This window comes from Hydractinia symbiolongicarpus, chromosome 1 (genome assembly GCF_029227915.1).
Source record: "Hydractinia symbiolongicarpus strain clone_291-10 chromosome 1, HSymV2.1, whole genome shotgun sequence".
NCBI classification, from domain to species: domain Eukaryota; kingdom Metazoa; phylum Cnidaria; class Hydrozoa; order Anthoathecata; family Hydractiniidae; genus Hydractinia; species Hydractinia symbiolongicarpus.
The window spans coordinates 26,668,854-26,740,942 of NC_079875.1; the positions used below are offsets into that span (position 1 = coordinate 26,668,854).

At 33.9% G+C, this 72,089-nt stretch overlaps 3 protein-coding genes across 3 annotated transcripts; 2 read left to right on the plus strand and 1 right to left on the minus strand.

Moving 5' to 3' along the window:
• Nucleotides 1–2,807: 2,807 nt before the first annotated feature.
• On the plus strand, nucleotides 2,808–19,291 carry LOC130648585 (glutathione hydrolase 1 proenzyme-like). Its single transcript, XM_057454640.1, has 9 exons — nucleotides 2,808–3,621; nucleotides 5,135–5,297; nucleotides 9,028–9,256; nucleotides 9,909–10,104; nucleotides 12,065–12,369; nucleotides 12,845–12,999; nucleotides 13,132–13,319; nucleotides 13,749–13,986; nucleotides 18,856–19,291. The coding sequence occupies exons 1-9, from the start codon at nucleotides 3,608–3,610 to the stop codon at nucleotides 19,117–19,119; spliced, it is 1,752 nt and encodes a 583-aa protein (XP_057310623.1). The 5' UTR covers nucleotides 2,808–3,607; the 3' UTR covers nucleotides 19,120–19,291.
• LOC130648574 (uncharacterized) lies at nucleotides 14,354–17,186 on the plus strand. The gene is made up of 3 exons (XM_057454629.1): nucleotides 14,354–14,683; nucleotides 14,809–14,971; nucleotides 15,285–17,186. Exons 1-3 carry the CDS (start codon nucleotides 14,617–14,619, stop codon nucleotides 17,101–17,103), a joined length of 2,049 nt encoding a protein of 682 aa, XP_057310612.1. The 5' UTR covers nucleotides 14,354–14,616; the 3' UTR covers nucleotides 17,104–17,186.
• Nucleotides 19,292–34,590: 15,299 nt separating the features above from the next.
• Nucleotides 34,591–37,100, minus strand: LOC130624262 (uncharacterized). Its single transcript, XM_057439871.1, has 3 exons — nucleotides 36,256–37,100; nucleotides 35,817–36,167; nucleotides 34,591–34,686 (listed from the first exon to the last, which is right to left on the minus strand). The coding sequence occupies exons 1-3, from the start codon at nucleotides 37,054–37,056 to the stop codon at nucleotides 34,591–34,593; spliced, it is 1,248 nt and encodes a 415-aa protein (XP_057295854.1). The 5' UTR covers nucleotides 37,057–37,100.
• Between the last annotated feature and the right edge of the window lie 34,989 nt (nucleotides 37,101–72,089).

Here is a 72,089-nt window from a genome sequence, read left to right on the forward strand (position 1 = left end):
TTCTTCCATTCCAGTAGCTAGCAACTTTCTTAGACAATTCTAATTTTTTGTGAAGCAGTGTAATTAATAACGTATACAATGTCAAGATTGTCAAAATGGAGGGAAGCCAACAATAATTTTTGGTTTATAAAAATATCAGAAGAGCTGTTTGTAAATAACTATTTGCAGCAACGTAGGGCTTAATTATATCAAAGGAGGCGGTTGTCAAAGGCAAGTCGGACGAAAACTGTGATTTTATTTGGAGCACCGAAATGACGCCATTTTGTCAATCAAACTTGTGCAGTTTATTTTATTTTTCTCTGTTTATTTTGTTTCTGTAGTGTGGCCAGTGAAACCTGGAACGAGGTGGAAAGAGAAGACAAACGTAAGCGCGAAAGACCAACAAAGAATGCGGAAAAATAAAGAAAATGGAATAACAAAGAGACATTCAAGTTGATTAAAATTTTGGACGCCAAGTGTGTCTGTACAGACCGACTGGCATGGTCTGCTCTATATTAAATCAATTTAAATATTGCAGCCATCATCAAGCCAAAATCGTGCAAGTTAACTCAAGTTGATTGAAATTTTGGACGCCAAGTGTGTCTGTACAATACGGAGTCATCTTTTTATCTCAGAAAAGAGGCGAACTGCGAACTGCTAAATAAAAGTTTGTAATTACTGTGTTAATTTTGAAAACCACGCCGGCTGGCATGGTCTGCTCTATAATAAATCAATTTAAATGTTAGACCCATCATAACAAAAAAATTCTGGAAACAAAGAAATACTAAAAATGTTTTGATATTAAAAATGTTCGTAGAGTTGAGGCCATTTCATATTAAAGCAATAATGTAAAACGGCCTTTACAAAAATTTGTATTTTCACGTAAAAAAACAGTATTTTCACCTGAAATTTTGCAGAACGACAACACACTAGACCCAAAATATAAAACAGTCTAAGAGATAGATATTTTTTTCGTCATTATATAAAAGATACAGGTTAAAATTGTCTTATCAACAAGCCCTGTTAAAAATACCAGTTTTGTTTATATCTTTGTGAATTAATTTTAGTTTTTTACATATTTACCAAATGTGACTGAATTAAAATACAATGAAATATATTTCTCTTTATAGTGATGGTCACAGGTCAACACGCATAAAATAATGAAACAAGAAAAAGTTAAAGATCAAAATAGCAAAAATGTTAAACAACATGTGACGGACTCGCCTAGTTAACCCTATTCGGTCCGGGGGGGGGGGGGAGGGGAATTCCGCCCACCCCCCTGACGGGTTTTTTTAATAACTCCTGATTACTTTGTAATATAGCTATGATACCTACTGAGTTTCAGCATTTATCTATTAGATACCTGCATGCTAATTTTTTAGGTCCCATACCTTTCAGAGGCTTTGATATTGGCCATTACTCGAAACTACCCCTAAAAATCTCTATGAAATCCTTATAATGGGGAAAATATAATAACTCCTGAAAATGTGCTGACGCAAGCAAAAGTTTATTGGCGCCATTTTGTTCCTTTTATGACGTACTATAAGTGTGCCAAGTTTGATTCAATTTGAACAATCCTATGAAAAGTTATTGAGGGGGGGGGGGCGGAATCCGCCCCCCCCCCCTCCCCCCGCCGGTCATAGTATATTCGAAAACCCCGGACCGAATAGGGTTAACTAAGCATTCTTTGAGCATATCAAATTTACTTTCTATCAAACTAAAGCTTAGACGCAAACACATGTCAAGGCAATGCCCTAAAAATCGAATCCACCTTATAGCAAACCTTGAATTATAATCAACCAATTAACACAAAGTTGACGTGGTCACATCTTACCCTCTTAATAATGCAAGAAATAATTATATTTGTTCGGGTGAATATAGCCATGCACGCTCGAAACAAAGGATTTCCTGATATTGACCACGTGAGCAAGGAACAATAGAAAAACCAATCAAAAAGCGCGGTTGAAATTCCGACTGCAGAAAAATTGTTTGTAATTTTTCCCACCTAAGCTATTCTGGTGGTAAAAAAAATTGTCCTGGTTGTCCTGGCTAGTGATGTATATATTTTTATTATTTTATACTACTGCACTTACTGAACAAATTGTGAGTAAAAAAGATCAAGAAAAAATAAGTATGAAGCCTCCAGTTTGCCCGTTCGTTTTGTTGTTAAATGAATATTTGGCGCCATCTCATCATGGTGTTGTAGAAAAGAAACTTAAACATGAAAGAAATATTGTTGTTAGTCATGACTACGATGAAGACTTGTCTTTATTTATATACCGACATAAAAATTTTTGACACCCTGAAATTTTGAAAAGATAACCTCGTTGTCCAGTCTACATAAAGTAATCTGGAAGACCTTGATTCGCCTAATAATGCAATTACTGTAACAGGGTGGCCTCAATAATCATTTTGATTTCGCAAGAACTCTCGTATTTATGTTTTTCTGTTTTTCTTTGTTTCCTCGTTTTCTTGAAGACGCGTTGCAGCTGAACAAGCCAAATTCGTGCAAGTTACCTCATTTTCTGCTATTTATTTATCTCCCATTTTGAAACTTCTCTATTGAGACACTATGTTTCAGTAAAACTTATCGTGTATCAATCTTCAACATATTCTCAAGCATATTAGTCATGTTACTACTTTTGAAAATGTTGCAGAAAGAACGTTATCGTCTATCAGGGCCTTAACTACGTGCTCAAAAATACTATTTTAATATTTTTGTTGTGGATTACATTTGAAAAGTGGTTAAAAATTATATTTTTGGAATGGCACAAATTTATCACATTGTCAACTTTTGTTATTGTTGAGTTATTTTTCTTGCAGAGTGATAAGAGAGAGAGGTAACCATAACATACAAGTTGATTTGCACAATTGTCAATGGCGAAATTGTTTATCTAACGAATAGCACTCAGTAAGTGTATGGTGTAAGTCTTCAAACTAATTTTAGTGAATGCCAGGATGAGACAGAAAAAATATTATTTTTTCATTGAACAAGTTTAAATAAGTCTTTAAAAAAACAAAATAAATTTGATTAAAAAACTTCCGAGCTGAAATCTTTGGGAAAAATAAGGATAGGGCGGCAACGTTGGGAGGCAGTGTGGTGGACATGCGGCCTTTATTAAAATTTATTAAAAGTGCCTTTTCTGTTGACATGGAAAAACTCCTAAAATGACAGGCAATTCAAGGCCATTTTAAAGCGTCTAAAATTTCTTTCATTTATATTGACTAACAGCTTTACTTTTTCCGCAAGTACATCACACTGTTTGACATGTAAAAAACAAAACATAAACAAAAATAAAATTTAATAAAAATATCTGTGTGTACTACCGGATGTGCACGTGACGCACTTATCATTAATGTATTAAAAATAAAAAGATGCCATACTAAAAGGTTATCTTAATGGATTTACAATGATGTGTTAAACCCAGCTGGAATTTTGTTTCTCTATTTATTTTCTGTTTATTGTATTCACAAATTCAATATGTAGAAAATATTAATATAAGTTAACGGTTGGGAAAGCGAGTCGTTGCTAGGTTTGTTTTGATCAGCACATTCTTTAAACGTTAACCAAGATAGTCATCTCTTTTTTTCTGGCGGACAGAAGCAGAAGTGTGAAAACAAAGTATAAATGGAAAAAAAGCAGTGAGTTTGGTTTATTCATGCTATATATTTTTTTGATTATTTGTTCCACGGCTTCTAAGCTGCTAAAGACTTTGAAATGGGCTCCATGTTTGTTTCTCTTTATAATACCGAGACTGGTGAACTACTAATCGGTATAATTCTTGAGTATAGTGATACGGAGACCAATAGTAGGTTTGTGTTGTAGGCCAAAAAATCTAGGTGAACAAGATACAAAAACATTTTTTTTTAAATAAATAATTTTGAAACATTATTTTCTGCTTAGTTGGTTATGGAGCCAGATTTTCATTTGCCAATACAAATTTTCCAAACATTGACGATGTTTTATTTCTATTCAAAGTTCTATGAAAATATTTGTTTTTTTTTATAAGGAGTTTTAAACTAGCCGAAACTCGTAGGTAACTAAACAATAAATAGTTGTGTCTATTGATTTTTATGTTTTATAAAAATAAAATGTTTGAAATCGTTTTTGAGTTTTATTTGTTTCTTGCTTTCCTAGTTGTTAAAAAAACTTCTTCTACAGCCTTTAAGCCTGTAGAAGTTTAAAATACTCTTTTTCGCCGTTTTTAACACAAAAGACTAGTGTATCAAGAAACATTACGAGTCTAGCGTAGCGGTACGGAAATTATAAGTTGTAGAGTGTTGTGGTCAAAACCATCTTGTTAAACAAGATAAAAAAACGTAAACTTTATTTTTACACTATCAGTTTGAATTATTATTTTGTTTCGCACATTTTTTCTTGGGTTTAAGGCAATAAATAACAAACTAAATTTGATAAATTTTCTTATTATTTTGTGTTCAGTCGGTTTGGCTTGTCAACATTTCAGTGATCTTAATTTTTTTAAAACTGGATTTTCTTTCATTTTGAGAAAAAGTAACTATCCCAATTTCGTTTTGAAAAAAAAGGAATTAAATACAAAATATTTTTTATTGATTCTGCTTCATAAAGCAGTGGCTCAGAAACTCGAACACATTTTTAATCTTTTGTATTGCTTACCATTTCTTAATAATGTGAACACATGTCGCGCACAAAAAGGTCAAATACAAATCAATACACTACGTAACGAAAAGGTTTATAAAAAAAATCACCGTCAAATCTCCTCACTTTTATGACGGATTCCTTTTCAGCCAGCGTTTAAAGTCTGTCAGCCGCATTCCTTACCACACCCACGCAACAAAATAAGCTAACTTGATACCCACAAACGATTTGAAATTCGGGGAAAATGGCGGTGTTGAGTGAATTTATCAAAATGCGTATAACGGGCTATGCAATAACTTGTGGCGCAAAGTTCAAAATTAACTGTCTTGCTTGATAGCGATGGGCAAATCTCTGATGTTTTTTCCTTGGCTAGTTGATTCTTATTCAGGAAATCCGTTATTTGACCAATAAACTTTGAATTGAGCGATGGTGATAAAACTTATCAGAGTTTTTACCAGATTACGTCACGTGTCAAAAAGCACAAAAACAAGCATTTTTGCTGCTGATCTTTGAAACTGTTCTCAAATTTACTTATAGTATCATAATCGCGCTAGTGGTTGTCATTGTCATCGTAGCTGTCGCCATCACTTTAGGCGTCACACTAAGCAAAGATGACGACGGCGATGGAAACAATTATGCTGCTGTAAAGGACTATTACACAAATGGTGCTGTCGCAACAGATGCTAAAAACTGTTCAGATGTAGGTTTTATTTATTTCTAAACTTCAATAGCCCTATAAAAAGTATTTTAACATGAAAACAAAAGTCAATACTGTAGTTGTTTTTCCACGTGTCACCGAATTTCATATTAACCAAACGGTATGCAAATCGGCATAAACTGTTAAACGGGTCTGTGTCTTTAAAGAGGGAAGGGCACTAGAAAGAGGACATGCAGTAATAAACAAAAACGAAAAATTAAACAAATGGATGTTCAATATCTTTTAAATATATATTTAATCTTTAATCATTGTTTGGTTTATACTTAGTTAGAAATTACTTTAATTCTTTGTTTTTTTAAATGAATGAAACGTTCAAGTTCCTCTCTTGCAACTTGATGAATTGTTGATATATGAAAAAAAACGCATTATAGGTTATGAGTAAACAAAACCTTTTGCATTTTGTATATACTTTTTAGTTAGGTTTCCATACGACTGCATTTTCCGCTTGAGCGGAAAAAGCTCGCGAGCTTTTTTCTCTCGGGATTGACGTGAATGGAAATTAATTTCCCGCTTAAGAGAAAACGTGCTTATTCAGATTAAAATGGCTGCCGTAAACAGAAGATATGTTTTATTACAAAATTTAAAATTAATTATAACTTTATGTGGCACCGTGTAAAAAGAAGCAGAACTTTAAAAACATAAACAGAAAAGAATGTGGATAAGGAGACTTTTCCAGGAAAGAAGGACCAAAGGGTTGTACAATGTTTTAGTCAAAGATTTATGCTTATTTGATAGTGAATATTTCTTTAAATCGTTTCGAATGACACCAGTAAGATTTGAACAGCTACTTTCTTGGATAGCACCTGTCATCGTTAAGTCATCTAAAATCAGGGATGTTACAAGTCCTAGCGAGCGTTTATGCATTGCATTGTGGTATTTAACTACAGGAGATGCTCAGATTACAATTGGAAGTAGCTATAGAGTCAGCCCTCCAACTGTCTGTCGCATTATACGCGAAACGTGCGAAGCAATATGGGATCAATTGCAGAGTCATGGATTATTAGATGTTCCTGACACAGAAAGCAAGTGGGAAGAGATTCAAAGACCGATGGAACTTTCCACATTGTTTAGGGGCAATAGATGGCAAACATGTAGTAATGCAAGCACCAGCCCGAAGTGGTTCAGACTACTTTAATTACATAGCATAGTGTTGCTTGCTGTGTGCAACGCACGTTACGAATTTACGTTGATACACATTAGTGATGCTGGGCTTCAAAGCGATGGAGGGGTGTATAAAAACAGCAAACTTGGCCAGGCTATAGAAACAAACTCAATTAATAGACCACCCCCAGCTAAAATAAACGATGCAGGAAATAAGCTATATCCATATGTTTTCGTGGCTGATGATGCCTTTCAATTAAAACCACATATGCTAAAACCATTCGCTCCTCTGGATTCTTGCATTAAAAAGAAAATAAACTACCGTTTATCAAGTTCCAGAATAATAATTGAACTGTGAATTTAATAACAAAAGCAGTAGTTGCTCTACACAAGTTTTTAATGAAAAGCCAAGAAAACCATGGTGAGTACAGGTACTGTCCACCAGGATTTGTGGATACTGAAAATGGCGCGGACTCACAGATTGGAGACTGGAGAAATGAAACCAATGGATATACTGGCTTCTTACCCATTGGTACTGCGCGATCAAACAACTAAACGAAAAATGCAAAGGATGTGCGCGAGGATTATAAAGATTATTTTAACAAACAAGAAGGAGCTGTAAGTTGGCTGTGGAACTATGTATCCAGAACGATAGGTCCGTTTGACTTGGAAGTATAACTGCAAAAAAAAAAAACCAGCAAAAATATTTGCAACTATATATAACTATATACAAGAAAAAAATATGGAAATATATAACTATATATATAAGTAAAGTTTCTTTTTTGAAATATGCAACTAGATACACACTTTTTATACCGATTATGCTTTTTGGTTTAGTGATTCTTAAAAAATCGACATCTTCGCTCTTAAATTATTTTTAAAGTGATTTTCAGACAAGTCTGAAGTAAGGAGAGAAAAGCCAATTAAAGAAACAACATATAACACAAGAAGGTAACCTCTTTTATATAAATATTTACAATAATGTTACTTCTAATATCTAAAAAGTATGTAATATATATACAAGTAAAAATGTTGAAAATATAAAATATATGTTAAAAAAAGATGTTCTTTTCATCAAACTCCAGCTCAAACAGCAATGTTTGAATTTTAAGCTTAGCAATTTTATTCTTTCGAGCTGCTAATTTTCTTAATATTGGCACAATACTTTTGGCAAAAAGCATAACTTCGTCGTCTTCTGCATCGTTTGGAAGTAGGGCAGCCCTAGTCGTTGAATTTATGTCCTCCAATGTTTTTAAAAATTGAACGTCCATTTCAGTTGCAGCTTGTCCGCGGGGTCTTTTATTACTCTGACTTTGTCGTGGCTTCTTTGGAATAGGTTCAATACAGCTACTAGTACTATCCAAGTTTTCTTCTTCATCATTTTACGAAAGGCTTGAACTAGGGGTCATCATGCCATCACTTGTGATTGGTGAAGGTGGGGACATAGAAACATTACTAGAAGTCGCTTTATTTGTGACTTTGTCTTGTACGAACTGCAACTGTGAGAAATATTTACATTTTGGCAATGTATGTGCTGTTGCACCAGATCGTGTCAATTCTGCACGCCTTACCAAGCGTCGCTTTACGTTATCACGCAGGTTTTTCCACTGCGCTTTCAGGAATTCAACTAAAATAAATAAATCTTTAAGTGATAGTTTGATTGAAAAACAGCATTTAAAAATATAGCTAGCTAACCTAATGCAGTAATTGTTGATAAATTGTTCTGTGTCTGCTTAGGGTTTATATCGAGTATTCAATGTACGATAATACTCTAACCTGGTTTTCCAAACTTTGTTGCCAGTTGTTGCCATGCTATCTTTCCCATGTTTTGGTCATGGTGTGACCTGGTTGAAGTATTCCATAAGCATGGGAAACCTTCCATCTCGTTTATGAAGATTTCAACGTCATAATTGGCCACAGTGTTTTCTTCTGATACTTGTGAGAAGTTAGTTACAATATCATCCTCATCTTGTCGTGATGACTGTTGATTCTGTTGTTGTATCCTGATTGATCCTGTTCGTAAATTTATCAAATTTTAACCTCTGGTTACAAAGTCGTTGCTTCGTCTCTGTACATCCTCGTTCACTATATCTCCTTCTTCTGCTATACTGGCTTCGTTAGTTTGTGAGCGATTATAAAATTGAGCCTATCGAGTTAAGTGTTTCTTGTGAGCTTTCAAAAGTACGTCTCTCTGCCATCTTGATATTTCCTTGAGCTTGTTATGAAAAGGAATTGCGCCAAAATTTATTTCACTAAAAGGATTACGCAATGTTTACATTTTTCTTAAATTTTATTATAATACGCGCTGAAAAATTTGAATGAGTTAAACTTTTTCAGAGTAGTTGGGGAGCATCTTTTTACGTCGGGTCAGCGGTCATTCTACTTCATTGCACATGCTTGTGGAAAAAGCTCTTGAGATTTTTCCGCTCGAGCGGAAAATGCAGTCGTATGTAAACCTACCTTTATTCTTCTAATGTTGCTGTCTATTCTTCACATCATAGCCGCAACATTAGTTCAAAAAACTCTCACTAATGCATTAAATGCAATTAGTTTTAACAATCGTATATAATTCATAACGTCAACCTGCATGCCACATAACATATCTCTTAAGATTGGTTTGGAAATGTTAAAAGCAGGAGGGCATGCTGTAGATGCTGCTATTGCAAGTTTAATTTGCGTAGGAGTGGTAAATCTGCACTCTACTGGTATCAGTGGTGGAGGTTTTATGACACTGTACGATAAAGCAAAGAGGAAAACTACAGTGTTTGACTATAGAGAAACTGGTCCAGCTGGCTTACATGCAAACTCTTATGCTCATGACAAAAACGCCGCAAAAGTAGGTATGTACATAGTAATTTAACTCTATTCAGGTCGGTTTTGTGGCCGGGTTACCCCTGAGAAATGACCGTGACAACAGAAGTTGTTTAAAAAAATCAGCTTTCCTAAAGCAACTGAAACTTATAAAAGTCGCAATATTTAATTTATGCATCTTTTTAACAAAAGTTTCAGAGCGACAGATTTAAAAAACTTTTAATTTTAGCACTTTTGAGTAACATAAACTTCATACCATTTCACTGCTCACAAGTTTGCTCCTTCAGCTTAATTTTTTTTTAACTTCCGGGTATTTTTGTAAGAATGGCAAAATCTTTCAAATCTTAAGTACAGAAATAACTCTGGTCAGCAAGTTCTGTAAGAGGCTCTACATACACATATAACTTTACCTTTTTTGTGGGCTTTGTGTGAGACCCTATTTAATCGCCTGTTAATGATACTTATACATCAGACAACATCGCAACAAACACTTGAAAAAAAGGATTAAAAGCTCTGTAAACACATATGACTGAAAAATTTGTTGTTTTTTAGAATAGCGGTTTCTTCTGGAATAAATTGGTCTACACAAACGATGTTTTCTTTCTGTTTTTTGGTTTCAAAATCTGACGTTGTTATAACACTAAAAGCAATATTGCACAACCCTCAGAATTTTATTTTAAGGTGGATTAGCAGTCGGGGTTCCTGGAGAGATCAGAGGTTTAAAGTTAGTTCATGAAAGGTATGGAAAATTACCTTGGTCTCAATTATTTGAACCATCAGTCAAGCTGGCTGAAGAAGGTATCACGGTCGGAAAGCACATGGCTTCGAAATTATCAAGTTCTACAAGGAAAGCAATCATGGTGGATCCTGGATTGAAGTAAGAGACGACATATTTATATTTAGAAAAAAGTACCAGAAATTTCTGGGCAAGCTGCTTCGAAATTTTAGTGTGCTTTGTCTTACGTCAAAATTCTAACAAAAACCGACTTTTTGCCAGCAATATCATAGCGGACTAAAAAAGCGAAAGAGAAGCATTTACATAAATTTCGGATTTAGTTTCTGGTTGCTAACATGTTAACATGCTCTATTTTGACTAGTATTTCACTTGCCAATGGGGAAAATATATCCAGATATATTATAGATATCATAGATATATCATAGAACCCTGGGCAGCAAGTGTTTACTCCTAAGGATTTCTCTGCTTCAGTTCAGGGACTATACCCACTTCGTACCCAAGACCAAACATTTCTCCAATGTCTGAAAAGTTCTACGATAATAACTTCAGATTTAAAATCCATAAAAACGTTTATCAAGTTATATTCTTTAATTTGTCGGGTAAAAAAACATGCGAATTGTAAAAAAAATTATTTTTTGTCAAACTCGACAATCCCTGACTTCTCAACCCTTTTCCTGTCTATCATAAACAAGCAAGGCTTTCGCGTTTTTGTTTGTTTGTTTGTTAATTAACTCAGGTGGACAAGGGACAAAAACTAAAAAACTGTGAGCTTGTTGTGTTATGTTCCGTTTTTAACAGAAAAGTGCGACTTCAATAAAACAGTTGCAACAAATCCATATGATTCCACATTCGTCTCTTTCATCACAAACTTTTATATCTTTCAACAGATCCTGTGTACAATGATAAACCGGACATAAAATTTATTTCTGAAATTATTTACAGAAGAAAATATTTACACTCGCTTAAAGGTTACCTCCCGCGAAAAATAAAGTTAATTGCATATGAAAGAGCTTGAAGGGGTGTCTAGGAATTTGAATATTTTTTTTGAAATTCTTGATTGGTTCTTTAGAAGATTCACTAATTGATGCATGATGCCATAAGTATTCTTTGCGAGAGTGTTGTATTTAACACTTTTGACAAGCGATATAGAGCTATAAAATTTTCTGGCCGTTCACTTTGACGCGTTTTAAACATTTTACATACATTTCAATATTAGTTACCATAATTATGCTCAATGCTAACTCATGACGTCGTAATTTTGCACAATTAGCGCAACTTTTAAGACAAATATTTCGAGAACAGATAAAGACTTTTCAAAAAAATAAAAATATTTCTAGTGAATATAGGTAACCTTTAAAGCCAAATAGGCTTCGCCCACACTTAGCTCGTTCTGTAAGAAGTACTGTTGGCAAACATCGAAGCGTGAAAGAATTCAACGCCTGTAAACTGATGATGTATTTAGTATCAAATATTGAGTTTCTATTACTGAAAGCTGCATCATTTGAGGGCGAAGAATAAAGAACTTGGCAACTAAGGTTAATTGAGGATGTTACAATCTCATTCCAAAGTTGTTGTTTCTCAGTCCAAACCTCTTTAAAGCTTGCGAAATATAAATCTTAAAATGAATAATTTTATCAATTTTTGGTGAATAAATAATTATGTGGAAGTTCAGCTATCAATTCGAGCATGCGCAAAATAAATAACTGGCAAGCTATAATTAGTTACCTGTATACTCCAAATACCGACAAATCAGTAGACCATTAACAAAAAAGGGATATAAAGTCATTCCAGAAGTTAGACAAAAATTCGCGATCTAAATCAATTTTTACTTGTTCAGAAAAATGCGTTTGGTAGGAATATATTACACGAGTCCACTAAGACTAATCACCCCTGCTTGAATTGTAGGCTAAACTTTCCTTGCATGACATTGCGTAAGAAATGAGGTTATCTTTTAAGCAATCTCTGTATTTTTACTACCTGTACTCTCTTATATTAAAACTAGAATTTTATTCAAAATAGTAACCGAATTGCAAATTTGGGCCAAAGGTACACATAATGGTGACCGTAATATGTAACACGGGCGAACCGTGTTTTTTTCTAGAGAAATTCTAGTAAAGGAAGACGGTACGTTCAAAAAGGCGGGAGATATTATTGTTAACAAAAAATATGCTGATACACTCCGAATACTTAAAGACAATCCAGAAGATCTTTACACAGAAAATATCTCGAAGTCATTTTTAAGTGATGTCAACAGCAATAATGGTAACATGACGGCAGACGATTTAAAAAATTACAAAGTTTTAGAGAAAGTACCTATAACCACAACATTGAATGGATTGACACTTCATACAACTCCTTTACCAGGAGGTGGTTCTGTTTTAATACACATCTTAAATATGGTAAAAGGTATGATTTTATTATTTATTTATCGGTTGTGTATTACGGCATTGCTAAATAAAACAACAACAAAACTTTTTAACGTTTGCGACTACGAGAAAATGGATTTCTTTTAATTCATCAGAGTATCCAGTCTCGTTACCTGAGTAAATAAGATAAAAAACTCCTTGCAACTTTCTGTTTTCTCATCTTAAAATGTGATCGCGTCAATGTAGTAAAATATGGCTTACACAAGAATTAACGATATGTTACAGAAAGCATCAATTTTCAACTTTCATTGCACTCTCCAGGTTACAGCTTGGTTTGTGTAACTGTTCGGGAGGTTAAAAAAGTAACAACTGTGCCTGTAACCGCTAATAAAACATGGTTACGGTCATAGGAAAAAATTAATACGAGACAGACAATAGCAACTAACTGAGGTGTTTCTTTTTTTTCCTAGTGCCAAAGTGTATTAGTTTGGTTGCATTTCCTTACATTTTCATAGGGTATAAGTTCAACGCATCATATTTGGACACTGTTTATGAGAAAGTGTTAACATATCACAGAATTGTTGAAAGTTTTAAATTTAGCTATTCGAAACGTCCACATCTTGGTGATCCCGATAAAGTACCTGTTGAAAATAAAACCGAATTCGATAAGGTAAACATTCAGTTAATTTTCTACATATTTTTGCGGTGGAAGTTTTTATTTTCACTCCTTAAACAATTTATCGCATTTTTAACTTCTACTCTCCTATTCAATAAAAGTATAATCGCGTGCGTTGTATTTCAGATGAAAGAAGACATAATAAGTCTAGGGAAGGCTGAAATGAATCGTATGAAAGTGAATGACACTTCCACGCAAAAAAATAGTTATTACGATCAATTCTTTACGACAACTGAAGACGATGGTACTACACATGTTTCAGTGATTGATAAAGATGGGAATGCTGTATCAGCTACGGATACGATCAATTTTGCGTATGTCTTTTTTTTTAAATTTTGTTTAATCTGTTGATACATATAGCTTGTAGAAATTTCAATTTATATTTTTCAAGAAATGCGGTTCTTACCATTAACTTGATTCTTTTAAATTAAGACAACGATAAATAATCTTCTTAAGTATTATTTACGAATGGTTCACTAATTATTTGTCTGTTTTTATGAATTTTCAGCAGGCATTCAAGTTTTTTTTTTAATTTTATTTTAAAAAAACTTGATTTTGTCACATTGCATTTTTACGTACCACCTGCTACTTTAACATGCATAAAGTAACTTTCACATCCAGTGAAACAATCATGATTTTTTATCTCTATGTCTTGATCGATATTAATAATGTTATACTTCACTTTAGTAAAAACTCACTTTTTTCATTGCTTGAATAGCATAGTTAAAGTCCCTCCTTCCTAGGTTTGGCGCAAAATTTCGATCAATGAAAACTGGTATTATATACAACAACGAACTAGCTGATTTTTTTTTAAACTCCACTTACGGTGATAAATATCCAACGCCGTTATATAATGCTCCCGGTGCTGGACGCCGACCTCTTTCATCGACCTGTCCGTCAATTTTAGTTGATAAAGATGGAAATGTTGTGATGGTGGTTGGTGGTTCGGGAGGTACCAGGATAACACTTTCTACCGCTTGGGTAAGAGTTTAGTAAATAGCAATTATATTTCTATACAAGAAGCATAACTTCCATTTATAAAACCTCCTTACAATTTAAATTGAGTTATAAGAGTTTAAAGCGCGTCCACACGCAGTTTTGCGGCAAAGCATAAAGTATTATTAATTAGCGCTATATTATTACTCAGTGTCCTTCCAAAGAGGTCTTTATAGTTAAGCGAATTTATCTGGAAGAAATAATGAGATAAGAAGTGTCTAAAAATTAGGTTGTAGTCATCGAAAAATTTTTAATAGACCTTTTCATAAATGATTGCGTAACTTTGCTTCGTTGCACGGAAACGAGGCAAGCGGTGCTTAAAATTCTTTACTAATTGCTTCCGATATGATTCTTTGTTTACGCTAACAACAGATTCAAAATGCTGCGGAGATACATTATTATGAGGGCGATATTTACATAAAAACGAGTTAACTCCTTAATAAAAGGCTTTATCTCTATAAAGTTACGCATCTTTTGACATTAATAAGCGCTGGCATTCTGAGTTTGAAGACAAGATCTGTGGAAGTGTTGGTTTTGTCACAAGCTTTATTTCAGAAATATTATATCTAAAATTTGTAAAAAACAGTTATTTTAATAGCTAAATCTCAGCTCAATATGGATTTTAAAAAACACGAGTTGGAGATACCAGATTTTGATGATTATTTCAAAAACAACATGGTTGGTAAGTAACCTTAAACTTTTAAGCTAGCTAGCAAGAGAAGATTACGTTTTAATGGAAAAAAGTGATTGTTAGGAAAACGAAAACTATAAAAAATGTATATATATAGGTTTTTTAAATTTATGTAGATATGGATGCCATTACTCTCACAGAAGATGATATTGACAACCCATATGTAAAATTAAATGTTACAATGCTTTCAAAATATCCTATGGAACATTTAAAACAGTGGTTAGTATTTAGAGGAGACACTCTACGTGGTATTCACACACTAAAAGATGCCCAAGTTAGGTAAGTGATATTAAATTGTAGAGAGAAGCTGAACAGAATTATGGCTTTATTATATTGCAAACACAAATCTAGAAACATAAGAAAAGTGGAATGTTGGTAATTACAATTTCACAACAGAAGTCAGAGCAACCTCAATAAACTTGGATTTTATAATATTTTCATAGAAAATTATTTTACATGCTTTTTTACCATCATATGTGTATGTAGCTATTTATATATAATATATATTCTAAAAAAATATTTTCCTAAATTCAAGATTTTGTATGCATAAAAAGCAACACATTTGTATTCAATGTATTTTTCTTCACTTTAGAGTATGGAACTACTTTGAGAATAAAAACAATCAGAAGATTGTTGATCCAACACCTGATAAGCTTTGGATTAGGAAAAAAGCAATGGAGCTAGGAAAAATTTTAAAACCGCTTTGGAAAGAAGGCTCACTACCTGAAGCACCCTCAGCAATACAAAATGATATGAAAAATCCATTGGACCTCACTGGCTGGTCAAAGTCTTTGCAAGGTGTACCTGTCTTTACCGTTACGCAAATGACAGACTATCACACAAAAGTAAACAATACATTTGTTGAAAAGGCTAAAACAATTAAAAAACATTTTGCAAGAGGTGAACAATTTGTAGAAGAAAAATACATTGATACCAGCACAATATATGTCAAACAAGACAATAATATATTTTGTATAAAAGGTATAGCTGCTGCAAGTTTAAAAAAAATGAATAGATGGGTGTTTATTGTACTTAACAAAATTAATGGTGAAGTTGTATTTGCACATTGTCAATGTCCAGCCGGAAAAACCGGCACATGTTCGCATTGCTATGCCGTTATGAAACTGTTAGCTAAATGGGTAGTTGATGAATTGCGTATGATTCCAGAGCCTAAAGCATGCACATCAATGCCATGTGTTTGGAATGTACCGCAGGCAAGAGAATATATGCAAAAGCCACCTGTCTCAGAACTAACCATTAAATCACCAGATTCAAAAAGGAATGCCACAAATACTGAAGGAGCTTCTAAAAAAGGAATTACATCTTCATTGTACGAGCCAAGATCTGAACATAACAGAGACACACGTAGTGACAGTTTGAGAATTTTGCTTGACAACGTCACTAATTTTCATGGCAAAGCACATGCACCAAAAATTATGAACACAAATCCTCAGCTATACACGCAAACACAATTTGGGCCGGTGCCATTTGGATCTATTCTGAGCTACCAATGTGCCTTAATGCCACCAGATTTTAAAGTTTACTGTAACATTAAGGAGGATGGAAACAAGGGCGACCGGGTTTTGTTTTCAGATTTTACTGACCACTTTTTTAAACAAAATGACAATGTTATCGATAATTATGCCAATGAAATTCATTTAGTTGAGCAAAAAAAGCTAATGTTACTACAAAATTTAAAAGAGCAGGCAGCTGATGCAATCAGCATCGAAAAAAATACACGAGACCAAGCTAACAATCCAAATTGGTTCAAGTATAGAGAAAACAGATTTACTGCCTCACTGTGCAACAAACTTGGAAACAGTGGACCCAAAACAGAAAGAGGCTTAAAAACTTTAGCACGAAATATAGTGCATGGTTGTGTACCACAACAGTTTTTAAAAGTTAAATTTGAGTATGGACGATATCATGAACCCATAGCCATTGCACATTATGAAAGATACATGAAGATTGCAGGTTTCCAAGTTGTTGTGGAAAATAATGGTTTAACAATAGATCAAAATAATTATGTGCTTGGAGCTACACCAGATGGAAGAGTTAACTGCAATGGCTTTTATGGCATCCTTGAGGTAAAATGCAGTCACTTGTACAGAGACATAGATCCAAAGTTAGTGTGTTCTGTGGCGAAAAACCCTTGCATTCTCTATGACAGCAATACAGAAAATATCAAAATAAATAAAGATCACACATATTACAATCAGATACAAATGCAATTGGCTATCACATGTCAAACATGGTGTGATTTTATTTTTTATACCTCAAAAGGTCTTGTAATCGACAGAGTGCCATTTGACATGAAATACTGGCAAGAACTACAAAAAAACATTTTACGGTTTTACTTTACATATATGCTACCACAAATCATAGAGAAAGATCAGGACAAATTGATGTAAAATAAGACCTGTATATATTTGTAATGTATATATATCACTCTTTTTGTAAATATTTTTGATTTAAAACATTGCTTCAGTCTAAAGTTGTTTGTTTACTTTAAAATAGGGTCTTGAAAATTTGTGAGAATACCACATACCGAAATAATTTGATTCAGGGAGTTCAACATGTTTACTGGAATAACTCGATCGAATATTCGAAAACATTTGAGTCGTTGAATCATTCTTTCCACATGAATTCTTTCTGATGCTATTTGTTGACTTTTGACTACTTCAGACTCTGAAAATTGCTCGCGTCCTTTCAAAAATGATGGCATAATTAATTCCACACCAAGAGGTTTTACATAGTCCTCTATCAAAAAACCTCGATCAGCCATAATAGCATCTCCTGCCTGCCAAAGTTCTGGAAATAATAAACCACTTTTGACAACAATATCTTTATCTGAGATGCTACCGGGGTAGGCACTCGATATAAATGTGAAACCTCCACCAGGAGCAATGCCAACAAGTACTTTAACGGTGGTGTGACTTTTGTATTCTGAGTACATCATTTTGTGTAAATATAAAGATGAAGGCACTGCAATTTTAAACTCTACACAATCTATAATGCATCGTACGTTTGCAAATATTTCTTTCATACTAGCTGGCATATTTTCTTGAACTTGACTGCGGGAAGGCCAAATGCATATTGTTCCGAGCTTAACATACATATAATTTACCCACGTTTGAAAAGTATTTGTTACAGTACCTTCAGACACTTCAAACAAATATGATAAATGGCAAACATCAAAGTTTCTTCGCATTCTAACAAGGGTCAATAAAAAACTTTCAAGAGGGGACAGCGTACGTGGTCTACCTCTATCACTAAAACCTTTAACATCTTGATTATTGTAAAGAATAACATTTTCTCCATTTTGTCCTGGGTTTAAAAAAATTAATAATTCTTTAAACACTTCGATGTTTGGTATGCCAGTGTAATGTTTACATGATGCATCAGATGACAAAACATTTTCGACAAATTTTATTTTAACTGTAGAAATTTTTTCCATGAGTTTGTGTTTCAACATTTCTATCTCTTTACACAAACTCTTTTTTTCTTCTGTAAGCTTTTCAACTTCTTTTGACAAAAAAATTGCGTCTGGTTCCTCCCTCATAATAAAGTCTGGCTCAGCTACAAATTCAGTGGAATCATCCCCTATATCAGTCTCATCAGGAATTAGAGTGGATGTTTCTCTAAATTTTTTTCGAGGAGATGGTCTGTTAACACGAGCTTTTCTTTTGCTAAAATCCTCCACATTTTCAAATAGTGTAGGTTTGGCTCCATCTCTCAATCTGCGGCGTGTCCCTCCAGGGGCTTTTATTATATCACTTTTTGCAAAGTGTTTTTCGCACAGCACAGTATGGCTGGTTACTCTAAAGTTGTCTTGTCCATCAATACGTTTAATTCGGCTGCACCACACTTTCCTTGTTCCTGAATCTTTCGGAAATTTAAAAAAACTTATGGTTGAAGATATTAATTCATTTTCAAATTCAACCAGGCTACGATTATTGCATCCCCAGGCAGCACATTGCTTTCCTTGAGATCTTTTATGTTTTTTCTTCGTATTCCCCTCCGACATTTTGTTTACAAAAAAGTTTAGCACCGCTTGTCTCGTTTTCAATACGAGGCATACTATTGCGCAATAATTTATGAAAAGGTCTATTGCATTGTTTGCTGTCATAACTTTCTTTTTAACATTCTAACTCCTTTTTTAGGTTATCATCAAGAAGTTGATGTTTTCGTACAATCTAACTTCGGCTGTGGAAGATGCTCGTCCGCAACACGCATTTTTTCCAGAATACATTCGAAATGAAAAAGGGTACCTCCTCTCCGACGATATTGTGGAGGGATTGAAAAAAAAGAATCACAGAATTCTACAATCCAGTCTTAATGCTATAGTTCAAGGTATATATGTTGACGGTGGGAAAATTTACGCGAAATCTGATCCCAGAAAAGAAGGTGTGGCAGCTGGATATTAATTTCGTACACGAATACAATGTTACCATATTTAATGAAAGTTAGAAAATATGTTCACAACATTCTAATTATAATTCTACATTAATAACACAAACACCGAACCAGCGACATAAGAGACTGAGAAACAGATTTTTTATTTTTTTATAAGTTTTAAATAATTACACGTCTTATAAATCTTAAATATTTTCCTTGATATTGCTTTTATGGCCTGTATAATGCAATGTGCAGCCTTGTCTCGCGGTGAAGTAGGGAGCGTGAAATTAAGACTTTCGCGTCTAGTTTTATTCGGGAAACATTTTGAATAAAAAGTGGCAGAAAATCAAGAGTGAAACGCAAAATTTTGACTCTATGGATTATTTTTATGGTATTCCAGGGAGTTAGGACGTCTATAGAACACCGAAAACATTTCAGCGGAACAATTTCTAGTAGTGAGAATTTTAATAGATGACACAGGTCTGTTAAGCGCTTGATTGATTAGCAGAACAATATAGCTAGTAGGTGAAATAAATGTTCTTTTTCTTCAATATGTTTTGATCTTCTTCAACAACTGACAACTAAATTTCAAACTGTATTTTTGGTATTTTTTATTCAACGCCACAAAAATATGATTATTCTGAAGAAATATCTAAAATACTATACATAACAGGGACATATAAAATGAAATCAAGTCGCTCTTAGGCGCAAAAAAAGTGTAATAATTCTTTACCATATGGAAGTAAATTGTAATCGAAACAAAAGAAAGCCTAAATCAACGGGGGATTCGTCATCAGACTTAAACTACCTAAATTTGAGCAGAAAGACCACAACTGAAACCATAAATCTGCTAATCGAGAAGACGAAATGTTACTACAACCTTCCATTCTTCACAAGACATAAAAAGAACGATTTTTACATTTTTTTCGGAATGAGTTATAATAGCCACTACCATCGTGCAATCACTGAATATGGTCGCCACAAGCCGGAAAGTGAGTCGACTTTTTTTAAGTAGTTTAATATCCCTTGGTGACTTCAAGGCTGCTAGAGCCTTACAAATTAACTTTTGTCCTGTGTCCATGAGAGTATTGGTTCACCTTTACTTTCTATATTTCCTTATCACCTTCAGTGAGCTCATCAGCTCATTGGTGAGCCATAAAGACGTACATGCTCCTGTTTCCCAAAGGATTCGAGGATGAGCCAAGAAACAAGGTTATAAATCAGCATGAAGGTGGAGTACTTGACAAAATAATGTTGACCAACGCAATAAACAAAAAGAATATTCTCGATGATTTTCGGCCAGATTTTAGGATTACATTTCAAAATATTCAAATGAGTTCTTTATTTTTCGGTTTTGACGTTCTCCAAATCTGTCCACCTAAGTGCGATAAGCAGACTTATTCGACGCCTGTTAATCTTTTGATTTCGGATAATGTAAATCTCCGATTTACGGAGAGATACAACGCATCCTCATAGATAATATTAATGTATAACATGAAAGGTACAAAACGGTCTAGTATTCATGCCATACAGTAAAACTTTTAAGCGGTAAAAAGGCCTGGCAATAGTCGATGCAATATTGCGGATTTAGCTGCACGATTTTATCAGCCGAAGCTTTTCTTTGTTAGAGGTCGTTGTGTTTCTGATTAGCTGACTTTTTGTTCTACTATAGTAGTATAATCACAAGATCCTACAAGATAATGGATAATCAACAAGTGACTAGAGATGTAAATATTGAACAAAAAAACACTTTTGACTGTAGTGATGGCTGTAAAACTGCTGTTGGCGTAAAAAACAACCTGGTTAGTATTATTATATTACTTTTTAATTCCGTAGCCAGCTAGCTAGCTATTTCTTAGGCAGAAATCTTAACTAGCTATCAGCGCCTATAAATTCGCCTATTAACCAGCTTGCTACTACCAGGGTTCAAGCAGACTTTTTTTACTTTCCAAACAAATGGCTTCTCACCATGTGTTGAAGCAAGTGTTGTGTAGCTAGCTATACATTTTGGTTTGGTCAGTGATTTTCTTTGTGTGTAAATTTAGGCGGTCATCACCCAAATTTTGAATACTCTGCTTATTGGAGAAGCATTACGTCCAACTTAGTTAACAGTTCTTTCCTGACTGATAGCTAGCTATAGATGAGTTGCGAATGTTTACGATATTTCTTATATGCGCGTGCATCTAGACAGGCAAAAAAAGAGGATCACATAGGTCAAACTGGCTATTTACGTTAATTTGTTGATTAGGAATATAAGATTAAAATTACATTGGAATTGTTTCTCAGGGCAGACTTTGGTCTGTTGTTTATATTTTTTGCCTCTACACAAACGTGGATGTCCTTTGTTCTCGATACTAAACTTAAATCAATACGTCAACTCATGTATTATGAGCTTTTTTAGAATCTAAACACCCTGCCTACTATCAATGTTCTACTATATATATAACCTCGTGGTTTTCTAATTTCGGTTTCTTAGAATTTAGACATAACTTTATTCTCAAGTTTATCCTGTGCTGCAGTAGAGTAAATTGAGCAAGAATGGAAAAAGGCCCAGATTAAATCTACTTTTAAAAATAAAAGTCGATAATTTCCCTCAAAAGTTTAGGAATGACTCAGAAAATTCAGAAAATGTATACAAATAAAGTCAAAGTGTTATTAAGATATTTTTTTGCAAAATGGATATTATTTTTTCACACATGATATAATGTAGTATATATACACTAGTTGTTAGCAAATTTGTGTTTCACATTGGGAATTTATATTTTGTTATATGAAGACACACAAATTAGAGAGAAAATGAGAGACAAACATTTTTTACTCTTTTACAAATAAAAATGCGTGGCACAGTTTACGGTTCACATTAGTTTACGGTTCATATTAGTCCCTTCACTGGTACCAAAGTTATTTGCGTTTCGACTTTCGGTCCCCCGGCTACTTTACACACAAACTATTAGTTATATAATTCAACACAAGCCAACTTTTACATATGTGCATGTCAAAATACAAAACATCAGCAGTATCTTACAAACCAGATGATATCGACATATCTTGCCGGACAGAACAACAATGTCATATAATACGAAGCTTCCGTCCGTCTCTCTGTGACTTTTTTTTTACAAAGTGGGTTATATTATTCATAATTTTCTTTAGCAAGGTTATGAAACATCATCTATAGAATTGTTCTGTAATTTACCAAATTTTGACGTTAAAACAAAAATAACGTAAAATGAAAGTACATAAGATCAGTGAAGCCATTGCATTGCACTTTTAAATTTAAGGCTAAAAAATTGAAAACGAGTGGAAATAACTGACGTAATCTCCGTTGTTTTTGTTGCTCAGAACACACACCATTCTCACTTAATCATTCTCATCTTAAAGCAATATATATTTGTTTTACTACTGTTTGCGTTAAACTGATTTTTTGTCTTTAGGTTCCATTAAATTGCTACTTCATTTTCTTGTTGTCGCAGTTGTTATAGTGGAAGAAGTGTTTATTTTATTTCTTATTATAGTTTTTATTATAGTAAAATAAATTTACCTACGTGCGCTTCTTCTACCTTGCGTTTAAAAGATCCCTAAATGTGGTGGCGGACCCTCTATGTGCAATATTTGTTAATTGTTTTAAGTATTTTCTCCTTATATTTTCTTTCTGTCTTTCTGTTACTTGTGATTTCCACAACAACTTTTTGTGTTAAAATGTGCCATGCGACTTAATAGGGAAATTTATGTGGATTTCTGAAAACAATGACAGTGACACCGGGGGAGTTTTGTTTGCTGTACTATGCTCAGTTTTTAAACTGAAGAACACAAGAAAGAACACAAAAAAGAAAGTTTATTATTAAAAGTTTTCTAAAATTCAGAATTAAAAGATAAAATCTAAAGTTGAAAATCAACATACAAATTAAAAAAACCGTACGTATGAATTCCAAAATTTATTTTTAAAGGACTGAATATTCAAAATTGAAGAATCTAAGGTGAATCAATTGTTGGATAGGTGTGGTTTTTTTATTTTTTTTCTTCTATCAGAGTTTGAATTTTCTGTTACTTCTTTCATTACCAACAACGTCTATATATAGGCAAACAAGGAAAAAAGAGTGTTTCGGAATAAAGAGTGTTACGGTGCTGCATACGTTAAGTCCACTGGATTTACAACAGTGTTGACTTTCCTTGTATGCTTTTGCTACCGTTACTAATGTTACGTAAAAACAACTATTTTTTCCGCCTCAACAAAGAGTGACCATCTAAATGTGTTCTTGCGAGAAAAAAATTGACATTGAAACTAAGACGTACAATAAGTTTTTGTCGCATTATTTTGTTGAACGTCATACGCATAGAAAGACAAGAATAATTCTCTGCACTGTAAGTAGAATTTTCACATTATTTTCTTGACAAAGTGCTATGATAATAAAAGAATTATTCTCAAGCGTGCTTTTCAAACATTATATTAACCTCGCATGCTTACATCCCAAGCGTACGACTTTTCGCTTCTGTTATAACTACCCAGTAATGAATTGATAATTCCATAGTATCCTTTTATGTATAGAATTCAGTTATACGATTACTCGGATTCCATGGCATTTCAAGAAAATAAATTAAAAGCTCGTGACTATCGGTCACTATAGATCGGTTTCTCTGAAAAGAACTCGATTTTCTACAAAATCAAACTGTTTTGAGGCGGGCATGTTCAAAAATTACGTGCTTTCCACCACGAAAGTGAAAATAATCATGAAATTTTTTATCTATTCTGCTTCTTCTGCCGTAAGTTTGATAATATAATTCACTTTTCTCGGAGGAACACAAATGAGAATATACATAAAGCTGAAAATGTATTAAAACAATGAACACATCCGGCCTTTATCCTACCGTTGGAACATTATAGCTATGTATAGGAGATGCACATAGACAAGATTTAGCGATAATTAATATTTAACACTTGTAAAGATTGTAAAGATTGTAGTTTAAGTAGTTGTGTCTGAGAATTCTTAAGGTGAACAAATCTGCAATATGTTACTACTGGTTGAATCACTGTTTGAAAAATTGCAAAGCAGCTTTTTCTGTAATCAGCGGTCGAATGCGATATAGTAAACGTAATCTACCAGAAGCTTTTTGATACGTTAAATCAAAGTTGCTGCTTAAAATCAATGAAGGTTTGATAAGTGCACTAAGATATTTATACGTGGATGTTACCCTCACAGTTTGGTAGCCGTAATTTACGTTTAATGAGCGGTTTTGTTTAGAGAGGCTATTTTTCGAACCGAATAACATTGCTTCAGTTTTTCCTGCTCCAAGATTTAAAATTAGTTCATTTTCCAAACACCATGTAAGTACACAATTCCTGTCGGATGAAAAACGGGTTTCTATGATCTCAAAGTCCTTACAAGCAACAAATAAACAGTATCGTCTGCATATTTGACTAATTCAGAGTGTTTCACTACGGTACAAAGATCATTGACAAACATAATAAATAGTAGTGGGCCCGAAATTGACCCTGGTGGTACTCCAATATTGACTGGATGTTCATCAGACAAAGAATTTTTGTGTTGAACTTGCTGAAATCTACCAAACGAATAATCTGTAAATAACTCGTGTTCGTCTCCAATAATTTCAAAACTGGTTAATTTTGACAGTAGTTCTCAATGACTTAACATGTTGAATGCTTTTGTGAGGTCTACAAATACGGCACCGATCCTTTTGCCATCGTTAACCTTCCATTTGACAGTGTCGATAAAGATTGTTGCAGCCAGTTCAGCTTAACGACGAGGCCTGAAACCGAACTGGTTGTTGTTTATTATATTGCTACAAGCAACAGAAAGTCGGCAAGATGTATTAAATTCGAATTTACTTGTAAAACACAAAATAGAAGGAGAAAATACTGAAAACAATCAACAAACATCGCACATAGATGATCCGTCACCACATTTAGGGATCTTTAGAACTCAAGGGAGAAGAAGCGCACCCGGGTAAATTTATTATCCTATAATAAAAACTGTAATACTTCTTCTACTATGACAACTTTGACAATAAGAAAATGAAGTAGCACTTTAATGGAACACAAAGACAAAAAATCAGTTTAATGCAAACAGTAGTAAAAAAGTATATTGCTTTAAGATGAGAATGATCATGTGAGAATGGTGTGTGCTCCAACCAACAAAGACAACGGCAATGTCTAAAGCATTACTTGCGCCGTAAATAACATGTGACAATCAAATCTAATGTATGAAGATTCACCCGTCACAAGAGGTATAATATTTTCTTTATTTATTTGCGTGGTTTCTTATTTTAACGAACATATCGTTTTGGACGCTTTCACAGCAGCTCAAAAAACAATTTCGCAAATGCAGCGTCAAATGAAGGCAAAAGGTTATGAGGAACACCTTTGGGACTTTTATTACCTCTGACATATTGGAATTATAATGTTGTGTTGTAAGGTTCTTATCGAAGCGAGTCATATTTGTTATCTTCGTAGTGTTAACAAGGATTACCTCCAGTACTTTTACTTTTGCTTTTTTGACTGAGAAAACAAAGGTGGTTTTGTTAAAAAAACAATACACAACTCATTACAGAAACTGCTTTTTATAGTGCAGAAAGAAGATCTTTGTTTTTACTTTTGTTGTTGTCATGTGGAGATATCGAGTTGAAGCCTGGACCTAATGAAGCAATTACAGGTATGAGAATTCATCAACAGAAAGTTTGCGAATTAATGCAACACTTTGTGAGTTTAGACAACGTTTTGTACAGAAACACAAACATTGATGTTATCAACGCACAACGATATTATTCAAATTTCTGGTTTTAAGATTTTAAGTACGACCACGGTGGTGGAGTTGAATATATATCGAGAATAAAATTTCGTTGTCGAGACTAATAAAGAATAAGTCGACGCCAAAATAGACTCGAACTTTAATAATTTCTAGGCTGAAATTATTCTTTCAAGCACCTGCTTATACATGTGGTACCATGCTCTTTTTTCTTGCACCTTCTTATGGTGTAAAAACAATAGCCCATTGCATTCAACAGTTTTAAAAAAGTTGAATATGTTATGGGATTTGTCATATTTTTCATAAATTTCAGATTTTAAAGCCAAACACGTGGCTAAGAAAATATACACAATTACAATACACTTTTTTCCCTAAAAATATTTTGTGTTTTGAGATAAAGGAAGCATTAAACTCAGTCCCAGTTATTTTTTTATTGTCTAACTTGTACAGCCTAAACGTATATCACTAAGTCAATAATGACTTATCATTGTGGGAAACCACTTTGTGAATCAGTTTATGACTATCTCGCCTGTGAGGATAAAACCGCTCCCTTTATTTATTTTGGTTATAAACTTTTACACATTTTAAAGATTTTTATTTGTTTGCTGGTATTTCAAGTTAAAAGAAATAGGCCAAAATATATTTTTAAAAAATGATTTATTTTTTTAGCTGGCTTAAATTTACGCAAACTTAGTGGCTACATCTAGCCTGCTTAACGTGTCCTAAAAGTTCTTTTAACAACTGACGGGAGTCATTCCATAGGGTTTAAAACCTCGTGGTCAGTAGGCCAAGTAGCATACACTACTTTGGATTGTAAATGAACTTTTCCAAATTCTGACTTAAAGAAACGATTCCGCATTAAGCAGACATTCTTTGGTTTGATAGACATTCTGGTTTAATTTCTTTTATATTAACGATAATGGCCCCTGACTAGTGTTGCGTTTGTTGTGTATGCTAGACACAGTCCCTTCAGATTCTCCGTGGTTGGATTGTCATAAAACTTCTCATATTTAGGAATACACTGGAGCATGTTTAACTTTATCCATTGAGGACGAGTAGAAGAAAATCTACTCACAGTGTAATGACTGGTCAAACTATACAAACAAGCACCTAGCTTTCCCAATACGCATACTCTACAACATATTGATCTTTACGCTCTTTTGTGTTTGGAATTTAAGGTTTTGAGTGCTTCTTCCATACTCATATATATCTGACGAAAGGACAAAGATATTTCAATTTTAGCTTTTATTTTAACACAACGAACTCTGTCATATCATTGTGTAAGGAGGATGCTGGTTCGCTCAGTGCAACATTGGGTCTTCAAACATACTTGCAAGACCGTGTCTTCATTCTCACATTTATCACGTCAATCGATAAAAAATCTCCATCATCAAGTCCTATAAGAATTGTTTGAGATACCTCAATAAATAATTACGTTTTAATTATTCTTTCTCAAATCATAGTTACGAATTTGAACAGTAACACACAACCTTGTCATCATTAAAACTTACCCTCGGCCATCGTTCTTCGACATCGCCTTGTCATTCGAAAGCAACGTCTTTAAACACGATGAGTGCATACACAGAGCGGTTGATTTCTCTCCTAGTCGAGTTAAACGACTTAGTTGAGATGATGCCATGGGCGCTTTTCACCGCACTCCTTGGCAGTCGGCGGCAGTTCATTCTCTCCATGCTGAACAAATTATTTTCAGTAACATACGACCATGCCAGGGCCTTTCCAATGTACTATGAAAACGCCCTATTTCATCTGGTTTCGACCAGAAAATATGTGCTCTTTGTCGGGAAAAATGGACGAATGTGTGTTTTGTTTATTACATTTTGTTTTGTTCTGTTTTTGCAGTTCCTACGTTTTAGTAGGAGCACATTCAATCGGCTATCATCTTGAGTACAAGAACGAGGTCAACAACCAATCTCGTTTCCAGAGATTTTTTTGCTTTAACAGCAAAAGAGGCGCAGGGAACAAGATTAAACCAGTCAAATTTTTCAAATTTCGCAACACGAACAGTTACAAGATGCAAATAAAGTAAGTTGGTCTGGAGTTATTAAATAACCGCAAGAAGAAAATAAAAAAATAACATTGGCAACTGTTCACACATGTAGTCAATTCCATGAACGTCTTGTTCGTTCCGTAAAAACATCTCTTAAGTAGTTTCTAACGTTTAAAGAGTTACAAACTGTTTTATGTGAAGTCGAGAGTGTAATCAATTCAAGACCACTCTGTTATGCGAGTGATGAAGACATTGGACATCACCTCTTATCATCTTATCTTTGGGAGATCATTGAACCATGCCACAACTACTAACTAACCGATTACTGTATTAGATGCGACTGAATGCACTGAATGCACGGTCTTAGAACATATTTGGAAACGCTTTAGTATAACTTATTTAAACGAACTCAGGCAACGACACCCATACGAAAGGAAGAAGACAGCAGACGAAGAGTTGAGGCTGAATGATATTGTACTTATCAAGGACGACACACCCACATCATGCTCGCAATGGAAAATCAGAAAGATAGAAAAAATAATTGTTGGAAAGGACGGTCGAACTCGAAGTCAAGAATTGAAATGTTGTTACTTCAGGGTCAACAACATCGTCTCAGGTTCGATATATTTTAACCGTAAAATTGATAAACGAGGCATTTAAAGTGACTAGTCTCATATAGCTATTTGCGATTTTTCGTTTTGATGAAGGATAATTGTACTTTAGGGTCGACAACATCTCAGTTTCCATATATTCAAGCCGTAAAATTGATAAACGAGGTATTTCAAAGTGACGAGTATTATATATTTGTGATTTTTCGTATTGATAAAGGATAATTGTAATTTAGGGTCGACAACGTCTCAGTTTCCTTATATTTTAGCCGTAAAATTAATACACGAGGTATTTAAAAGTGACGAGTGTCTCATATATTTGCAATTTTTCGTATTGATGCAGGATAATTGTCATTTAGGGTCAACAACCTCGTCTAAAGTTCTATATATTTTAACCGTAAAATTGATAAACGAGGCATTTAAAAGAGACGAGTATCATATGTTTGAGATTTTTCGAGTTGATACAAGATAATTGTCATTTAGGGACGACAACCTCGTTTTAGGTTCTATATATTATAGTCATCAAAATGATAAACGAGACATTTCAAAATGACGAGTATCGTATATTTGCGACTTTTCGTATTGATACAAGATAATTGTCACTTAGGGACGACAACCTCGCCTCACGTTCTATATATTTTAGTCGTAAAATTGATAAACGAGGTATTTCAAAGTGACTAGCCTCATATAGCTACTTGCGATTTTTCGTATTGATACAAGATAAGTGTCATTTAGGGACGACAATCTCGTCTCACGTTCTATGCATTTTAGCCGTGGAATTGGTAAACGAGGCATTTAAATGAGACAAATGTCTCCTATATTTGCGATTTTTCGTATTGATACAGGATAATTGTCATTTAGCGTCAACAACCTCGTCTCAGGTTCGATATATTTTAACCGTAAAATTGATAAACGAGGTATTTAAAGGAGACAAATGTCTCATATATTTGCGACTTTTCGTATTGATACAGGATAATTGTCATTTAGGGTCAACAACGTCTCAGTTTCCATATATTTTAGCCGTAAAAGTGATAAACGAGGCATTTAAAAGTGACTAGTCTCATATAGCTATTTGCGATTTTTCGTATTGATAAAGGATAATTGTACGTTAGGGTCGACAACATCTCAGTTTCCATATATTCAAGCCGTAAAATTGATAAACGAGGCATTTAAAAGAGATGAGTGTCTCATATATTTGCGATTTTTCGTATTGATAAAGGATAATTGTAATTTAGGGTCGACAACGTCTCAGTTTCCTTATATTTTAGCCGTAAAATTAATACACGAGGTATTTAAAAGTGACGAGTGTCTCATATATTTGCAATTTTTCGTATTGATGCAGGATAATTGTCATTTAGGGTCAACAACCTCGTCTAAAGTTCTATATATTTTAACCGTAAAATTGATAAACGAGGCATTTAAAAGAGACGAGTATCATATGTTTGAGATTTTTCGAGTTGATACAAGATAATTGTCATTTAGGGACGACAACCTCGTTTTAGGTTCTATATATTATAGTCATCAAAATGATAAACGAGACATTTCAAAATGACGAGTATCGTATATTTGCGACTTTTCGTATTGATACAAGATAATTGTCACTTAGGGACGACAACCTCGCCTCACGTTCTATATATTTTAGTCGTAAAATTGATAAACGAGGTATTTCAAAGTGACTAGCCTCATATAGCTACTTGCGATTTTTCGTATTGATACAAGATAAGTGTCATTTAGGGACGACAATCTCGTCTCACGTTCTATGCATTTTAGCCGTGGAATTGGTAAACGAGGCATTTAAATGAGACAAATGTCTCCTATATTTGCGATTTTTCGTATTGATACAGGATAATTGTCATTTAGCGTCAACAACCTCGTCTCAGGTTCGATATATTTTAACCGTAAAATTGATAAACGAGGTATTTAAAGGAGACAAATGTCTCATATATTTGCGACTTTTCGTATTGATACAGGATAATTGTCATTTAGGGTCAACAACGTCTCAGTTTCCATATATTTTAGCCGTAAAAGTGATAAACGAGGCATTTAAAAGTGACTAGTCTCATATAGCTATTTGCGATTTTTCGTATTGATAAAGGATAATTGTACGTTAGGGTCGACAACATCTCAGTTTCCATATATTCAAGCCGTAAAATTGATAAACGAGGCATTTAAAAGAGATGAGTGTCTCATATATTTGCGATTTTTCGTATTTATGCAAGACTAGTCGTTATCCCGTGGAAAAATCCACGGGTTCGCCAGTCCTTTTTATGCCACTTTGCGTGCGTCTCGCTACCTGCACAGCTAAGCTACCATTTTGCGTGACAGACAGACGGACGGACGGACGTATGCGGGTATTATAATATAGGTAATTGTTATTTTGGGTCGACAATCTCGTCTCAGGTTCTATATAATTTAGCTGTGGAATTGGCAAACGAGGCATTTGAAAGTGACGAGTACCTCATATATTTGCCATTTTTTGTATTGATACAAGATAAGTGTCATTTAGGGACGACAATCTCGTCTCACGTTGTATACATTTTAACCGTGGAATTGGTAAACGAGGCATTTAAATGAGACAAATGTCTCCTATATTTGCGATTTTTGGTATTGATACAGGATAATTGTCATTTAGGGTCAACAACCTCGTCTCAGTTTCCATATATTTTAACCGTAAAATTGTTAAAGAGGCATTTAAATGAGCCAAATGTCTCCTATATTTGCGATTTTTTGTAATGATACAGGATAATTGTCATTTAGGGTTAACAACCTCGTCCCAAATTCTATATATTTTACCGTAAAATTGATAAAGGAGGCATTTAAAAGAGACGAGTGTCTTATATATTTGCGATTTTTCTTATTGATACAAGATAATTGTCATTTAGGGACGACAATCTTGTCTCAGATTCTATATATTTTAGCCGTAAAATTGATAAACGAAGCATTTAAAAAAAGACAAGTGTGATATAGTTGCGATTTTCTGCATTTATACAAGATAATTGTCATTTAGGGTCGACATCATCGTTTCAGGTTCTATATATTTTAGCCGTAAAATGGATAAACGAGGCATTTAAAAGAGACGAGTGCGATATATTTGCGATTTTTCGCAATTATGAAAGATAATTGTCATTTAGGATCGACAACCTCGTTTCAGGTTCTATATATTTTAGTCTTCAAATTGATAAAAGAGGCATTTCAAAGTGACGAGTATCATATATTTGCGATTTTTCGTATTGATACAAGACTAGTCGTTATCCCGTGCAAAAATCCACGGGTTCTCCAGTCCTTTTTATGCCACATTGCGTGCGTCTCGCTACCTGCACAGCTAAGCTACCATTCTGCGTGACAGAAAGACGGACGGACGGACGTATACGGGTATTATAATATAGGTAAATGTTATTTTGGGTCGACAATCTCGTCTCAGGTTCTATATATTATAGCCGTGGAATTGGTAAACGAGGCATTTAAATGAGACAAATGTATCCTATATTTGCGATTTTTCGTATTGATACAGGATAATTGTCATTTAGGGTCAACAACCTTGTCTCAGTTTCCATATATTTTAACCGTAAAAGTGATAAACGAGGCATTTAAAAGTGACTAGTCTCATATAGCTATTTGCGATTTTTCGTATTGATAAAGGATAATTGTACGTTAGGGTCGACAACATCTCAGTTTCCATATATTCAAGCCGTAAAATTGATAAACGAGGCATTTAAAAGAGATGAGTGTCTCATATATTTGCGATTTTTCGTATTTATGCAAGACTAGTCGTTATCCCGTGGAAAAATCCACGGGTTCGCCAGTCCTTTTTATGCCACTTTGCGTGCGTCTCGCTACCTGCACAGCTAAGCTACCATTTTGCGTGACAGACAGACGGACGGACGGACGTATGCGGGTATTATAATATAGGTAATTGTTATTTTGGGTCGACAATCTCGTCTCAGGTTCTATATAATTTAGCTGTGGAATTGGCAAACGAGGCATTTGAAAGTGACGAGTACCTCATATATTTGCCATTTTTTGTATTGATACAAGATAAGTGTCATTTAGGGACGACAATCTCGTCTCACGTTGTATACATTTTAACCGTGGAATTGGTAAACGAGGCATTTAAATGAGACAAATGTCTCCTATATTTGCGATTTTTCGTATTGATACAGGATAATTGTCATTTAGGGTCAACAACCTCGTCTCAGTTTCCATATTTTTAACCGTAAAATTGTTAAAGAGGCATTTAAATGAGCCAAATGTCTCCTATATTTGCGATTTTTTGTAATGATACAGGATAATTGTCATTTAGGGTTAACAACCTCGTCCCAAATTCTATATATTTTACCGTAAAATTGATAAAGGAGGCATTTAAAAGAGACGAGTGTCTTATATATTTGCGATTTTTCTTATTGATACAAGATAATTGTCATTTAGGGACGACAATCTTGTCTCAGATTCTATATATTTTAGCCGTAAAATTGATAAACGAAGCATTTAAAAAAAGACAAGTGTGATATAGTTGCGATTTTCTGCATTTATACAAGATAATTGTCATTTAGGGTCGACATCATCGTTTCAGGTTCTATATATTTTAGCCGTAAAATGGATAAACGAGGCATTTAAAAGAGACGAGTGCGATATATTTGCGATTTTTCGCAATTATGAAAGATAATTGTCATTTAGGATCGACAACCTCGTTTCAGGTTCTATATATTTTAGTCTTCAAATTGATAAAAGAGGCATTTCAAAGTGACGAGTATCATATATTTGCGATTTTTCGTATTGATACAAGACTAGTCGTTATCCCGTGCAAAAATCCACGGGTTCTCCAGTCCTTTTTATGCCACATTGCGTGCGTCTCGCTACCTGCACAGCTAAGCTACCATTCTGCGTGACAGAAAGACGGACGGACGGACGTATACGGGTATTATAATATAGGTAAATGTTATTTTGGGTCGACAATCTCGTCTCAGGTTCTATATATTATAGCCGTGGAATTGGTAAACGAGGCATTTAAATGAGACAAATGTATCCTATATTTGCGATTTTTCGTATTGATACAGGATAATTGTCATTTAGGGTCAACAACCTTGTCTCAGTTTCCATATATTTTAACCGTAAAATTGTTAAACGAGGCATTTAAATGAGACAAATGTCTTCTATATTTGCGATTTTTCGTATTGATACAGGATAGTTGTCATTTAGGGTTAACAACCTCGTCTCAAATTCTATATATTTTAACCGTAAAATTGATAAAGGAGGCATTTAAAAGAGACTAGTGTCTCATATATTTGCGATTTTTCTTATTGATACAAGGTAATTGACATTTAGGGACGACAATCTCGTCTCAGATTCTATATATTTTAGCCGTAAAATGGATAAACGAGGCATTTAAAAAGGGCGAGCACGGCGGGCTGTGTGCCGTATAAAAACATCAAACTTACGCATGGAACGGCCCGTCAAATTTTTTCATGTGGTATTACATAGCTTTTTAACACAAATGAACACTCCGGCAATCCGCGTACGTTTGGGATAGGCAAAACTGTATCTAAAGTGTGGAGGAGAGGAAAATAATATGGCTGCCGAAGGAACCCTTATTTGGAGAAGAACAGCGAAGCGAATGTGGATTTATTTTAACTTATTTGGAGCACAAACTTGATATAAAGTATTATTTTGTGGCTGTCTTTAGAATTAGTCATCAAATTATATTCAATTATAACAAAAGAGTAGGGCATGCAAATGATGATTAAGAGCAGTATAATAGCTATAGCTATACATAGCTAGCTAGAAACAACAAAACATAAGAAAATTCTTTTCAGTTTTAACATAATTTTAACCTGAACAAGTCATATATACAAATGCAAAAACAAACAGAACAACATATACATAAGAAATAAAACTTATATCTAGAGTATAATATATAGCTATCTTCCCAGCACAAGAAATTTTCCAATCTATCAGAGATGAGTGTAGTGGTTACCAAAAAGAAATTTAGCTGAGAACATTAAAAATTTAGCAGGAGTAAAATTGCACTTCTCAAAGCTTATTGCAGAGATAAGTTTGGAAAAAGTAGGGAAAACGCTAACCGATCACAAAGATAACTTCTGCAAAAATAAATAAAAAACATTTTATACTTTAAAGAATCGAAGCAATGTTGTTACTTTTCTTTAATATATCACACCGTGTAATGCCGTAGCACCAATTCATTAAATTGTGAGAATTTAAATTCACCTAAGCAAAAAAATCTGGAGAATTGAATTTTGCAAACGATGTGCTCCACAAAATTAAAGCATATATAACAAAACAAAATAAATAAAATAAAAACCTCAGCAAAAAGCCAGGTTATTTCTCAAAAAAGTGACACGCTTCGAAAAAGAACATTTCACTGTTTCAGTAAAACGTTAAAAGATATTTCTCAACAACATCTATATAATAATACGCCAGTTCTGTCTGTCTGTGACTTTTGCAAAGTGGATAAAATTTCTTTGATAAAGTCTATAAAACATCGTCTATAAATTTGTTCTGTGAATTACCAAACTTTGACGTTAAAGCAATATTGACGTCAAAGGAAAGTATATTAAGATTAGTGAAGCCATTGCATTGCACTTTTAAATTTAAGGCTAAATAACTTGGAAACGGGTGGAAATAACTGACGTCATCTCCTGCGTAGGAAACTAGGGACCACCTTTCATCAATTTGGGTAAGTTTCCCAAACCTGGGTCCCTGAATCCGTTTCGGGAATGGACGGGTTGATGACGTCATCAAAAAACCTTCCAACCCTAATATCTCTGCAACCGTTTGTCAAAAATACACGATCCTATACATTTTCTTGATCAGCGCTTCAAGATCTATACGATGAAGGCAACAGGCATACACATTTCTGAAAAAAAAAGTTTAGTGTTCTGACATGTCTCTGCCGACGTCATCAAAATTTAAATGACGGTTATTTTTCTCTGTTATCCTGCTTAAGTGGATTTTTCCACGGGCCTTATCGACTAGTATATATTAATATCATAAACATCTTAACAAATAAAGTTTTGTGAAAATTAAAAAATTGATTACAGTGCGTAACATTGTTTTGCTTTTTAAGTAAAATTTTCATGTTAGAAATTTTTTAGATTCCCTCATTCTCCAAATTTAACAGATTTCGCAAGAACCAAAAGTATATAAGTGTGACAATCTGGTGACAGTGCTCTCTACAAGTATAATAACACTGTAGTCTAGGAAACTATGAATTGACTATATCTCCAATATGATTCAACCTCAGACTTTTATATCTAAATTTTCTTCAAAACACTTATATATACTGTAACAAAAAATGATAAACTTGGCGTTTAAAAACTGTCAATGGCCCTTATCACAGTTTTCATATAATGACTATCACATATTTTACAATCATCCGTTGTAGACATTCCGCAAAATGAACAACTGTCTGCACCAGGTGTTGGAACATATGAATTTGCCCTAGTGCAATATCGTTTCTTGTCAAAACCATTTTCTCTTAAATGCACCAGTTGTATGAATTCATGTCTGAATATCAAAGGCCATCGGTTCTGAACGGTTGTATTTTCAGCGTATTTGGCAATACGCTGATGTTTGTGTTCACGGCCTTCCATCGTGTTGCAACCCAAGCCGAAACCATATAGATCCAAGCATTCTCCTGCATTGTAGGGAGCGATGTTACAAAGAGTCCATAAACTTGGACTAACTTTCTGATCAAATACGCAGCAAGCTAAAAAGGAGATTGGCAACTTTATTCATATGTGCCAATAATTCTTCATTGAAATCTTCAATTCTTACAGAATAAGACAAAAGTTGCCGTAAATGAACAGATTGGAAATGAATTTGGTGCAATCTTAAATTCACTCGTTCATCTTTAACATTACTCAGAATCATCAAAATTAATCCTGCAAAGTGCTTCATGTACAAAAAACTTTCTTTGCCACGGAATCTGAAACTAAAGTCCTTTTCTGTGCCTTTACTGGAATTTTCATTGTACCAAGTTTTTAATTTCTTGGCTAAAAAATTGCAATTCATATCATGTTTAACCAAGTTCACAAATTTCGAAAACAAACAGGTTTCAGGTAGATCAATAAAGGACTTGGCATCTTTGACATTCGATTGTGCCATACATATCTTGAACAAAATCATAAATCTCTCTTTCACAGTGTTATTTTTTAAATGTAACGGTTCGGCTTTTGCGTAATCTATGAAATTTTCCATCCGAGGCATAAATTCTTGACGACTTGCGAGCTCATTTGCAATATAAGAAGTTAACTTTGAACGCTTTGTGGCAGCAGAGGTTTTGTTTTTTTCTAAAGATTTCTTTTTCATTGTTACTTTCTGAGAATCAGTGACTCTTTTGTTGTAATTAAAGGGCACCCAATCACCACCATTTTTACTAAACTTCTTTTTGTAATTATTTGAATCAGCTTGGGTGACATTAGCAAACGATGAAAAATAAAAAGCAGAATTTGACAATTCCCCAGCAAGAAATGCCAGCATTTTCATATCATTAGGCAACTCTGTAAATTTGAATTCAACCTTAACAACATTTTGTTTATGTTGCAATGAGAAGATGTTGTTTTCTAAGTACTTCATATCCGACACCAGTTTGTGATATATGAACTTTCCTCTATGTCGGCACCAAATAACAAAAATTGTTCGTCACTACTAGCTAAGCGGTTTCCTATATTCAGGAAACTTATAAGAATTGACATACCACATATCGGTGCACCATCACCACCAATTGCTGCAGCAAACAGTAAAGAATCTTCAGTCTTTTTAGGAATGTTTTCGAATGACTTTAACTTATCTGATCTATCGTCATTGACACGGACGTAAAAATGAGCAAGTCGAATAATATATTCTGCAGGATTCCCGTACATTCCAGTCACATGTTCTTCTTCATTTTGGCATTGAAAATCAGATACAGGAAGGAGGGTACCAATGTCAATTTCATTTACAATCTCCGATAACTTACTGTAAGGTACATAATTGGTCACTTTCTGATTTTTGTACTTTACGTTGTTATTCGCTTTCCTCAACGACATATATTTTCTTTTACCAAGAACATTGTGACTGTAGTATGTATTGAGTGACCTTAGCACATTAGCCTCAGAAGAAGTAAATTCCTTGGACCAGCTACCGACAATATCTGCACGTAAGGAATTTGTCAATGCTGCTTTTGTGGAAAGAATATCTTTACTCAATTTCTTAGCGCATTTTTTAGCTGCTAAGGTGTCTAACATCCCAGTAACTGCAGGCTGAATGTTTTCATCAGTTCCACCATGAATGGCAATGCATGGCTTCATGGTTTCTTTCCTCCTGATGATTTTTGATTTCAAATTTAATCCTATTCTAGTCGGCCGTAATCTCCTTTGCCTAGCTAATCGTGAAGTTATTCTAACCTCTCTACTTGACAACTTCTTTCTATTTATGCTCAAATTAGTGCGAACAAGATTTTCTTCTAATGAATGAACCTGGTGTTTCTTATGGGACACTTTTCTACTTTTTAACTTAACTTCACTAGACAATTCTTTTAGTTGAGCATTTAGCTGACAGACTTTTAAAGTTTGTTCATTTATCTTGTTCTCCATATCACTTATTATTTTTTGGTTTTTGCGAAAAATACCAAGATAACTGTTTTTCAAGTTCAAAGATTTGCTACCTTTAGGTGGCATTAGCAAAGCTCATCAAATCAACAAAACATAATAGCTACATAATACTATACATTTAAAAACTGCATAATGTTCCATATTTGTTCATGACAGCATATTTTACTCGAAAAACACACAATCCACTTTTAATATTATACATTAAAACAGCCTCGTTATTATCATCCACAACAACTTCAGCTTTGTTTCCAAGGTTATTTGTTTTTTTTAAGTATTCGTCTGTCGATGATCCGTCGATACTTTTTTTTAAGTGGAAATTCATACAACCTAAATGGTTGAATTTGATGATGTAGCTTGTTGGTTTCCCTTGTTTATTTCCTTTCACTTCTGTTGTTCGTCCAAATGAAATTTTAAAATCTCTTATTGCTTTATAGTATTTGTAAAACACTTCTGGACAAATATATTCCCCCACTTCAGCAACCCAGGGATTCTTGAATTTTTGTTTAAAAGTCAAGCGCCTATATATCCCCTGTAATATTCTCTTGAAATGAAATTGAATTATCTCGTATGTTTTGACATGTTTATTAGCCAACACTTGATAAGTTTCTAGCGGTTCGAAGTTCATTTTATAATGCAGCTATGTATAGCTTAGCTATCTACGACAAAACATAACAACTAGAGCTCACTATATTTTAAAATACAAAAACAAGAACTAAATTAACTCCATGTACTGTTCATATACCTAGCTACATGTAAAATGTAAGTTGGAAGTCACAAACAAAATGGCTGCACATAAATACCAAATATGCTACATTTGGAGGCAAAATTGGTAAACGTTAAAACGTTGTTGGAAAAAGAACAAAATTATAGAAAGTTAGTTAAACCTATAATTTTCATGACAATTTAAAGATAGGCCATTATAGATAAATTTTAAATAGGTTCTATAAAGATTGAAAATGCTATATATTCAGAAAGTAAATTTGGATGCTCCAAAAAAATAAAGCTGACAACCTTCAATGCTCACCACGAAGGTTGGCCATAACCTTTTCGCAAAAATAGACCATTATTCTGGCTCATTTGACATATAAACAGCCATATAGCGTGTCAAATATCTCTAAAAAATCAATCCAAAGTACTGTAAAAACACTCAATTGTTTACTTTCTAAACCGTCCGTTTTTCCAATCACAACGGCCGTTCCCAGGAGCGTAAAATACGGTAATAAAATGACCCTTGTTTGACCCGCCGTGGAGTGCGATATATTTGCGATTTTTCGCATTTATGCGAGATAATTGTCATTTAGGATCGACAACCTCGTTTCAGCTTCTATATATTTTAGTCGACAAATTGATAAACGAGGCATTTCAAAGGGACGAGTATCATATATTTGCGATTTTTCGTATTGATACAAGATAATTGTTATTTAAGGACGACAATCTCGTCTCAGATTCTATATATTTTAGCCGTAAAGTTGATAAACGAAGCATTATAAAGAGACGAGTGTGATATAGTTGCGATTTTTCGCATTGATACAAGATAATTGTCATTTAGGGTCGACAACCTTCTCTCAGATTCTATATATTTTAGCTGTAAAATTGATAAATGAGGCATTTAAAAGAGATGAGTGTCTCATATATTTGCGATTTTTCGTATTTATGCAAGACTAGTCGTTATCCCGTGGAAAAATCCACGGGTTCGCCAGTCTTTGTTATGCCACTTTGCGTGCGTCTCGCTACCTGCACAGCTAAGCTACCATTTTGCGTGACAGACAGACAGACGGACGGACGTATACGGGTATTATAATATAGGTAATTGTTATTTTGGGTCGACAATCTCGTCTCAGGTTCTATATAATTTAGCTGTGGAATTGGCAAACGAGGCATTTTGAAAGAAACGAGTGTGGTATATTCGCGATTTTTGGTATTGATACAAGATAATTGTCACATAGGGACGACAACCTCGCCTCTCGTTCTATATATTTTAGTCGTAAAATTGATAAACGAGGTATTTCAAAGTGACGAGTATCATATACTTATGATTTTTCGTATTGATAAAGGATAATTGTAATTTAGGGTCAACAACCTCGTCTCAGTTTCCTTATATTTTAGCCGTAAAATTGATAAACGAGGTATTTAAAAGTGACGAGTGTCTCATACATTTGCGATTTTTCCTATTGATACACGATAATTGTCATTTAGGGTCAACAACCTTTTCTCAGGCTCTATATATTTTAGCCGTAAAATTGTTAAACAAGGCATTTAAAAGAGACAAATGTCTCATGTATTTGCAATTTTTCGTATTGATACAGGATAATTGTCCTTTAGGGTCAACAACCTTGTCTCAAGTTCTATATATTTTAACCGTAAAATTGATAAACGAGGCATTTGAAAGTGACGAGTGCCTCATATATTTGCGATTTTTCGTATTGATACAAGATTATTGTCATTTAGGGACGACAACCTCGTCTCAGGTTCTACATATTTTAGCCGTGGAATTGATAAACGAGGCATTTCAAAGTGACTAGTCTCATGTAGCTATTTGCGATTTTTCGCATTTATGCGAGATAATTGTCATTTAGGATCGACAACCTCGTTTCAGGCTCTATATATTTTAGCCGTAAAATGGATAAACGAGGCATTTAAAAGAGGCGAGTGCGATATATTTGCGATTTTTCGCTTTTATGAAAGATAATTGTCATTTCGGATCGACAACCTCGCCTCTCGTTCTATATATTTTAGTCGTAGAATTGATAAACGAGTTATTTCAAAGTGAGGAGTATCATATACTTATGATTTTTCGTATTGATAAAGGATAATTGTAATTTAGGGTCAAGATCGTCTCAGTTTCCATATATTTTAGCCGTAAAATTGATAAATGAGGTATTTCATAGTCATGAGTGTCATGTACTTGCGATTTTTCGCATTGAAAAACAAGATAATTGTCATTTAGGTTCGACAACCTCGTCTCAGGTTCTCTATATTCGAGGCGTAAATTTGATAAACGAGGCATTTAAAAGAGACGAGTGTCATGTATTTGAGAGTTGTGGAGTTGATACAAGATGATTGTTATTTAGGGACGACAACCTCGTCACAGTTTCCATATATTTAAGCACTTAAATTGATAAACGAGGCATTTAAAAGTGACGAGTATCATATATTTGAGAGTTGACGAGTTGATACAAGATGATTGTCATTTAGGGACGACAACCTCGTCTCAGGTTCTATATATTATAGCCGTAAGATTGATAAACGAGGCATTTAAAAGTGACGAGTGTCTCATATATTTGCGATTTTTCGTATTGATACAAGATAATTGTCATTTAGGGTCAACAACCTCTTCTCAGGTTCTATAGATTTTAACCGTAAAATTGACAAACGAGGCATTTAAAAGAGACAAATGTCTCACATATTAGCGATTTTTCATAATGATACAGGATAATTGTCATTTAGGGTCAACAACTTCGTCTCATATGCTATATATTTTAACCGTAAAATTGATAAACGAGACATTTAAAAGTGACGAATGTCATGTGTTTGCGATTTTTCGCATTGATACAAGATAATTGTCATTTAGGGACGACAATCTCGTCTCAGATTCTATATATTTTAACTGTAAAATTGATAAACGAGGCATTTAAAAGTGACGAGTGTCATGTATTTGCGATTTTTCGCATTGATACAAGATAATTGTTATTTAGGGACGACAACCTCGTCACAGTTTCCATATATTTAAGCCGTTAAATTGATCAACGAGGCATTTAAAAGTGACGAGTATCATATATTTGAGAGTTGACGAGTTGATACAAGATGATTGTCATTTAGGGACGACAACCTCGTCTCAGTTTCCATATATTTAAGCCGTAAAATTGATAAACGAGGCATTTAAAAGTGACGAGTGTCTCATATATTTGCGATTTTTCGCATTGATACACGATAATTGTCATTTAGGGTCAACAACCTCTTCTCAGGTTCTATATATTTTAACCGTAAAATTGATAAACGAGACATTTAAAAGTGACGAATGTCATGTGCTTGCGATTTTTCGCATTGATACAAGATAATTGTCATTTAGGGACGACAATCTCGTCTCAGATTCTATATATTTTAACTGTAAAATTGATAAACGAGGCATTTAAAAGTGACGAGTGTCATGTATTTGCGATTTTTCGCATTGATACAAGATAATTGTCATTTAGGTTCGACAACGTCGTCTCAGGTTCTATATATTTGAGCCGTAATTTTGATAAACGAGGCATTTAAAAGAGACGAGTATCATATGTTTGAGATTTTTCGAGTTGATACAAGATAATTGTCATTTAGAGACGACAACCTCGTCTCAGTTTCCATATATTTTAGCCGTAAAATTGATAAATGAGGCATTTCATAGTCACGAGTGTCATGTACTTGCGATTTTTCGCATTGATACAAGATAATTGTCATTTAGGTTCGACAGACTCGTCTCAGGTGCTCTACATTCGAGCCGTAAATTTGATAAACGAGGCATTTAAAAGAGACGAGTGTCATGTATTTGAGTGTTGTGGAGTTGATACAAGATGATTGTCATTTAGGAACGACAACCTCGTCTCAGTTTCCATATATTTAAGCCGTAAAATTGATAAACGAGGCATTTAAAAGTGACGAGTGTCTCATATATTTGCGATTTTTCGCATTGATACACGATAATTGTCATTTAGGGTCAACAACCTCTTCTCAGGTTCTATATATTTTAACCGTAAAATTGACAAACGAGGCATTTAGGAGAGACAAATGTCTCATATATTTGCGATTTTTCGTATTGATAAAGGATAATTGTACTTTAGGGTTTAAAACATCTCAGTTTCCATATTTTTAAGCCGCAAAATTGACAAAAGAGTCATTTAAAAGTGACGAGCGTCTCATATAATTTCGATTTTTCGTATTGATACACGATAATTGTCATTTGGGGTCAACAACCTCTTCTCAGGTTCTATATATTTTAGCCGTAAATTGATAAACGAGGCATTTAAAAGTGACGAGTGTCTCATATATTTGCGATTTTTCGTATTGATACAAGATAATTGTCATTTAGGGTCAACAACCTCTTCTCAGGTTCTATATATTTTAACCGTAAAATTGACAAACGAGGCATTTAGGAGAGACAAATGTCTCATATATTTGCGATTTTTCGTATTGATAAAGGATAATTGTACTTTAGGGTTTAAAACATCTCAGTTTCCATATTTTTAAGCCGCAAAATTGACAAAAGAGTCATTTAAAAGTGACGAGCGTCTCATATAATTTCGATTTTTCGTATTGATACACGATAATTGTCATTTGGGGTCAACAACCTCTTCTCAGGTTCTATATATTTTAACCGTAAAATTGACAAACGAGGCATTTAGGAGAGACAAATGTCTCATATATTTGCGATTTTTCGTATTGATAAAGGATAATTGTACTTTAGGGTTTAAAACATCTCAGTTTCCATATTTTTAAGCCGCAAAATTGACAAAAGAGTCATTTAAAAGTGACGAGCGTCTCATATAATTTCGATTTTTCGTATTGATACACGATAATTGTCATTTGGGGTCAACAACCTCTTCTCAGGTTCTATATATTTTAGCCGTAAATTGATAAACGAGGCATTTAAAAGTGACGAGTGTCTCATATATTTGCGATTTTTCGTATTGATACAAGATAATTGTCATTTAGGGTCAACAACCTCTTCTCAGGTTCTATATATTTTAACCGTAAAATTGACAAACGAGGCATTTAGGAGAGACAAATGTCTCATATATTTGCGATTTTTCGTATTGATAAAGGATAATTGTACTTTAGGGTTTAAAACATCTCAGTTTCCATATTTTTAAGCCGCAAAATTGACAAAAGAGTCATTTAAAAGTGACGAGCGTCTCATATAATTTCGATTTTTCGTATTGATACACGATAATTGTCATTTGGGGTCAACAACCTCTTCTCAGGTTCTATATATTTTAGCCGTAAATTGATAAACGAGGCATTTAAAAGTGACGAGTGTCTCATATATTTGCGATTTTTCGTATTGATACAAGATAATTGTCATTTAGGGTCAACAACCTCTTCTCAGGTTCTATATATTTTAACCGTAAAATTGACAAACGAGGCATTTAGGAGAGACAAATGTCTCATATATTTGCGATTTTTCGTATTGATAAAGGATAATTGTACTTTAGGGTTTAAAACATCTCAGTTTCCATATTTTTAAGCCGCAAAATTGACAAAAGAGTCATTTAAAAGTGACGAGCGTCTCATATAATTTCGATTTTTCGTATTGATACACGATAATTGTCATTTGGGGTCAACAACCTCTTCTCAGGTTCTATATATTTTAGCCGTAAATTGATAAACGAGGCATTTAAAAGAGACAAATGTCTCATATATTTGCGATTATTCGTATTGATACAGGATAATTGTCATTTATTTATTTATTTATTTAAAAATATTTATACAGGATGAGGACTTCAGTAATTTGCAAATATATACATAAATACAAAAAAAACTGCTATCAATGTCCGTCCTGTCTGAGAATAAATATGGAAAAAAGCAATAAAAAGCAGTAAAAACAGTAAAAACGATAAAAACAAACAAAAAATTGATCAACTAGAAGTGCAACAGTATGCATACAAGGTGTGAAATGACTTCATGTAGGAGCTAAATAAGACATAGGCATAGTTCAAAACATTAATCCCACTTAGCTAAACTTGAAGCAGACTGGACGGCACAGTGACTAAGATAGCCGCTGAGAGTGCACTTCACCCAATAGCTGGTATCGTCTATTAAGAGAAGTACCCTCTGAGTGCCTTCATAATAAGAGACATTTTATCGATTTTTCGAATTTCAAGTGGCAGTGAATTATACAGTTTACCCCCTGCAAAATAGAAACTCTGCCGGGCGATTTCTAGTTTGACCCGAGGTAACCTGACAATTCAGCCGTTATTTCGTGTATTATTGTCATGTTGTTGGCTGACAAAATAATTGTCAAAATGTTCAGATGTTAGATCATTTAGTAGACACTTTTTAACAAGTACACAAATATTACGGTTGACGAGTCCTGTGATGGATGGAATATTATCACTCCGGACAATCGATCTAGCACGGTTCTCAAGCGATTTTAATTTGTTGAGCTGTGTATTTGTGATAGGTATTCTCAATGCACTACTATAAGTAATTAAAGGTACAATCATCATCGAGAAAACATTGTGTGCGGCTTCAGCGGTAAGGCACGGTCGTAATCTTTGTAGTAGGCGTAAACGGCTGCTGGCGCTTTTATATGATCGGTCGAAGTTGTCATTAAGCATTAACTTGCTGTCGATTACTGTTCCCAGATACTTATACTGAGAAACGAAATTTATCGGATTTTCTTGATATACAACTTGTAAGTTGTTCAATTCTAGTAACATCTTTATGAGCAACGTATATGACGGTGTCATCTGCGTACATTATAACTTTAGAATTTGAGATATGGTCTACAAAATCATCATAAAAAATTATAAAAAGCTGTGGTCCCAAAATGGAAAACCGCGGTAAATTGGCTCGTAGCTAGATCGAATATTGTTAATGTCTACTAACTGATTTCGATTAAATAAGTAGTCGGTAAACCATGCTAGCTCCTTGCCTTTAATTCCGTACGTGCGTAGCTTGTTTAATAATAATGAGTGTCCGATCGTATCAAAGGCTTTCGATAAATCTATATAAACTGCTCCAACTAACTTACCGCCATCTATTTCGCGACGATAACTGTCGCAAAATAAAGTAGAAGCAAGTTTCGTGGAGCTTTTACTTCGAAAACCATATTGACAGTCGTTCAGTAATTTCTCTTTTTCGAGATAGTTCATGAGTTCGTTATGAATAGCCTTCTCAAGAATTTTAGATAGCACCGGTAAAATTGAAATCGGGCGATAGTTTTCGGGAAGAGAAGAATCCCCAGATTTAAATATAGGTGCAACCTTCGCAACTTTCCAGGCTGATGGTACAGTTGAGGTGTTTATCGAAAGGTTTATTATGTGACTAAGAGGTTTTGAAATTAAAATAGCACAGGCTTTTAACATTCCGGGTGGTAACTCGTCTATACCGGTTGCTTTATTTCGTTTGAGTGATCGGAGTTCTTTCTCTACAAAAATCTTAGAAATATAACCTGTCATGAAAATTTTATTTGTTCGTAATAAAAAAGGTGGTACGTATCTCCATGTAAAATTCATAAGTTGAATTGACTTGGATTTAAGGGAGTGAACAGCTGTACTGAAAAACTTGCTGAAGTTGCTTACTTTACTTCTGCTTTCGCTATCTTTTGACATTTGACACACTTTTTTCGGTTTGCTTGGGAATACTGATTTTATTGCATTCCAAAACTTTCTTGGATTTGACACATTTTCGTTAATAAGATCACGCTGGTGGTTAGCCTTTGCTTTCACTATGTTATTATTGCAACTATTTCTAATCTTTATATATTTCTCTGGATCTTTTGTTTTACCTGATTTGCGAGCCTTGCGATGAAGTTTGTCACGGTTGTTCATTTGAGATTTTATTTTTAAAGTTGGCGCCAGTCAATTTCGGAGACGTCATTAAAAAGATTTTTAGGAACGTAGTTAGTGTAATTACGGCAGTTCAGAGTTCGCATAGGATGCTTGATGTTGTGTATCCTACGTATTCCACCAACCATATCGTGATCGCTCAGCGAAGTAGGGAATACGTCAGTGCAGTGAACATTGCCGGGACAATTAGTGAAAAATAAATCAATTGTCGTTGATGACGTAGAAGACGTTCTCGTGGGTTTATTGATAAGTTGTTTAAAACCATGCACATTAATTGTAGATTTAAAATCTTTATTGACGTTTGTAACATTATAGTCCACATTGAAACCTCCCATGAGTATAGTTTCCTTATTTTTTGATTGATACAATTTAAAAGATCGTCAAATGTTTCGTTATATTTAGATGGTAAGTGCTTTGAACCCTCTGGAGGGCGATAAAAACACCCTACTAAAATTGATTTCGATTTTTTAATAAAAATTTCAAGCCACAGAGACTCTAAAGTTGAATTTTCTAAATCCAGCCTTTGCTTAAAAGTAACCAGACAGTTCATAAAAAGCATCATTGTAACTAAAATCCTCGTTCAAAATATGTGTTTCAGACAAGGTTATAATGTCAATTTTTGAATCATGCTTGTGTACTAACGCTTCCAAGTGCGCAAAGTTTGAAAGTAACCCACGAATATTTTGATGAACACATTTCAGACCTCTCTTACCACAAAATTCACCAAGGCTTTCCGGTCCAGGACATGCTTCTATGTCACCACACAAGAGTAGTAAAACTAACTTTCGCGTCTTGTACAACTTACTGTTGGTCGAGTTTTCTGTTTACGAACCATCATAATAAAATTTAGAGCAAAAAGTTACAGACACAGTCTCTGTATTATTATAAGAGACTAGTCGATAAGGCCCGTGGAAAAATCCACTGAGGCAGTATAAAAATGAAAAAGAATTACTTATTTGAATTTTGATGACGTCATCAACCCATCCACAAAAAAATAATTCAGAAGCTTGTTTTCACGTTGCCTCTATTGTGTAGAGCTTAAAGCGCTAATTAACAAAACGTATATGATCATGTGCTTTTGATGAGCGGTTAATGAGATCTAAGGTTAAAAATTTTGCTGACGTCAGCAATGGCCCGTCAAAACCTAAAAATTTTTTTTTGGAAATTTTTATACTAGTTGCCTTCATGGCATAGATCGTGAAACTCTGATCAAAAAAATGTATAGGATCATGTACTTTTGATAAACGGTTGCAGAGATATTAGGGTTTGAAAGTTTTTGATGACATCATTAACCCGTCCATTCCGAAACGGATTCGGGGACCCAGGTTTGGGAAACTTACCCAAATTGGTCCCAGGTGATCCCTAGTTACCCACGCAGGAGATGACGTCAGTTATTTCCACCCGATTCCAAGTTATTTAGCCTTAGATTTAAAAGTGCAATGCAATGGCTTCACTAATCTTAATATACTTTCCTTTGACGTCAATATTGCTTTAACGTCAAAGTTTGCTAATTTACAGAACAAATTTATAGGCGATGTTTCATAGACTTTATCAAAGAAATTTTATCCACTTTGCAAAAGTGACAGACAAACAGAACTGGCGTATTATTATATAGACTAGCCGGGTAAACCCGGCGTCGAAACGCCAGGGTAAGCCACAAGTCAAGGTGTGAGCCGGCGATGAACACTCTGTGGAGCGCTTAATGACAGCCGTAAACTGCTCCACACAATTAGGTGGAGTGCTTTAGTACAGGTATACAGTATGTTATAAATCAAGTAAAGCGCACCCACCATTTTAGTGTTGCGACGGTAACATATTTTTTAAAAAAATAACTATCCTGCAACAATAACTGAATAAAAAATAGAGTTTACAAACCGTTGTTATTCGGTCATGGCAAAAACATTCGGTCAATATCATTTTATTTTGGGGAATAAGTTTTTCGGAAAGTTAATAATTTAATCGTGGCAATGGGCTGACCGCTTAGTAGAGTTAAACAATGTTGCACAACAGGTACAGAAACAATATAAACAGACAACCATACCGTCCTCTTATAAATTTTTTAACCCAAAGGCACAAACCCACGTAAATTTCCAATCAAATGTCAAAAACCCCTGTAAGAATAACTAAAAAATTTACATGTAGACTGACAGAGACAAAAAAATTGTCGCATTACATGTGGTCCTCTTGTAAAGTTTACAGGAAATGTTAAAAAAAATTATACTCTAAGGGCATCCTGACATGGCATATTCTTACTAATGCAACATTAAAAAGTGAAAAAAAACTGTAAATATCTAACTATTTCATGTCACTGTACATTTCAATGGATACCTTTTTTTGACTTGCAGTATATATGATCACGTCGTAAATCATGCTATATGTTGAAATACATATACTGTATAGTTAAATATACTTAAACTGGAAATAATATGGCTAGCTATACATGCTTTGTAAAACACATATAAAGAGATAATAACATCACAGTAACTACAACAAATCAATGTTCCGTTTGGCCAGCAAATTTGTTTGTTAGCCAGCTAACAGCTTTATGTAGCGTTTTAAATATTGGTACAAAAAAATTAGTTACGCACCAGGGGAGACATTATTTATGCAAAAAAATATCACTTTTATTATTTTTTGCACTTTTTTCAAGATGGAGGGATCGTTCTTTTGTTGTTCTTTTGTGCCGAAGTAACCATTTTCCAAAAGTAAGCCGTTAAATTTACTTCAGCAAATCAAATTAAGTCGTTTACATCACGTGACGTAAACAAAATAAATCCGCTAACAAAATAGACATACTTTTTTCGGCGACTTCAAAAAAAATTTCGGGTACATCAAAGGAAAATGAACTCATGGCTTTGCTACGATAGAGATGTTTTGTTGTCTTATAATACATACGTTTTTGTAGAATAACGAACAACAAGATCAACAAGATCGATATCTACAACAACAACCACAACCGCCAGTAACATAAAATTATTTTCTCCTTACAGTTTTTTACCATCAAGTTAATATCTACATTAGAATCCGAGAAGAGCCGTCAAGAGAGTGGCGTAAGTATTTTTCTTGCTATATATTTTTTTATGTCAGCCACTCATCCGCCAGTGCATGCTTTATGTAAAGTATCCAACTTTCTTACCTCAGAAATCGTTTTGTACTAGTATTTGAAAAAACCAGCCACATTAAATAAAGGTCGTGCTTCAGCAAGCAGTCCCTTACCAATATTCAAAAGAAGTATAATAGGATAGTACAATCTTTTTCAGGAACAACTTTCTTGAAACAATTGTACAAAATTAAGCTGTTCCTAAGTTTGTGGTGATTTTTTGTGATCGTTTGTTGAACAAGGCTGTATTTTGGCTTTTGTATGAAAAGTGTTATTGTAGCATTTAGAATCAGAAATACTATTCAGTTTGTTAAGCATCTTTGTAATGGCTTTGTAATAGAAAAAAACTTGACTAATAGTTCATTTTTTTGAGCACCTTAGTTTAGCATTTTTTTAACGGCGTTACGGACGAAAATCAATTTCAATCTCTTAGCAAATCGGTAGAAACTTACGCGCTTCTTAATATTGCGAATTATTTAAGATTCCTTTAACAGTGGAGATTTTTGTCGCTTTGACGAGTGACCGCGCAGGAAGTGGACTTTCGCATTTACTGACGAAAAGAAGACAAAAAAACATTGCGTCTTGATTCACCAAAAATCGCAGCCATAGTCCCTACTTTTTTTTCGGAATTATTTAAGCTCCGGTGAAGATACTTTTCCGAATTGCCAGCTTTAATGTAATTTCACGGAATTTAATTTATTTTGACTTATTTTCGCGAAAATATCTCTCTTGTGCGAATAATTCCAAAAAAATTTGCCAGTCATACATATTTCCTTCATCACTATTTCTTGCAACCTTGCCCATTACTTTGCATGATGTAATAAAACTCACTTTACGAGGGCTATTAATTTGATTAAAAGCGTATGATGACGCAATAGCTACAAATAACAGTCCCTATGCACGCCAGTTAAAAGTTACTTGAATGTCAATTACATGCTCCAGTATGTAAAAACGCTTCTTGAAACACGGATAGGAAAAAAGAAGTATCCACAAATGGTTACTAGAGACACCAATATATCTTTTGAAGTCATTAAAACATGCTATATATTTAATGACATGTCTTTTGCTGAAGAAAAAATTGCTTTAAACTGATATTGTAAATACTGATATTGCTTTACGCTGAAAAAGGTTTCGGCACGATTCGATGTTTCCGTCTAAATGAATTCCTTTTCCTTACTTAGGCAATAGAGCAAGATTTTCAATGGAGGGATCAAACCAGGGCACGCCTACAATCTGTTTCTAATTTATGTTCTGCCTCCTCATCTTCTACCTCCTCGTCTTCTTCGCCTTCAACCTCTTTGTCTTCCTCTGCACCTTCCTTATCGTCCTCTTTTTTTACCTCATCTTTACATTCTTCTTTGCATTTCTCATTTCTTCAAACACCTCCATCCACTTCTTCATCCACTTCTTCATCCTTCTTGTCTTCCTCTTCCTCTTCTTTATCATCTTTTGTGTCGTCAACTTGTGCTGTGGCATTGTTGTCTCCACGGTCTGTGTCGTTGTCGTCCTTGTCCTTGTCTACGTTGCGTCAGTCATCTCACCGTCCACAATTGCATCCATACTTACGACACCATCCATATTAGCCTCCATATTCACCCTTACGGCCACCCACAATTCCTCCTCAACATTCAACCCCATCCTGCACTGCGTCCACTTCGAACACTTCCACACCGCCATCCTCTACACGTTCTTTATCGTCTGTTATTGTTCCTCGCCGTTCTATACGCACACACATTGTACTCCGTCCACTCCCATACCACCGTCCCAATATTATTCCTCAAAATCCATTGCCTCCTCCACGTCGGGTTCCCCATGATAATGCTTGGTCAGTTAGTCAAGCATTAAGGGACCTGCGTGAATGGGTCAATGGATTTTGGAGGCGGTAAATCTTTATAAATTAGGATAGTAAGATGTGGTGGTTTATATTTTTTTCTTGTTTTGCTTTGAGTGCTATTGGACGTTTTACAAATACCTTGCAATTTGTTCTTATGTTTGAGAAAGTACGCATCCTTACATAAAGTTTTATATTGTAGTACAAATGCTTTGCTTTGTTCAAGAGTTTGCAGTAAGAAATTCATGCACATCCGCTATGCAGGTTTATGCAAGCAGATGTCTAACATGTCTACTTTACGCAACACTGATTTGCTTATCACTTTAATCTTGCTGTTCTGTTAAAACCGACTGCTGACTTACCTATTTCCGTCAGAGCTTCATGACATGAAAAAGATCATGCATTGCATTTACAGTATATCTAATTACCGTTTATGACAGATGGTAACACACATACAGAGGAATGCTTTAAATATTGTTTTTGTTGTATTAACATACTGAAGATTTTTTTGCTTACTTCTGATTACCAGCTAGAATCAGATGAGAATCATATTTTTATTGTGACAAATGATTTCAGTCAAAAAGTAATTAATGTATTCTGTTCGAATCATGTTTAAATATTGTTTACTTGCCTTAGCTGTTACTATTTCTAAGAAGGGAGAGAAGGTAAAGGGGAAGGGGACAATTTTTTCTCGTTCTATTATCTTCTGTTTTTGTTTTTTTAAAAAGTAATTCAATATTGGGCGATCCAACGCATGTGCTGAATTAATAATACTGATATTTTTAAGTATTTATAGAATCAGTAAATTTATTAACTAAAAATGGTGAAAATTTTCTGTTGAATACTATATATATGTTAATGTTCAATTTTTTAGGACGAGAAATCGGTCGAGAAAATGAGCTTTGATTCATTATCTTAAACAATAAATACGAAAGTAATCCGGGTTTTTTTTCCTTCTCAGTGCTTCTTTTCCGACTGGTACAGACGACGTTTATAAATTTACCAATAACGCAACGCATCATTTGCTTACTTCCTGCAATTCTAGACATAGTATTACAAAAGATCATTTATGTGCTACTTCTCAAAATTGTTAAACGTTTACTTACTTCGGATCGAGTAATCAACGTTAAAATGCGTCGCACTCTCTGCAAAGCCTGCAAGAAAGGCACAAAATATCTTAATTTTGGCACGGATATGCTACTGTTAAAAATTTTACGAAACTGGAGCTATCTGCGAAATTGCGTCATAAAAAGGACGCGTCAAAATTGATTACAAATAATTTTAAAAAAAGGAATGTAAAAAAAATCAAAAAAAAATATATGACTCAAGTCGGAGGTAGAAAAACATTTTTTAAGGGGGCTCGCCCTAACCTGCATATGGCCCAGTCTGTGTTTCGTAAGCTTATCGCATTTCTCGATATCTGGATTTCCCAATAAATTGGACGATAAAACGAAAAAAATTAAGTGGAAGAAAATTGAATTGATATAACTTGTTATTAAAAGTTTAACGAGCAGCAAGCACGATATAATGTCTGTATACTGGATTACTTAGAAATCTTTATTAATCAAATCAATGAAATATCGGATAAATCTTATATCGAGAATTAGCAAACATAAAATATCTTCCACAAAAGTATAAATGCGTGAATTGTTAAAAAATATGTAATATAAGCCTTAATGTTACAATAATTTGTAAATATACGTTGTTTTAAAAAAGCCGTCAACGGCCATATTTTCCACACAATTTTTCGACGCAGAATACAGCTATTTGACGTAACGATAAAATTTTTTGAACTAGTCCATTTCACTGTGTGTTATGTTTTGAAAAAGCTAAAAGATTGACAGATAATAATTACGAAAACATTTTAAATCTATAAAAAAAGTTTATTATATTAAAATTGTCGATTGGCAAAAATATCAGGTAGTGTTATTCACATTCTTACCTATGAAAATGAAAAGTCCATTCACTAGTGAAAAAAAGACATTTACGTCAACTAATACCAAACCACATCTTTTTGCAGAAAACTTCAATTTATTTAAATGACCTTCCGAAAAAGCGTACAGGAACAGACGTTTTTACTGAAACCATTTTCTTTAACTTTAAATTTATTCTTAACCAAACTTTGCTGCAGTTGTTTTTATAACACCACGCGTGTCATAATTATAATTTTTGCACACCACCATAATTCGTTAAGAAACCCGCTTTTTAGTATTTAGAACAGGAAGAATTATTGGTAAACAGGTGATAATTGTTTTCAGCATTTGCACTTTAGTCAACGAGAGCAATAGCTTAATATGCGTATAAAAGACATGTTACAGGACACTGTACAGGAGTAAATGCAAGATTAATAAGTCAAAGCATTGTTGCACTAACTACACAGACGTGACATCTGTGTGCATCCACCTCTTTGGCGAGGTGTATCATTTTCTTGTTACATAACTTACTGGGCAAATCATCACATTTGTGTCTCAATACAAAATTCTATGCAGGGATGCAATGCTTTTCTCCTGCATGAGAATAATAGCAATAGTAGGCAGCATGTTATGAAAGAAACGAAATACTTTGCTTATTTCAGCATTTTTTGTGACATCGCAAGATCGAAATTTGTTCAAAATACCTGCTTAAAATTCACTTACTTGAGTTGCAGAACGAATATGATTCTATTTATAGTTTCTGGAGTCTAAATAAAAGTTATTTAAGTGATCTTCCTATTTTTACATAACTCGTTTCCAACCAATAGTTTCCAGAATTATTTGAGGATAGTCCTATCGTAGTATTACATTGACTATGTATGTTATTCATAATGTCAACCAATAAATTAATAATACCATGAGTCACAAATAGATATTGTGTTTACAGAAATCTTTATTTCATTTCAGAAACTGTTACACTATGTAATTCCTGCAAAAAAATGTCGAACAGCCATAGTTTCATTTAACATATCGGGGTGTAGTGTTTGCTTGAAGTTGTTTTGAGCTCTATATTGGTCCATAAAAATGTTATTTGTAACAAATGTCATATAGACGTAGAGCTAATTTGTGCATTGCTACTACAATAATTTCCTGGCAACGAGTGAGATTCAATTTGTAGTCCGCAGAACTGGCTATTTAAACGTAATCTTGTACAACCAGTAATCTATCTTACATCAGAAGTTAAGAGACATCTTTATAATTACTAAACCAGGGTTTTATCACCAGCTATAATGCAGTGGTGGATTTAGGAATAGCGAAATTACAGCAAGATACATATCTAGCTAATTGAATAATCACTCTCGACATCAACGTGACTAGCAAAATCAACATTACTTTCTCCAGTACTAAAGTTTTTCTATAAAATCCTGGATCCAACACTGCACTTTTCATCTTTCTCACAATCTTTTCTTTCGTGCCTGGACTGATCCAGTTGAAAGAAGCTATTAACTCCGCTAGAAGTTTCAAACGTTTCAGTGATCCTTTCAATGTGCATCCAGAAAATCTGGTAAGACATAAATAGCATTTTTTGTCTATAGGTTTAGGCAAACGATAATATTTATAAAAAGTGCTAGGAATCTTTGTTCCTTTAAACATGTTTTTAAGCATATAATTTTTTCTGAGTATGTTAAATAATCTGTTTTTTCATTTTAGTGAACCGGTGCGTGTTTTTGCTAGTCCTGGCTGTCAACATGGACTGCTGATGCTGCTGCTGGCTAGTATGATTAAGAATACAGTTGCCGCTCGATATGTGGAACTCGTCATAACTGAAACCTTATATAAGTGGAACCATTTTCGCAAGTTCCTTGCTTTGGCCTTTTTCAAGCTTTTATAATTTCCTTAGATAAATGAAAACTAAATAAATAGAAATTTTGTTCAGTGGATTTGGTTCACGGATTTTTTAGAACTAACAGTTTTTTTCTTTGTTGACTTTTGTGATTTTTCTGTATTGAAGGTGATATAATGATGCCTGAATTATAATTAACCCGATATTTCTTTAATGGTAGTCCCCTTTTCAGAACTTAATTGAGAGAAATGACCAAGCCTGCTAATTGTCACTTCTCTACTTCAATTGCTCTTTCATGGCCTAGAATATTTTTCAATGTGAGGTGTTATTTACGTTCACAGTTCAAAAATTCATAAACCAAAGATTCATTCTAACTGCTCATAAAATATAATATTATATATATATATATATCTATGAAATTTAAAAATAGTTTAAGAAAATAATAATTAAAAAAAAACGCAATTCTTACCACTACACTGCAGCGATATACTTCGGATGTCTGGCTTGTTAAGATTTCTTGGTTTGCTCAAATCCTAGGCGATTACTTTATACAGTTTATATAAATTATCTATAGGATATACACGTTGTTTTTATAAGACCAGTGTGTTTTAGTTTCAGCCTCGATGTTTTTAACTTTTTTGCCAAATACTATTCTAATTATTTTCAATATGTTTTTAGAATGACTATAGCTTGAAAATATATAATGCTTACAAAACAAAACATACTAAATTTGCCTATATTACAGAAAGATGTAATATGCTACGCATTAAAATATTATTGGAAATAATATATTGGCTACTTTAAGATTTAACTTCGTCAAAACCATCAATGTTACCCGATATATTACATAACATTGTCTCTGCTATAACATGTAACTTTAACCAATTTATTGAATATTTAATGTATTAATGTATGTACTATTTAAAAATTATTACTATTACTATTGTTTCGAATTTTCTTGACTTGCTAATTTTAGTTGTCTCGCATTGAATATCTGTAACTAAAAAGTGCAAAAATTTGGTCATAATCACATAGTTACAAATTTAAAGACTTTTTTCTCTATTTGTTCTTACAAGACAAGCTTAACTACTAACAAGCAGTAATTCACGGAATGCTTATGACAAACTTAATTTAAGCAACTTTTAAATTAGCTACACACGAAAACGTTAATGAATTGGTAGTAGTGTTGGCACTTTCAGCAACATGTTATTAATACTATTAATACTTTTAAGACCAAATTTGAAATCACATGTCTTCGTCCAAAACTCTTGACTATCATCCAACCTTAACAAAAAGATACAGCAAACGGGGGACAGCGAGGAAACGGTCTTAAGCAATTTCTGATCAACCATCACCCCGTTCCCATATTCCAAATCGTCCGTGCCTACTTATATTACAATTTTAATCTATACCCCAGTCTTTAACCTTTACGTCCATTTTATCTGTAAACCCCGTTATCCTCGCTTATCATTCCATACTCCTACCCCATCCGACCTATAAACACCAACCCAGCCTATCAACACCAACACGTCTACCTACACCACCACGCCCTTCCGTGTCAATCTTCGTCCTGCCCTTTATAGCCGTTCCATTGACATCCCTCCATAGCCAGCTCTTTGATTTTCTTATCTGTTTGATAAGAGAGTGGGTTGTAAGCTTTGGGGGGAAAAATACTATTTCACAATTACTAAAAACTTGGTAAGCTTTAGAGGGAAAAACAATTGCTAAGAACTAGTGGTTTATACTTTGTTGCCTTCAACTTTATTTGTGAAAGGGAGAATACAGAGATTTATTTCTGAGAATGTTTTTGCTTTGACGGGTTTACTTTTCGGCAAAAAATTCAAAAAAAAATTATTTTTCAAAAAGATATTACACCCGAAACACTATTATGTGTCTGCTTTAGAACATACTGTACTATAGCGCTCCAGCAGAATTTCTAATTATTATTTTGCGTCATATTTTAATCTTGACGTCAGCAATTTGTTATGTGACCAAAATTAATTTTTGTTTGCCATTTTAATTGTGCCAAATATTTTTTCAAAATGACATCTGTCCACCAAAGTAGATAGGTTACACCATCATAATGACCTAAAATCACAGGCTAGGAAAGACAGACTGGTGGCTTGAAATCCTACCATCATGATATGGTGCTGCCTTATTCCAAACCGACTTTATTCTTTTCGGCAAAGTTGAGCTGTCAACTAACGACTCAGAATTAGAACTAAAACAAGACGTATGATATACGCAAACAACCTCGCGAATAAAGTTTACAAAATGTTGTCTATCAAATTGGGATTTTTGTTACGAAGTTAGACACGACATATTTTCCTATTCAGATACGCAATAATATTTGTTACACACTACGCAGTTATTTTTTAAAATTGATTTGTGAGATCTTCCTGAAAGGAAAATTCCTCGAAATTTTAATTTTCGATGGGTCCGTCTTGGGTGAACCGACTGACAGGAAGAAGAAAGACCACAAACCCACAAACCCCAAAATTTGCGAAAGTCATTAATTCAGTTAATTCTGCCTACATTCACTTTTAAAAAGTTTGGTGGAAACACCTTTATTTACTAGCTAGTTAAATAAGTGTTTTGAACACTTGTCTTATCTTTTTAAAAAAGAAAAAAGAAAAAAAAAGTAAAAATAGTTACCAAGATGAGATTCGAACACACGACGACTCCCATGTCGGTTCTCAGAGAGGCAAAAATTTCCATTCTTGTAGGCCACATTTGCGTTTTAATACAAGCTCACGAGCTTGTAATAATACTATAATGGCTAATGGTTTTCATTGCCCTTCCAATCTAAAACCATGTATAAGCATTAGTTTTCTCGAATTTATAGTCGTCGTCATAGTCAACGGGGCTATTTTAAAAAAGTTACATAGAGGACATGGAGTTCGTCTCTTTGGTTACTTTTTCCAAATTATCATTGATCCCAATAGTGTGCAGCGCAAAAATAGATGGTACAAGTCGGGTGATTTTGGACATTTAATCATCACGGGATTACTTGGCTGAAAATTTTTTCTAGCAAAACTGGATGTCAAACATGCCTTCAAGTTGTGCCCAGTTCACCCAAATGACTGGCATCTATTTGGCTACAAACGGCATGGAAGATATTCCGACTTACTCGACTGGATTCTTTACTCACTAGCTGCCATTCGGCAGCTGCTGCATTATCTAGATAACTGTATAAAAGGTAATTCCTAAAAAGTCACATGTTAGAATATCATTATTTTAATTTAAAAGGTCTTTAAATGCTTGGAGTACCTTTAGCCGCAGAAAACATAAACGGTCCATCCTGCACCCGGAATTATTTATGCATCGATATTGATAGCAATCAATTCTCTATCCGTTTACCTAAGGAAAAATTTGATGCTGTTTTTCCCCAGTTGGGCGTGCACAAAAAAAGCTACTCTCACTGACAGCATTTTTGTCTTTCGCATGCAAAGTCGTTAAGGTCGCCTTTTTTGGTACATATGATACATAGGGCATTATTTATACAGGCAACAAGCCATCGCTAACTTAGAAACGAGGTGGTGTCGTCAATGTTTTTTCACCACGTGGGTAACTAGGGAGCACCTGGGACCAATTTGGGTATTTTCCAAACCTGGGTTCCAAAATCCGTTTGGGAATGGACGGGTATATGACGTCATCAAAAAATCTTAAAATCCTAATATCTCTGCAACCGTTTGTCTAAAGTACATGATCCTATACATTTTCTTGATCATCGTTTTAAGATCTATACGATGTAGGCAACAGGTACTCAAATTTATAAAAAAAGTTTTGACGGGCCATTGCAGCCGTCAGCAAGCATTTTATGATCATATACGCTTTCTTGATCAGCAGTTCAAGCTCTACACAATAGAGGCAACGTAAAAACCAATTTCCAAGAAAATTTTTTGTCTCTTGACAGATCATTGCTTACTTTAAAATTAAAAGAACGGTTCTTTTTTACTGTTATCATGTGTGAGTGGGTTTTTCCACGGGTTTTATCGACTATTTTCTATATATTTCTGTTTTTTTTAATAAATTTAGAAAACGTTGAAGCAATTGAATTCACATTCATGGTCGAACACACGCTGTCACTTGCTACTTCACGATGAAAAAGTATATTCTTTTTCTGTATTAAGTATTATTACATTATACGATAAATGACTGAAGTAAGAAAGATTCAAACAGAAACGATTGGTTGGAATTTCGTAGAAGGCAATTTTTCGTCAATCGCGTTTACTCACCTACGATAAACCCTGTTCCCTTACAAACATGAACGCAAATTCGACAAATACGAACTTGTGTGAAAGCACAATCGGGGTGCCTCAAGCAGGCTAAGTGAAAAAAAATCATTTATTGTAAAATGTTGTAGTGAAATTGTTGATTATTCCGTTAATTTTGAACTCCTCCAATATCAGTATGATCGTTGGATGCAAAAAAACAGTTTCTGGTACGTTTAAAATACTTATTACATTGCCACAAGTAATATATATTTTCATATAAGAAATGCACCTTTCAATTTTTATATAAATGCTATTGAAAGTGGCAAAAAGTTTGGCTCTACTCCAGTGGCATCATTAGATCGCAAAATTTTTAGCAGTGGTTACTGGAAATGGTAATTTCACTTTAATTTTAAAAGTTGTTACACTTTAAAGTTACTATCTAAAAACATACTTTTAGCCAACGTGGTTAGAAGAAATAATACAGTTCACTCAACGTACCCCAACAAAGTGTACATGTGTACTGTCTGTTTTAGTAAAATTAAACTGATCAAAAATTGATTCATTAGCACTCTCACTTATATGTGTATCTTCCAAGGTTAAAATAAAATCTTCATAACGGTGTTGACGCACAAATATTGATGCTGCAACTCGTAAGTCTTCATGGGTTCCAGCAATTTGGTTCAATTTTTTTATAAATTGTTTCCAAAACTGCATGCTAAAATCAGTTTCCATCTCCAGCAGTTATATATATAATAACTAAGGAAATGTCCTAATAAATCGATTTCAAAATTAGGGATAAGACCAGAAACCATATTAACCAGAAGTGAAGTTTATGAACACTACCTATACTACTCTCTGGTGCCTAATATACACTTCCCCAGACCCTGGACATATAGTATTCTAAGTTTCTACTTTTAATTATTTCACCGGCAGTAGTAGATTAGCTAGCTAGGTACATTAAAACCAAGACATGTGAAAATAAAAATTGAATCATCCAGACCTTCACAACTCACTCTTCTTCTGCTGCATGAAAAGGATAACACGTAAATATACCAATGTAAGCTGATAATTTAATATTTTAAAATCTTCTTATTAATGAAGCGATAAATACAACACGTTTTTGCGCGTTAAAAACGTTCAAATTAATAAAATTCACTTTCAAAGAAAAGGTACAAGCTTTCCAAAACTATAAAAAATGAAGAAAAATTTTTTACAATCATTTTGTATGCAAATACAATCCCACATAATGATACGAACATAAATACACAAAAACTAACCAAATATGTGTTTTTAATCACTTAAAATATGTATTTGTGTTAGGTCTGTAAAATACACGATAATTCAAATTAGCCGATAGCCGTTTTTTTCGTGAGAAAATATCAGTCAGATAATTCTCTTGGTATACCTCGCGTGTATCAAATGTGCTCCACAATTTCGCTTCGCAAAAATATTAATCGCATTAAAACTGGCCATTTACAGGAAGCCAACATTCGGCGCTGGTGAAATCTTAAGGCTTCGCTTTGGAGTCAAACAGTGGAAATTTTTTAACTATACTAATTTATTATTTTGTTAAGGTGCTATAGTCAGTGAGATGGTTGGAAAATGGTTCTCACCACAGTACTGGCGACATGCATTTCTTATTAATGTTGTCAATCAATTTGAGTATCCTGATATATTTATTACCATATTTCCATCGGAATGGTACTCTCCCTAGGTAAATATGATAAAGGTAAATACATGTCATACACAGTGTCATTTGCATACGTCATAGTGTACAAAAAATCCAAAGTTGACATAGAAAACAACACTGCGAACTGCTTTTGAAATGACATGTGAAATACCAACAAAACTACCTTGTCAAGAAATATTTTACTTTTGAGACGTATTAAAGCAAATTGTGCGTGGCTATTTATGTATAATAATAATAGATGAAAGAAACACAAAACATATTTTTTCAGATTTGAGTTCAGTCTCCGAAAATGATATTCATTGTGCTTATTATGTATGTACTAACTCCTAATTTTAAGTTTGATGAAAATTAGGAATTAAATTTCTAACAGCACCAACACCTGATCTTTCATTCCAAAAGAAATAGTAACAGCATTGTTCGTAACTGGATATTCTTTTTACGGTTATGTTTTATAATGTCATAAAATTATTCACAACCGGGTAAAAAATGTTTACAGTTGTGTTATTTTAACATTAAAAAAACATTTACTATAAAGCAATGTCTGTTGAATACCACCCAGTTTTCGTTGTTAATTACAAATATGATTTGTCAAGTGCATTTTGTCTACAAAATAAAGGTGAAAATTGTCATCCAATAGCAACCGTATGATTACGAAAAGTAACATAAACAACCAGAGTTGGAAATTGTTGCTCAGGATGCCATGGAAGAGGACGAAAGGAGACATTGGTGTAATGAAAATAACGAAAACAGCGAAAGTTAGAAAAGGATGGTAATTCTAAATTATTCTTGTGCTTAATTAATTTCTTTAAGTAATTAAACAGAGAGTACAGAAAATGGCACCCGGGACCATTCCTGTGTGGTGCCACAATGGTGGCAAGGATAGAGAGGATTTTAAGTGGATGAGGAAAAATAAAAGAAGACCATCTGAAATAAAGATTCTGCATCCTAAAGCTGTCCCATGATATATATTTCCAAAATGTACAAATGTGCAGTTTATCCAGCATGTAGAAAACTGGAATTTTAAAAATTAAATACAAAATCAATCATTTTTTCTTTTCTTGCTTTACGCATAAAAAAACGCATCTTGATACTTACCCCGCTCATGTGTCCAAAAGTGAATTAGCATGCTATATATTAACACAGTTCTGGTTTGTGTCGCGGTGCCAAGACAATACCACTTAGGATAAAAAATTACTTTTCCACGGTACATATTAACACAGCGGCAGTAAATGTTTACGGTCCCTGCCTTGGTGTCGGAAACTGGAGAAATGCGCTCTATAATAAGGGAGAGCGGGTTGATGTTTGTGGTATAAACTTTCTGCGTAGCGATTAGCGATTATGAGAATATCATTGATGTCTTACTAGCTGTCCAATCAAGCGCTGTCTGTGCTTTCACGGTTTCTCAACTGAAAAGGCTATATTAGGTAAAGCGAGAATAGAAGTAACTACATCGCAATGCAGATAAAGCAAGTGTTATAAGACGGAAAGTTATGTGACATTATTCACATAGCTGTCATGTTATGTACCTGCAAGGACAATAATGTTCTGTTTGGTGAAGTTTTGACCAGTTAGTCTTATGGTTAGACATTAACTTCGAATTGTAGAGAATATTAAAGTGTAAATCGATACCTTGGTGCACTATTCCACATGAAATTGACATTTATTAGGTTTTATTGTCAAGCTGTAGCTATGCTTTTATGTTTTGTAGCTTGCAGGACAGCATCAAAGTACTTGTAGTATCTATACTTATACCAGTATCCGTGGCAACTCAAGAGATCTTGACAAATTTTAAAATGTTTTAATACATAGATTACTTCATTTGTGCCTGTATACTCCAAGGATAAACTTCTTGGGCAACATTTAATGGAGTGATAAATAAATGCTTTGCCCTAACAGACGAAACCGCAGGTACAATACAGGACAGCTAAATAATTGCTTCGCCCTAACAGACGAAACCGCAGGTACAATACAGGACAGCTATGTTGCGTACGTCATTATTGAAATTATTTACCCAGGTTAGCCTCTTCAGTTCCTATTGGTACTGCCATCAAACGAGGTTCCTGCGAAGGGGGTCTTAGCGCATTTAAAGTTCTCATTTGAGCTACAAAAGTCGTGCAAGCACAGCAATCGCTCAACTAGAGAACCGTCTATAATATCAATCCTATTCTCGTCCTGAACGCTAAGAAGAAAGGATAGATTCACACTTTCATAGTCTCTGGCATGACTCGGCCAGGGTTTGAACCCAAAACCTGCCGCTCTGGAAGCCAACGCTGTACCACAAGGCTATCAGTCACATGTTTTATTCAACCAATTGTCTTCAAAAGAGGTAAGTTTCTGTCATTTAAATAATCTGTTACGCTAAAGAATACTGCATGTTTTGTTGTTATTGTGTTGCAATAATATTTGTATTCGAACAGTACGTCTTATTTTATAGCTTTTTCAAGACCAGTTTTATGACTAATTGATTTTTACACATTCAAATTAGGTAAGAATGCAAAATGTTGCCTGTTGCTGTTGAAATGTGTAACAGTAAACTTCCGAGTTTGTTAAGGAAATGCGACTTTACTTTTAGCAAAGTATAAGTATGGTATAGATTGACTATACATTCTGTGATGGAGATATAAAAACGCCGTCCATATAACCAAATGTTCCCCTTGATATTTCAATGTTTTTTGTATCAATTACGCGTCCTTTTATTCTCTCTGTTATTTTTCAGAAATGTTATTTTAAAATTCTTTTTAACTGTTTTTTTTTTAATAATAGAAATGAAAGCATTATGTTATCGTTTTCTATAATTTCTGGAATTGTGACATCGTCAATTCTAACTGTCTGCATACATGCATCTTTATCTGATAACACGATACCTCCAGTAATTAGAAATGTTTAAAATCAACATTGAATACGTGGGAACGTCTTGGAAACGTTTCTAGGACATCACATACGGTGTGATTTAAAGACGTATATCTCCACTAAATGACATCGTCGCTCAATTATAACTAATACATTAATCTTAATAAGTTAGGACGTTTTTATGTCAGCTGGGCAGTTTCACTAAGTAAAAAGTTAAAAGGCGTCTTGAAATATCGTTTACAGGGGAAGATTACAGGCTACGATCGTTATTATTTAAAAGGTAAGAGCATTAACACATATGCCTACGATTTAAGAACAGTAATAAGATAATTTTAAAAAATCGATGAAATGGATGCCACACGAAAGACTTTCAGGCGGAAGAAATTTCTGAAAAAACGCTCCAAGGTTGGATATATTCTTCACAGGCTACATTCTAGGTTTCGATTTTCAAAGGCTACTTTAAAAAATCGCACGCCGTTTATTGCACTTCTGCGAGCATGCAAAGTTGTTAACAATGATTTTTATATTATAATATTTGTAGTTGTGGAGGTTTGTGGAGGGTAAACAAAAAATGCAAGCAGTTTCGTTAAATGTGACAAAAAGAGCGCTTGTAATGGAGTTGAGCCACAAGTTACTTTACACTTGTTAGAGCATAATGCTGCTAAGCAGAATTCAAGAAAATGTGCTTTAAGAGGGTCCTAGACATGGACTAAAAAAATGTCAAAAAGGCTATTTTTAAAGCCACAAATCAAAACCACATGTTTTGACTTTAACCTATATGATTTATTTTTATGTGTCCGAAGTATTTTTTTACATTTTACTATTTTTAGATTTGCAAAAGTTTTTTGAGTATTTTTTCACATTGTTTATTTACACTTTATTATTGTTAACATAATTCTTGCCATTCTCAGCGAACAATTCGAAACCTATAAATCCAAATCTCAAGATTTTTTATAAATATTTTACAATTTTTAGATTTGCGAAAGTTTTTCCAGGCGAACAAAGTCGCAAAATAAAGTTCTCGCAATTATAAAAGAATAGCCAGTTTGACAGTTTGAATCCAGGCCCGGGATGTAATGTGTATTTGATGAATCTTTATCTCAGCAAATGTTATGGTGACAAGGCGTGTTTTGATGACATCGTCGTTTGTTGTAATCATAACTAATACATTAATCTTAACTAGCTTAACTAGATCCTAATCTTAACTAGATCCCGTTGAAGAATCCACTGATTTCTCATTTAATTCATGTAACAGATATACGTCCATTAAAAAAACAAACAATACAGCAGTGCGAACATTACAATCTGCATTATTATATAAATGACCAAAAAATTGAAGGTATCCACCAACTGCAGTATAATGTGACATTTAAAATCTAAATCTACTAATATTACTTGCTCTGATCCTCTGACAATGCCAAAATCATTCGGAAAGAAGTTTACCAAAGCATTTCAAACTACATCTCACCCATAATATATATCACTCAAAATGTCACATACAAAAAAAGTTGATAAAGGTCAAAAACAAATCTTTGTTAGCGTATATGTTAATTAAATATGTTAATTATATGTTAACTGGATTGGATAAATTATAATGCAACAAAATATGTTTTTTATATATTGCATTCAGTCCTTTGTCACTAAACTTTAATACGTTAAGACGTTTCGGTTTCAGCTCCGAAATAAAAAGTTTGGTTTTGTTCTTATTGTAAAAATACTTAAAATCGTGTGCAATTATACACTGCGTTTTTTGGAAATTTAGTAGCAAATTAGGCATGAAGATATTCTAGCGTCTTGTTTAGACAAATATTGTGAAAAAAGTAAGAGCAAAAATTATGCCAGCAAGGGGTTTGACTAATTTTTTTCTTATGTTACGCTACAAAAATTTAATTTTTGAAAGTGAACTTTTTGCATGCGCAGCTCGAATATAAGGTCACCCAGGAACAGGTAAATGTCAATCGACAAATTAAACATCACGACGTCAAAAAAATTATTTCATGTTGATTGTTTATGCATTACGATCCTATACATTTTCTTATTCAGCCTTTCAAGCTTTACGCGATTGACAAATAATTTGTATACATTGGCGAACTTTTTCTGACGTGAGAAAAACTTCTAAACTCCTGTATCTTCTTAACCGTTCGTTGAAAGCACATGTTTCTATACATTACTTTGTTCAGCGTTCTACACAATAAATGCAGAGTCATTTGAGCACTTATTTTGACTCCTTTAATGTGCTCTTAATGACTCCCTAAAGAAGGTCCCCATAGGCACCGTTTTAAACGTCTACATTCGTTTTGAAAGAGGCATTTATATAAATTCTAACAAGCGGTTCTCGTGGAATAATTAACACCTACTGAAGATCTTTAAATATATATATCTCATTCATTTTTTGGGTTCAATCAGAATAAATTTCAGAAAATTGATCTGGAAATCTCATAATTTCTAAACCAGAAAATAATTCCTGATAAAGAAATTTTTCCCTTTTCTTGTAACTTGACCCGAACTTTCTGATACATCGGGTTCTAAACAAAATATGTTACTGGCTCTTGCAATATTGCGTCCGGAACACACTGCGGTACTGCCAATGCAGAAACCCCAGGAAATGTTTTATCAAGGCGAAAATGAAACCGTTTGATCGACTACCATGGAACACGTGAGAACTTTGTTTTTTATACGATTCATTGTACGATTCAACCGAAAGGGGCATCTAAAATTTTTCGCTTGCGAACCTAGGGGACTCAGTGCCACGCTCCGCAACACTTTCTATATTGATTATTTCTAGGTTTTTGATATAAAACTTTCAGTTCTCCACCATAGAGTTTAATGAAGAAAAACTTCCGCTTTACTTTTATATCTTCAGGGATTTGAGTAAAGTATCAAGCAGCGCGAAATATTCTAAGTCAGTAGTCGCTGGGTTGATATTTGTGGATCAACATTAAGGCTATTCAAAAAATAAGCTATATGAAAATGTGCCATTACATTTTACATTTACTCTAAAACATTTAAATTTTTTTAAATATATTTAGATGTCACGTCGAACAAAAAGCGCAGTGTCCTTTTTTGATCATTTCCTGAAAGATTTCCTCAGACCATACGGTCCAGCAACCATTACCAATACTGCAACGGATGGGGATTGCGAAAAGAAATTAAAACTATTCACCTGCGAGTGGCTTAATAGACCATCTGTCGCCTATTAGGAATTTGCAGCTACACTTGCCCCGAATAGGGATGTTGTTATATCAAAGCTGCCATCTTTCATAAAGAGTCCGATTTCCAATTTTGCGTTCGATAGAGTGACGGCCGTAAATAATGCAATTGGACCCCTTAACAATAAATTGGATAGTGAGAAAGCAAATAGTATGCAGTACAAAAAGGCTGCAATTGCCATAACAGGTGTTCAAGAAGATGAAGAAAAAGAAGAACGATTTGAGCAATACATTAACGACGTGATGTGCATAGGTGCTAGCCTGTATCTAGCAGCCTTACATTTAAAAGTTGCCAAGTACGTCCATTTCCATCTGGACAATATTTCAAAGGCTGGAGGATCAGATAAGCCAGAATGGAAATATTTTAAATGTACTCCATCGTTAAATAATTACATAAGAATTGCTACCGGAACATATGATTTTACATAATTTATTAGTGTGAAATTTAAATGTTGCATGTAATTGTACTGCTGCATATGTTCATAATGTAGGAACTATCTGGAAGTGCATCAGATAATAATAAAGGATCAATTTGTGGACAAAATTTTCCAAAAAAAATAGTACGTCTATCTATCATATTATTTTTGATATAAGTTCAAGTATTCTTACAACATTTTAGCAATTATCGGACAGTGAATCAGCAGAAGAAGTCGTACCAACCACTTTGAACTGCTTAATGCATTCATAACTTTATAACATCTTAAACTTCAAATAGACTACCGAATATAGGTATGTATAATATATATAAAATATAAAAAAAGGATTTATTTGGACGAAAGAAATGTGTTCACATTAAAGTTACCAAAAAGAAGAAAAAGGACAAATAATTTAAAAATATATTGTAAATAAATAAACAAAGACATGTTATGTAAACGAAACAATGAGTTTTTTCTATTAACGTGTACTTAGTATTACATGAAATGTTGCACTTGCAAAAATATTTTAAGAAAATGTCCTTTTACATTCATTTTTTTTTAACTAAAGAACTACTCATGTTTTTTTAGTGTATCAACATATGAATATATAAAGTAATATAACTATATATTCTTGATTATACATAATTACGTTACCAGGCAAGTTGAGACAAATTCACCAGTATTTCATTTTTTATCAGTACTACCTTTGCTACTTTTTCTGCTTTTCGTATCATTTCTTTTAGAAAATATGCAAGACTGTAGCTATTTCTGAAAAAATCGGAAAACATATGTTCTTGTGCCACATAAGAATGTAACTACTTTATTAAAATTTTAAATTTATTTGCAATGTCGTGAAATTGTAGTTGTATATTTTCTTATGTTTAGTATGAACAGAAAGATCAGGAAAATATAGAAAAAAAGAAGAATTTCAACGTATATTTAATATCAATGCCACTTCCAAATCTTTAACCAACTGGATAAAATTCAAATCAGAAACATACTGTAGCAAGTGTTCATTGTTGATTAAAATGCACACTAAAAACGTCTACCACGGAATTACTTGGAATGACATATGAACAGCAGAATATATTACGCATTTTTGATATTGACATTGGAAAATATGAAAGAAAGCAGCATGGATACAGAGTAAAAACATGCAGCTTTTCATTAATAAAGACAGACTTAACCGTTGAAGAAAAAATTTCTTCCTTGCAAGATGAAACGGAAAAAAACAATTGCAAGAAGCTTTTACATTTCTAATGAACAATAATGACTCTTACTACCGCTGAATTAATTTATGTACAAATAATGTAAAATAAATATTATCACGACTTGATGTTAAATGGAAAAAAGATACCGTTTTGGGAAGTATTTTCTTTAAGGGGAATAGAAAGTGCAGTATGGCAAATCATGTACTACACAAAGTCACTGTTTGAAAGCTTAATTGATGGTGGTTCATCACACTTGTCAGCAAACAAATTATTTATGATAAAATGTAAAAATGCAATATTGTATTTTTTAATTCATTTTGAGTTACTACAGTATCAATTTGATACGTACATGTACAAGACCATATCAGGTTAGTAATTCGTGTGTTATTTTACATAAAACGAAACTACATTCTCTAAATTGACCATACTAATTAATGATTTTCTTGGTGCAATAGCCAGTGGCAGAAATATGGGTACAACGCCAAAAGAACCTCTCAGTACTAAATGGTTCTCACCGCAATACTGGCAATGGCAACATGCATTTCTTATTGATGCTGTCAGTCAATTTGGGTATCCTAATATGTTCATTACAATATCTCTATCAGATCATGGAGTTTATAGTTAGTGGTAGAGCATATATTTGAATATGGTCATTAAATAGTAACTTATTGTCAATAGTAATTCCTAACGAAACCACACTATTAGTCTTTTTGTTGGAAATTTGATTTATCTGTAATGTTATCGGCTGCCTTACTTTTCGGCTTAAGATCATAAATTAAAATTTTTCAGGATTTGCTTTAAGTGAGTAAATTTTAAACCACTCCAGTAAATGTTTTGTATCGTGAAGCAGGCGGTTAGTTACAACGGATCGCAAGAATAAAGGAGTTGCCATCAGCGAAGTTTCATATATCAGTTTTTTCAACGAAAAAAAAAGGTCGTTAATGTAGATATTGGAAACCAATCGCTCAAAGAAGCACCGATTTTTGCTCTCTGTTTGCGAGAGGATAAATAATCCAGTATAAGTTGAAGGCTACTTTTGCTTAGACCTAAGCTTCAAGTTTAGCTATGATTAAGTCATGGGGTAAGCAGTCGTAAGCTTTAGACAAATTTATTAGTATTGTCCCCACAAAGCTTCTATTATCTAATTCACGTTTCCAAGCTTGTAATAATTTAAAGAGAGCGTGTTGTGTCGAATGCGTTTTCCTAAACCACAAAAAGGTTCTTTAGTAGGGGTTCAATATAATTTGATAGTTGTTTGCACAAAAGTTTTTCGTAGACCTTCGACAGAAGAGGTAAAATACTAATTGGCCGATAATTCGATTTTACTGTCTTGTCACCCTTTTTGAATATGGGAATTATATTTTCCTCTTTCAGGCAATTTGGAAAGCGACTATTTTTTATATCCTCGTTTATACAATCACGAAGTTTTTTAAAGCATTGACCAGACTCTTTCAGAATTTTTACACGAATTTCACCATTTGTAGCTTTTTTTGTAGATGTATTTTTAATAACTTCTATGAATTCGTTTAGTGTTACTGGATTAAATGCAAATTTATGATTTATGGAAAAATTACTTTTTATAGCTACTATACTGGGATGGTTTGCATATTTTCTGGTGATGGTACCTACCTCATCTGAAGGTTCGTTTTCTGGAACTATGGGCCATTTGTAACGGCCCAATGAGTTCACAATATTTTCAAGAAAGGAATTAAAAATAACGGCAATGTCTTTATTTTCCATTATAATTTTATCGTTTTCAATTAATATAATATTAGCATCACCCATTGCACGCTTATTAGAAAAATATGGTTTAATTGTTTGCTAGAAAGGTTTTGTGTTTTTACGAATATCAAGTTTACTAAAGTAGTCTAATTTAGCGAGTTTGTTAAGTTTTACCACATGGTTACGTTGTTTGTTAAAGCTTCTAATGTGCGACGTGTTTTTTGTTTTATGGACACGATTTTTAAATTGAGATCGTTTCATTATGGCCTGACGTAACGCCTTGTTCTTGTGTGGTTTTTAATTACCACGTATTATTTTAGCTTTTTAAGGAGCATGTTTTTCAAGCACAGTGACATAGTTTGTTTGGAATGTTTCATATTGTTTATCTCTATTTTTCATTGCATTTTTTAAGCCTTGCTGAAAAAACTCTTTATTAAATTTCTTGTAACACATGTAGGTTATAATTTTAACCCTTTCTAAAATAATGTTTTCAACATTGAGTAAATCATTTTTGGTGATGATCACTGATACCAGTTTCATAAGATAGATTCACAAGTAGTATTTTCAAACGAATACTTTCGATCTGTGAGGATTAAATTAATTTTTGAGCCTGGGCCTTTAAAACATGTGTCGCCTTTAATCAAGTTGACTAAATTTTGTGAAGACATAAAGTTTTTCATATTTACTTGGTTTGGTATTAGATTAAAATCTCCCATCAATATAAAGTTATCGTAAATGCGAGAGAGATGATCAAGTAAATTTAATAATGCCTCAAGGAAGTATCCATTGTTTTAAGAAGGAGGTTTGTAAATTGATATAACTAGCCTTTTTCTTTCCTTAATTTAATTTCAAAATTTCGCGTAGACAAGTAAACCACCACTTTTGTTACCAACATTAAAGCGATAATGTGTGTGAAAACCAGGGATTTTAAGCTGAGAGCTTGGGAAAGACATGTGAATTTTCGTCTCAGCAATTGATGAAATATCTACGTTTTCACCACGCTGAGTTAGTGGAGTTTAGACTAGGTACATCTAATTTAGATTCAGTGATTTCTACATATTCATAATGAATCTAAACAATTAATATTATTTGCAAACACAGAGTATCCATGCATGTTTAAATGGAGCTTTTTTCTGTTTAAACACGATTCATACCTTTACTTTTACAATCGTCACCAGCGTCGTATGAAACATTTCCCCTCGTTGTTCTCACCATAAATAGGTTCTTTACAAGATTTTTTCACTGTCAACGTTTTGCTAATACTGTGGTCTACCGATGTGTAGGTGTCATTACTCCGATTCAACCTCTTCGTCAATTTTCCTACTTCAACTAAACGTGATGAAGACTTGCGTACAACATCTAAGTTTAAATTTGATTAAAATTTATCTTTGAGTTTACAACCTGCTTTTGCTTTCTTTTGCTGTAACACAGCTTCCTGTACTTGATCATTTATATCTTGATCCAATTTC

Coding starts and splice junctions, on each gene's coding strand:
- LOC130648585 (XM_057454640.1), top strand. Junction 5,298..9,027: donor ATGCTAAAAACTGTTCAGAT/GTAGGTTTTATT, acceptor ATATCTCTTAAG/ATTGGTTTGGAAATGTTAAA. Junction 13,000..13,131: donor ATAAAACCGAATTCGATAAG/GTAAACATTCAG, acceptor GTTGTATTTCAG/ATGAAAGAAGACATAATAAG.
- LOC130648574 (XM_057454629.1), top strand. CDS start 14,617: ATGGATTTTAAAAAACACGAGTTGGAGATACCAGATTTTGATGATTAT. Junction 14,684..14,808: donor TTTCAAAAACAACATGGTTG/GTAAGTAACCTT, acceptor AAATTTATGTAG/ATATGGATGCCATTACTCTC. Junction 14,972..15,284: donor CTAAAAGATGCCCAAGTTAG/GTAAGTGATATT, acceptor TCTTCACTTTAG/AGTATGGAACTACTTTGAGA.
- LOC130624262 (XM_057439871.1), bottom strand. CDS start 37,056: ATGAAGTACTTAGAAAACAACATCTTCTCATTGCAACATAAACAAAAT. Junction 36,168..36,255: donor GGCAACTTTTGTCTTATTCT/GTAAGAATTGAA, acceptor GTATTTGATCAG/AAAGTTAGTCCAAGTTTATG. Junction 34,687..35,816: donor ATAGTCATTATATGAAAACT/GTGATAAGGGCC, acceptor TTTTTTGCTTAG/GTGAATTTAAATTCTCACAA.